This window comes from Podarcis cretensis (assembly GCF_951804945.1).
Source record: "Podarcis cretensis genome assembly, chromosome: 17".
Lineage (NCBI taxonomy): Eukaryota > Metazoa > Chordata > Lepidosauria > Squamata > Lacertidae > Podarcis > Podarcis cretensis.
This window is the reverse complement of record NC_137187.1, coordinates 39,103,529-39,154,517: the sequence shown is the minus strand read 5'-3', so window position 1 is coordinate 39,154,517 and position 50,989 is coordinate 39,103,529. Positions and strand designations below refer to the sequence as shown.

At 46.7% G+C, this 50,989-nt stretch overlaps 3 protein-coding genes and 1 long non-coding RNA gene across 4 annotated transcripts; 3 read left to right on the top strand and 1 right to left on the bottom strand.

Moving 5' to 3' along the window:
- Window positions 1-1,042: 1,042 nt before the first annotated feature.
- Window positions 1,043-13,493, top strand: ATP6AP1 (ATPase H+ transporting accessory protein 1). Its single transcript, XM_079958750.1, has 10 exons — window positions 1,043-1,207; window positions 4,631-4,757; window positions 6,173-6,247; window positions 8,414-8,607; window positions 9,691-9,731; window positions 10,185-10,270; window positions 10,835-11,073; window positions 11,627-11,674; window positions 12,025-12,265; window positions 12,598-13,493. Exons 1-10 carry the CDS (start codon window positions 1,101-1,103, stop codon window positions 12,805-12,807), a joined length of 1,368 nt encoding a protein of 455 aa, XP_079814876.1. The 5' UTR covers window positions 1,043-1,100; the 3' UTR covers window positions 12,808-13,493.
- Window positions 13,494-15,295: 1,802 nt separating this feature from the next.
- GDI1 (GDP dissociation inhibitor 1) lies at window positions 15,296-33,310 on the top strand. The gene is made up of 11 exons (XM_079958807.1): window positions 15,296-15,488; window positions 22,581-22,688; window positions 24,271-24,370; window positions 24,931-25,065; window positions 26,527-26,725; window positions 27,098-27,229; window positions 27,887-27,986; window positions 28,858-29,029; window positions 30,067-30,211; window positions 31,151-31,205; window positions 31,747-33,310. The coding sequence occupies exons 1-11, from the start codon at window positions 15,444-15,446 to the stop codon at window positions 31,897-31,899; spliced, it is 1,344 nt and encodes a 447-aa protein (XP_079814933.1). The 5' UTR covers window positions 15,296-15,443; the 3' UTR covers window positions 31,900-33,310.
- Window positions 33,311-34,248: 938 nt separating this feature from the next.
- On the bottom strand, window positions 34,249-36,199 carry LOC307206053. Its single transcript, XR_013834239.1, has 2 exons — window positions 36,059-36,199; window positions 34,249-34,415 (listed from the first exon to the last, which is right to left on the bottom strand). It is a non-coding gene; the product is annotated as an uncharacterized lncRNA (long non-coding RNA).
- Window positions 36,200-36,327: 128 nt separating this feature from the next.
- Window positions 36,328-50,718, top strand: FAM50A (family with sequence similarity 50 member A). The gene is made up of 14 exons (XM_079958804.1): window positions 36,328-36,463; window positions 37,598-37,722; window positions 40,941-41,025; window positions 41,183-41,282; window positions 42,386-42,525; window positions 42,682-42,758; window positions 43,102-43,168; window positions 43,356-43,417; window positions 44,340-44,416; window positions 44,836-44,890; window positions 45,537-45,585; window positions 46,008-46,078; window positions 47,341-47,451; window positions 50,544-50,718. The coding sequence occupies exons 2-14, from the start codon at window positions 37,612-37,614 to the stop codon at window positions 50,550-50,552; spliced, it is 1,014 nt and encodes a 337-aa protein (XP_079814930.1). The 5' UTR covers window positions 36,328-36,463; window positions 37,598-37,611; the 3' UTR covers window positions 50,553-50,718.
- The last annotated feature ends 271 nt before the right edge of the window (window positions 50,719-50,989 follow it).

The following is a 50,989-nucleotide window of genomic DNA, read 5'->3' as shown; positions in this document are numbered from 1 at the left end:
GACACGCAGGAAAGAGGGACCCCGAACAAAGGTGTGCCTGCCCTTATATAGACATTTTAAATTCCCTGCCCTGGAGCTCAAGACCACCCCTCCATACATCATATAGTGGTACCTCAGGTTACATACCCTTCAGGTTACATACGCTTCAGGTTATAGACTCCGCTAACCCAGAAATAGTACCTCTGGTTAAGAACTTTGCTTCAGGATGAGAACAGAAATTGTGCTCCGGCCGCGTGGCGGCAGCGGGAGGCCCCATTAGCTAAAGTGGTGTTTCAGGTTAAGAACAGTTTCAGGATAAGAACGGACCTCCGGAACGAATTAAGTACTTAACCCGAGGTACCACTGTATATCCATCACAGAAGGGGTGTAACCCAAGACCACCCCCCAAACATCATACATACATCACAGAAAAGGTGGTCCACAAGATAAATTTGAATGTTGTTGTTTTTCCTGTCTGCCAGGTTATCTGATAATGCCTTATCTGATTGCCTTTCCTGGTAGTCTGCCCATTCCTTTGAGATGGTGATTACCCAATTCCTGAGACGATGGAAAGGTTCCCTCCTTGCAGAGAAAACATTTGGTCAGTTTGGGAGTCAAAATGGTTTCATGTGCTGCTCCAGACATGTGGTCCACATATCTATGCATGTGCTTGGTTGGTACATTTATGAACATTTATAGCAAGGGAGCCGTGTTCTCCCCAGATAACCAGCCCGGCCAGCGCCCTCGCCAAGGGCAGCCCCACATCGAGTCAACCTGGGACGGGGCCGAGACCTGCGTCACTGCGGCCAAAGCTGGCGAAGCGCCACGACGCTCGGCTTCCCCGCGGCTGCGCCGGCCTGAGGGGGCACCGAGCCAAACGCGCGGCGACAGGGGGCGGGACTGAATCCGCGGAGCTGCGGGTTTCGCCGAACAGGGGCAGGGAGGCCGGGTAGCGGAGGAGGAAAGAGCGCGGAGCTGGCGGCTCCCATTGGCTGCCGCTGGTCCCGCCTCGCGCCCTGACTGGCTGCCTCCCCGGCCTCGCTTCCCCCGGCGTCCTGATTGGCTGGGGCGCGCAGGGGAAGCGTTGCTGCTGGAAGGAGCAAGGAAGCAGGGAAGGCAAGATGGCGGGGCGGGAGGCGGCCGGGCTTCTTCTTCTTCTTCTGGCGCTGCTGGGTCTGGTGTCCGCGCAGACAGGGCAGGTGCCCTTGGTGGCTTGGTCCAGCCGCAGGTAGGTGGGCGGCCCTGGGCTGGGGGGGGGCGCGCGGTGAGGCTCGCTTCGGCTGGGGGCAGATCCGCAGGCGGCTTGATGCGCACGGGCAACTCGCCTGAATCTCTCTGAATGTAGTGCTTCTCCAAGGGGGGAAGATTCAAGGGCAAACACTATATTTTGGGAATCATGGAATTGCAGAGTTGGAAGGGACTGCGCGAGTCATCTAGTCCGGCCTCCTGCAGTGCAGGAATCTGTTGCCCACAAACCCTGAGTTGAAGCGTCTCATGCTCTGCTTAATGTAATGATTCGTGTTCTTATGTAGCTGCATTGTTTTCTACTCTCTAGATGTCCCATGGTCATAGTATAAAGCAGTTATGTTCTGTGTTATAAATCAAGCACTGCCAGGAGTTGTTTGCTTTTGTTTTCCAATGTATTCGGTGTGCCGCAAGCAAATTTTTATTCTGAAAGTAAATGTATGGCCCAGACAAGAAAAGCTTGAGAAGCACTGACCAGTTGCTCTGGGTTGCCCTTGTTCACACTAGTGGCTTCAGGTATTGAAAGTGTGCTGCACTGCGCTTGGAAACACAACACAAATGCATGTTTGCAAAGGTGTTGTTGTCTGGCAGGTTTGTTCATGAGCTGCGTTGAGTGCAGAGTTTGGTGGCTTTTCTGATTGATTGGTTCACTTATATTCCGCTTTCCCATAATGAGCTGCACCTAAATCTAGGTTTAGGTACATAAATGCATTGCAAAACCAGAGTTAGCCAACAGTAAAATTTCTGGTACTGGGCAGCATGAAACATTCTTCTGTTCTCATCACAGAGAGGGGTGGTTGATGTGTGAGTTTGTAACTCAAGAATGACAGGTTGGGGCTTTCTTCTGTGTATGTGGTGGGTTATGGAACTAGCCTTGCAATATAGTGAGGTCAATGGGTTGCTGGGTACTGTGATGTCTACTGGAGAGTAAGAATAGAAATGCACACTCCTAGGGTAGGGTGAAAGGCTGGTTCTAGGGCTCTTGGCATGGCAGTGAGGAACTAGGGTGGCCCATTGGGTTGCCGTTGCCTTGTTCATTGAAGTGTGTTCTTACCAGCCCAGCCATAGGGACAAGCAAGGATTAGATGCTAAAAGGGGAAAGAGCCAATTCTAATTTGCTTCCTAGTTCGTCCTTTGGCCATCTGGAGAAGGCTGTCAGTCTCACAACGGCTTTATAGTGGCAAAAAATGTTTGCTAGTTCTAAATACGTGTGGCCAGGGATTGTAGTGAATCCCAGCTTTTAAAGTCTCTAGACACATTTGTAATTAAGAATCATCATTGTATTTGAGCATATTGCTATTCCCTCACACACTCCAAAAGCATAATGTAGCAAATGCTTTATAAAATAGGGCAACTGAGCAACTCATAGTTAGAAAAACAGCAGCAGATTGGTCTTCATTTAGCACTGCAGGCTCGCAATAATAATGACGATGATTATGATTATGATTATTACTGTTATTTTAAAGATTTCTTATCTGCCTTTCACTGCAAGATCCCAAGACCCCTAATGACAATACAATATACAATTATGAAAACAGATAAAACAGTTACAATGATAAAACAAGTAAAACCATTCCAAATGTAACAGAATTTATTGTATAAATTCAAAAAAGGGTGTGTACCACAAAACAAAATACTTGAATTGTCAAAGTATGGAAGGGACAGGAAAGAGCAACATACAGATAATGGCAGGATCCCACCTTTGGGGTAAGTTGTTCATAAATCATGTCTTGCGTCAAAGGTGGCAAAGAGGCTACCTGAGCTGTGGCATCTTTGACACTGGATTGGCAGGGTATTGGTTCGCGTGTGATGTGTTTGCTTTCCCAAAGTAGTACTGTACAGGTGATCTTTATATACGGTACATGAAAGCAAGTCTCATTGAACTGAGTGTGGCTTAGTTGCAGCTAAGTGGGTATAGGACTACAGCTTTGGTATAATACTCCTATTTAGCACCTAAAGGTAAATTTGTTTTCCTTGGTGTCCCTCCTCATTTCACACGATGCTGATTTAATCTTTCCCTGTTTCACTTCATTTTGACCTCCTGACACCTATATCTTTGATATTTTCTGACTCTATTTTTCTCTTTTCCCTGGCAAGGGGGAAGCTACAGTTCTAAAGTGAGAAATTGTATTGGAGGTGGAATTGAGAATTTAAAAAGGCTTCTTTGGACTGCCCTGAGCTCAGTGTGGTTCTCTCCAGATATTATGGACTACAACTCCTATCAGCCCCAGCCAGCATGGGTATTGTACTCCAAATCATTTGGAGGGCACTAGACTGTGGAAGGCTGCCTCAGGCAATAGACTTGGATGGGGATGAAGAACCCATGGTCAGTTGACCAGAGTCTGATTAAGACTGTGCAAGTGCAGAAGTGTTTGTGTCCTTGAAACATTTAGCAACCAACCTGGTGTGGGTGTGAGAAGGATTGGCATTTGGTTTTCCTACCACCACCACCCTTTTTAAGTAGAATCCAGGTTTTAAAGAAGATATTTGATACTGCACTGTCTTGTTCCTCCTCAGAATTGTGTGGTTTGTTCTCATTTTTTAGTTGTAGAAGCTAACAATGGTGATTTCCCCACTGAGAATATGGTTGACCCCAGCCTGCACATGGCACATAACTTTGAACACTAAGGCCCCATCTGCACCATACATTTAAAGCAGTATCAAAACCATTGGAGCTTCTCACAGAGCATCCTGGGAGCTGCAGTTTGTAAAGCATGTTGAGGGTTGTTTGGATACACACACAAACCCCCATTTCTTTTACAGAGCTCCAATTCTCAAAGTGGTTTAGCAGTCAATCCCTCTTTTCAGAGAACTCTGTAAACATTTACTAGGATGCTTTGGGGGGGAAGCCATGACTGTTTAAAGCAGTATGATATTGCTTTAAATGTACAGCAGAGTGTAGATGGGACCTGAGTTGCCTCATCAGCAGCCATATAGTGAACACAAACCTTCATTGGGTTTCCTCTGCCCTTTGTTTTCTAATGGGTGAAGTAGCCCTTCAGTCCTCATAAAACAGACAAATATACAGTTGTACCTTGGATCCCGAACGCCCTGGAACTCGGATGTTTTGGCTCCCGAACGCTGCAAACCCAGAAGTGATTGTTCCAAAAGAAGTGAACATTCTTTTGGAATCCAAACGTCTGATAGGGCTTCCATGGCTTCTGATTGGCTGCATTGAGTTGCATTGATTGAGCTTCCTGCAGCCAGTCAGAAGCTGTGGTTTGGTTTTCAAACGTTTTGGAAGTCCAAGGTACGACTGTATTCCTATCTGCTACTCTAAGAGTAGGGAGATGGCACCTGTGAAATAAAAGACAATCTACACAATCACAACTGCTCTTTTTATGACCCCGTTTCTGTGTCTATCCCTTTCTCACTGTGTGTGTCTCTCTTCCTTTTGTGAATACAGCTCCTTATGGTCTCCCTTGGCAGTACCACATGAGGGCCATGTGGTGACAGAAACTCAGCTTGCAGCTTTACTGGACTCTGCCCTAGACGGTGGACCTCACAACGTGCTGCTGTTCCTTCAGGAGAAAGTGAGTCTGGCCCCTGGCAGAACTCTTTGCTGAGGTCACAAATGCACCACAGATGCAGACCTTCAGTGAAAAGTTTTCCTTCCTAAGGAACCCTGGGGTTTGTTGTGACAGTGCTGAGAGTTTGTAGAATTATGGAGGTCATTTAGCTCAAACCTGTGCTCAGTGTAGGCTGTGCAGTGCAGGAGGCAATGGCAGCATTCCTGGCAGATGGCCATCCAGCTTCTGCTCAAATAGCTCTCACCAATAGGAAGTTTCTTCCGCTATTTAGTCAAAATCTGCTTCCCTGCAATCTCCGCCCATATCTTCTAGTCCTGTTCTCTTGACAGCAGAGAACAAGTTTGCTTCATCTTCTGCATGACACCCCTTCAGATATTTGGAGACCACTGTTATGTTTCCCCTTAATCTCCTCTTCTTCAAGTTAAACACGCTTGGCTCTTTTATGGTTGGGAGCCATTAACTGGCTTGGCAGTTTTCAATTACAGTGGTGCCTCGCAAGACGAAATTAATCCGTTCCGTGAGGCTCTTCGTATAGCGGTTTTTTCGTCTTGCGAAGCAAGCCCATTGACAGCTTAGCGGATTAGCGCTATTAGCGGTTTAGCGGCTTTTAGCAGATCAGCTGATAAGCGGCTTAGGGGCTTAGGAAAAGCGGGGAAAGGGGGAAAAACCCGCAGCAACTCGCAAGACATTTCGTCTTGCGAAGCAAGCCCATAGGGAAATTTGTTTTGCGAAGCGCCTCCAAAACGGAAAACCCTTTCGTCTAGCGGGTTTTCCGTCTTGCGAGGCATTCGTCTTGCGGGGCACCACTGTAATTCACTTTTTACTGCAGGCATACCCTTCAGCCACTTCTCCCCCACTTAATCTAGTTCACATTTCAGAGGTCGGAATTATATTCTGGAAATGGCCTTTTTTTCAACAGCATAATTCAATAATTGTCCAAAGGGCTGTTTCCACCCATTTCATCCATTTGGAGCTTGAGCAAAAAGAGGTGCTTGTAGTCTTTTCAGAGCTTGTACAGCATAAAGGAGAAGAAACTTTTTTCTGCTGGTCATGTGAATTGGGTGTCTCATGACTCTCTATCACTTCCTCATTCCATTTATCACCCCCCCCCCTTCTCTTTGCTAGTTCCTCTGGTGATGAATTGTGCCTAGGCTGTTTTTTGCATCTAATGTTTGTTAACGTGATTGGGGGGAAATATAAGATGGAGGCTGAAGAAGCTAGGCGGCTTCTAATCTGGAGCGTTTGGGAGCCTGCAGAGTGCTTGCTGTCAAAAGCTGCTCCTAGTTTTTTCTTTATTCTGTGTGTTTGAACAGCAATCGGAATGAAAAAATATTTTTAAACACAATACAAAAGCATCACTGTGAAACATTAAAAATTGTACTTTTAAAAAGGTTTTAAAAATCAATCTTCTCTCCCAGCTCAGTGTTGAGGATTTCACAGCCTATGGAGGGGTTTTTGGAAACAAGCCAGACAGTGCCTTCCCCAATCTGGAGGTAAGTGAGAAATGGGGAGCTATATTTTAGGCAAGTTGCCGGTGTCTCTCCCTGCTTTTATATATACGTCTATACTTTTGATGGGCCACTGCGCTGCACTGCAGTGCTGTGTCAAGAACATATATAAAAAAGAGGAACTTTAAGAGCAATTGTAAATTCAAGTTCTGGTACAGCTAACTAGGGTTGTGCTTTTCCCATTCCTCCTCTTTCCATGGTCTGCAGTGTAAGATGGAGCATCTCGCTCTGCTCTTTGATCCTCTGTTGGTATACGGGCCTTTCAGATGTTGTTAGGCTCCAGCTGCCATCCGCTCCAGCTAGCATGGCCAGTAGAGAGAGATAATGGGCTTTGTAGCCCATCAACATGTTAAGGGACACATGTTCCACTTCCTTAGGTTGCAGCAATCTTTATCAACTTTGGGTCCCCAAATGTTGGACTGCGACTCTCATCATCCCTAGCCAGCAGGACCAGTGGTCAGGGAAGATGGGGGTTGTAGTACAGCAACATCTTGGGACCCAAGGTTGAGAATGGCTGGATTAGAGGATAAAGTGAAGAAAAATAACTTGAGCTGGGGGGTGGGGAAGAAACTTGCATCCTTGGACAAAGTGAGGAATAAAACTTTGATTATACTTTATTCTAGCTACAACGTTAACAAGCTCTAACCAAGTTTTGTATTGGCTAGAATTGGAAGATGCCAACAGTTGGGTGTAGGTCTGAGGAAAAATTAAATACATGTACATTTCCTCTCTGTACCTCTCTTCTGAATTAAATAAAAGATAACGCAACAATAACTTGTTTCTAAGCTGTCAGAGGCTTTGCTGGATATTGGCTCTTCCAAAGAACCCAAGATGTGTGAGAAACCTAAATAAATTATATTTTTGGAAAGGAAATTACAAATTGAAACATAAAAGAAACATACAATACCCTGTTGAAGTTGCTAAATATTTTTCATCAGGGTAGGATTCTGAAATGCTTCAAAAGTGTGTTGCACAAAACCTAACTCCTGGCTTTAGAGAAGTTCTTTCTAGAGATGGAAATGATTCACAGTCGTATGGAATGATGTCCTTGGAAACAGTGAAACAGCCAGTGCATGAACTGAGCATCACATGCATTGGTCAGGGAAACACTACCTTCTTCTTAGAAACAGTTTTAAAAATTACTTTATGCTAGGAATCAGAAGATTGTCATGCTGGCCTTTAGTAGTTCACCTGGCTCAAGCCTCCACGGTCATCTAGCAGTAGCCATTCTATCAGACAATAGCAGAGGGAGAGATGGGAATGCGGGCCTCTCCATTGACTCGGCTGAAAGACTTAGCAGTTTCTGGCTCCTTCTCTGCTTGAGCTCGTTCCAGTCTAGCTACCGGTAGTTGTTTCAGAAATTCTGTAACTAAGAACTAGTGCCTAAATTTGCTTCCCCCACTCGCCAATCCCTTTTTCCTTTTGTGTTATGACTTCTAAATTGTAAGCCTGAAGGCAGGGACTGTAAGCCCCCCTAGGATTCCTTTCCTTTACGATGGAGAGCAGGATAAGAATACTGCAAATCTGCAGTGTAATGCCAAATTCTCATCCTGCAAGTACTACGTCTATGAAATAACACCTCTGTCTCCCTTACCAACCTGCCCGCTGTTTTATTGTTTTTAAACTGCTGTTGCTGGGGGAAGAAGCCGCCTGGAAGCATTCTTAGAAGGGTGCATAAACTTGATCAAAGGAGAAGCAGTGTGTATGTTTTCCACTATATGTTCAGAACATGGACTAAGTTCATTCTGGAAATTCCAACCCTTTTCATCAAGCAAGATGGACATGTCTGGATTTAAACAGCTGCTGGATTTCTTATGCAATGCAAACGTATATCTGTGTCTTTACTGCAAACTGTCTGTGGTTCATTAGTGTACCTCTTGTGGCCACACAGAATTTTAGATGCCTTGCAAGTGGGGGGCATTGACAATAAGCCTTCTCAACACACAGCTTTCTTGTTCAACACATTGTACATTTTCAGAAAGTTGCATGTCTCAGAATGAGCTCTGAATTCCATCCACAGTCGTGTGGCAATTGATGATGAGTGTTGTTGTCCAACATTATCTGGAAAGCACCAGGCTGGGGCAGGCATGCTGTTTGCCTTAGGAAATCCTATGGCTCTGGCTCTAACTCTTAACCGTGTCTTTTTGACAGAATGCGCTTGGTGCCGCTCCGTCGTCGTTGGTGCTTCCATCTGTGGATTGGTTTGCAGCCAGTGCTGTCCCCGCCTTCTTGAAGGCCAAGCTGGGCATATCTCCTCTTCACGTCGATCAGAACACCCTGCAGGAGCTGCGGCTCAACGCCAGCCTGCCAGCCCTGCTGTTGATACGACTGCCGTATGCCACGGGGTTTGTAACCAGCTCCATAGTACATTTCCTTATGTTGCCAAGGGGCCACATGGCACTGGATGCAAAGTGGAATCTTCTGCCTGCCCCACGACAATGCCCCCCCCCGGCAGGTCTGGGCCCCCTCCATGCCCCCACTATCATGCCTGCGCTACTGCCAGCCCCATCACCACAACTGTACCTGTGGCTGCATTGCTGCCACAATGCAACAGCAGCGGTAAGGGTGCAATGGTGAAGGCACTGGGGCCATGTTAGCAGTGCAGATGAAGCCCTGGTGGGGCTGGCAGCAGCACAGCGATGTGGGCAGATCTTACGACTGAAGCAAATTGCTTTACCTCCCCTAATGCATGAGCTGCCCTGGTGTATTCCTGTGTCTGTGAGGTTAACTTCCAAGGAACAGAGCATGCTGTTTAGCATGAAATTTAACATTCTGAGAAACTTGACTTATTTTAACTTTGAAAAAGCAAGTTTCCAGCTCTCACGGTTGACACCCCTTGGTACCCCAAGATCTTAATGTCTTCAACCTGTTCCACCACACCTGGTCTTTCCAGCCTGCCGTTGTATCTTGGCACTTGTACTTTCCTGTTCTTATAGGGTATGTGGACACATCCCTCATTTTCTGCTTCAGAACTCCCTGTTCGCAAGTGTATATTATACTTCCCTTAGCACAGCCTTCTCCATCCTGCTGCCCTCCAGAGGTTGTTGTACTACAACTCCCACCATGCCTGATGGTTAGCCATGTTGGCTGGGGCTGATGGGGATTGTAGCCTAAAACACCTGGAGGGCATCAAGTCAAGAATGGTTGCCCTGGTGTTCCAAACAAACCCATCAGTCCGCTGCATGGTGTTAAAATGTACGTTCAGTTGCCAAGGTTGTGGACTCTCTTCTATCTCAGATAATTAATTGTACATGGAGAGGCAATATGGTCACAGATGCCATTGAACTAATGACGAAAACCTGTCCCACCGGCTAGGATGGCATTGATGACATTTCCTATATAAAGAAGATAACAGAACTTTTCTCTCTCTCTCTCTCTCTCTCTCTCTCTCTCTCTCTCTCTCTCTCTCCTCATCCCCCACCTTCTAGCTCTAGTCTCATGGCCCCAAAGGAAGTTCTAACCAGCAATGGTGAGCATTGTGGAGCAGGGTTGTTTGGAAACTTTTAGGAAGGGTCTGAGATTGGGTTGAGAGGTCGCTGCTTGGAACGTCTGGCCTTGCACTTAGCTTTCTGGGTGGGTATTTGTTGCTTCGCAGTTTGAGGTCTTAGGCTCCCTCAGGAAGAAGGGCAGGATATAAGTTCAGTAAATAGGGAGTGGGGGAGCAACTACAATCTGCGTATTTCTCTGTGAATTAATGCATACAAATGAGCCATAGCTGTAAAGTGACTGTTGTTCTCTGAGAAGGGACACCAGTCTTATAGGAAAGCCAGGAAGTTTGGTGCATTTATAAATGAGGCTGGATTCTTAGGATACAAGTAGTGCTGCTTAGGACTGAAGTATTTTCATGGGCTTGTGCTTTTGTAAGTGGGAGTCTCTAGCCTTTGGAGAGTTTCTCTTTCTAAAACAAGATTTCTCCTTGCAGATGAAATCCTTGGACAAGTTTTGAGTGCTCTTCAGTCGGAGGACATCCCCTACACGGCCATCCTGACTGCTTTGCGGCCCTCACGGGTACATGGCTCTTTAGATTCCTAGCCTACCTTGGTTAGATACCTGCTCTGAGTGTTCCTCCATTCCCGGGAATGTCCTTTCATCTCATTAACTTCCATTTATGCCCTGCCTTTAGGCCCCCAAATATTGTTCCCAAGACAGGCACATTAATGGGATGCAAGCATTTAAGAACAATTAAAATACAGTAAACTAAAAATACATTAAGATAGTTCTAAAACCAGCAGGATTATCCAAACACTCTTTAAAAACATAGTGTGTTTTGTTTTGTTTTGTGTTTTTTGCTAAGAAAGCCAACACTATAGGAACTTGGTAAGCTTTTCGGGCACGTTTTCCAGGGAACCGGTTCCATTATTGAGTGTGCCCTGCTGTGTTTGGCTACCACAATGACTACGGATAGCCATGGCTCTTAAAGCAACGCATCCTGATCTTTTCTAAGCAAGGCAAGAGGTGGTGGGGAAGGGAGGCTCATTTGGGGGAGGCACTTACAATTTGAAGCATAGGCAGTTCTCTGAAGCCTCTCAATCCCATTTTACTCCCCTTCTGCCCTATTTTCTCTCTCTCCAGGTTGTTCGAGATATCTCTGATATGGTTCCTGAGAGGCTGGGTCGGCAGCTGCTCCAGAAGGAAACTGTGGCTGCACCGCTTCGGTTCCCTGTCACTGGGACCCCACAGATACTCTTCTGGGCCAGCAACTTCTCTGTGGCTTTTAATGGCACAACATGGCATGATCTTACTAACCTCACATTTGGAGAGCAACGCTCTGTCAATGTGGACGAGTCAAAGTGGACGCCTAATGCTTCTGAGTGAGTTGAGGGCTGGCAAAGGATCTGAGATCAGGTGCATGATGGATGGTAGGAATGAAGAAGAGAGGGCTTGAGGCAAAAGCAGAGGCTGGGACAGTTGGGGAAAGCGGGTGGATGCAGTAAGGATGTTAGCTGCTAGTGGTGCTGAAGAGGACCAAATGTGTGTGCGCTTTGTGGTGGCTTGTCTAAATCTAGCCACTTGCAAACAAATCTCCATATAATTACTGACTGGTGCAGTTTTGCTTCTCCAGCCATGATGGGGGCTGGTGGTGTGGAAGTCCTGTCTCCAAACCATGAGGAGTCCTGCTCACCACTGTCTCTGGGTTCCGGGACGAGATCTCAGAATGCCTGCATTTCCCTGCAACTTGACTCTGTGGTCTTACGAACTAGAAACTGGGCTTAAAATACTCCCTCTTCTCACAAAATTGGTTAAGGGCTGAGGCAAGGCTATAGAAATGATGGGTGGGAGGGAAAATGTTTTCCCAGGGGTATGCAGACTTGAGGGGATGTATATTGCAGGTTTTAACGCTTCTGTTTTCTTTCCACATTGTAGGTTGGTACTGAAATACTCAAATGTGGGTGGGTTTCCATTGAAAATCACGTAAGTATGATGGACACAGCTCCTCAGAGTTTTGTTTTTGTGACATATAATCACTTAGCAATTTATGCCTCCCTTTTTGAGTCTTAAGGTTATAAGCAGCCAGGTGGGCAATATTTAGTCAAAACTTTAAGAGGGGCTTAGAAGTCCCCAGTAAAAGGAGATGGGAACTATTTCAGGCAGTAAGATGACAGAGCCCTGCCATTCCAAAGAGATTCTGCAATTGAAGTTTGAGAAATACTTCATGATTTGGGGTGGGGTGATGGGGGAGTCTAACTGGATTTTAGAGATCTGCTCCAGGTGACCTTACCAGCTGTTGGTCTTCACTTTCTTTGCACCCGTTCTCCTCTCAGGTTTCGCATGACGAACTTGCTGTACCCAGTTTCTGCACGGTACTGGTTTACCCTCCACAATGTGGAGCTGGTCAGGCCTCAGAACCCCCCAGCTCTCTTCAATGCCACCCAGATTGTGGCACCCAGCGATTATTCTTTTGCCTGCACCTATGTGGCCAGTCATCCAACAGCCTCGGAAGCCATGTTAATACCTAACAACAGTTTTGCTAGCCAGTGGAAGGTGCTCATGGTGAATTTTCAGGTATGTTGCAGTGGGAGCGTATACTGTAGTAGACTTTGTCATTAGTTTTTTTCCACTGCCCTGTTTTAGATCCTTTAGAAAGACAGTTCGTTGACAGTCTCCCTGTGATATAATGTTATGTGACCCCAACCTTGGATCAAGGCATTACAAGCTCTTCTAGCAATGGGAGATGTATGGGTATCTCTTTCTTTCTCTGAGAAAACCCTAAGGGACTCTTATACCCCCTCCCACAGCCTCTAAAGTAGAACTAGGTTTCATCCTATGCTGTGTTGTGAGGTGGGGGACCACAAATCAGCCTCCATCACTAACGCATGAACTCTTTTCCCTTTTAGATCCAGAGCTATAATGTGACAGGTGAAAGATTTTCTTATGCCAGTGACTGTGCCGGCTTCTTCTCTCATGGAATCTGGATGGGGTTGCTGACCTCCCTGCTTCTTGTTGCCATTTTCACCTATGGCCTCCACATGGTCATGAGTCTCAAGACTATGGACCGTTTTGATGACCCCAAGGGACCTACCATATCTGTGCCCCAGACAGAGTAGGGGCCAATTGATGTACTCCCTGCCCTGGGATCATTCTTACAGGGCTGGGTTTGTTCTGTTCATTCCATCTGTTGTCACATCTCCTTCCCCCCCCCCCACCTGCCCAGCACAATGCATTAAACCCTATTGGTCCCAGTCCCTTAGCCTTTCTTCCTTCTACTTCCTTTTGCCCAGCAGCTGCTTCTCCACTGACATTCCTTGGTCACTTCTTTTCTTTCTTTCTAGCTTCTCCAGCCTAAAGCATCCCAAGGGACATGATGTAAACAAGAGGGGAGGTGTAGTTTTACTATTGTATGGAAGTGCAAATCCTATGTCTATTGCAGCATCAAGGCTGTCTGCACTGAACTTTGCTTGAAGGTAAATATCTTCAAGGATGCACTGCCATTCCCCTTCAGTTCTGTCCAGCGGGACAGAATTAGGCTTGCTTTCTGATGTACATCCTCTAAGTTTGTTGTGGTGTTTAAAAGTTTCCTTACCTTGCCCCCTTCCCAAATCCTTGTTTGCAGCTGTATTATAAGTGCTCCCCTCCTTATTTATTTATGTGGTATCTGTGATTAATTCTGTTTACAGTGACTCAGTATTTGGGACACCATGCTGTTCTTGATCAGGGTGGGTGGGGGCTTCCTTCCTGTGACCCCTTGCTGTTAAGTCAACTTGAACGATGTGAATAAAAGAGAGTTCTGGTGTGTGTGTGTGTGTCTGTCTGTGTCTAGCTCCTCTAGGAAACCCTGCAAGTGAAGAGATCCCGAAGCAGCTTTCTTTTGGGGTTGACCACTAGAAATGTCTTGCTACTCAGTGTGTAATCTTCCTATCTTTTCTCCCCCTTCCTGCAACCAGTGTCGTAGTCCAGTGATAAACGATCAACATTACTGAGCAAGCACACTGGCATAGTGTGTGCATACACACAAACAAACAAAAACACAGTAAGAATGTGTTTGTCTTCTATATGTTTCAGATCTTCAAAAGTATAAATATATTGTTCAGCAACTAGCATAAGCTTGGTGCCTCTAAACTTTTGCATCGTCGTGATACCCAACTGGTATCAGTAAATGAAAAGAACTAGACTAACAAGGCATGCTCCTTCAGTTTAGGTACGACTGTGGGCTTTTACAGAAGGTAGGAAAAGGTTAGCTTCCTTACCAGTATAGAAAGGATAAAGTTTACTCATGATATAAAGTGGAGTGCTGTGTATTATTTAAATGCAACCCTATATCAGTTTTACAAGCAATGCCAACATTGACAAAAGAAGAGTGGATCATTGTAACCCTAAATATATTTTGGGTATGTAAGTGGTCTGTGTACCTTACCATTTTCCAAATGAAAGATTCCACAGTATAATAAACGGCATGGTGAGCTACAAGGAAGGTCCACTTATCTAATACCTGTGATAGCCTCTATTGGCAGGGAGTAGAGTGCTGGAGCCCCCAGGATGCTTATTTGAAGGTGGACCTGGCTAGGAAAATGATTGAATGCCAAGAAGAATTCGGCTGTTGTCCTTTCTGTTTGTGTTGATTCGGAAGGAAGAATTATGACAATATAACTTTCCTCACTTTTGCAAAGCTGTGAGACGATCCTAACTACCCTGCCCTAAATTCCTTTGTTAACAATACCGTGGAAAAGTAACAAGATCTCTATTCTCCATTGCACACCTCATGGGGGGGGGCAGTTTAGCGGGCTGTCAAAGCCAGGAAAGTAGAGCAGCTGGGCCCGTTTTAAGGACAGGATTTCCCCGTTGCAGACCCAGATCCATAAAGGATAGCAGCGAGAAGACACGCAACACTTTGACGCATAGGAGTCAACTCCTAGGGTCGTGGGGGCGCCGACCCCGGCCCCCCAATAAAATATTTGAGGGGGTCTTTTATCCCTCCCCAAGTTGATGAGCATTGCCATTCAAATAGTGTGCGTGCCTTGCGTCATGTGATCATGCCCCCCCATATTTTAATTCAAGTTGGCAGCCCCTCAAGTTGGCACCTTCCTCCCCCTCAGCAATGGGCGCCCACCCTGACCAAGAGGTTTCATGAGGCACAAAACTATTTGCCTTAGCGGGAGTAGCCCCTCCAAGCCCCGAGAATAAGTTTCGAAGGCATTTCCTTCCTCTGGGGACGTTTCAGGGCGGGGGGGGGGGGCCCGAAGAGGATGACTTTTCCCGCCGCGACAGATAAAACTCCACTGACTGAGGGAGTTTTCCTCTCAAGCAATACGGCTTTTGTTTATCTGAGGCGGACGCAAGAACCGACGGTGCTGTCACGGTTGCCATGGGGACGAGAGATGGGGGGGGTCGCTGGGTTTGCGAGCTTCTTCCTCCCCCCCCCCCGCCCCCCGCAATGGCAGAAAAAGAAAAAGCAGCAGCAGAGCCGGAACTCGTTTTGTTGCGTGCCTCCTCTCTCGCGCGGAGGCACCATCTGGACTGAGGAAGGAGCGATGCTCGCGCATCTCTCGCCCCCCGCCCCGTTCCCGACATAGCGCTTCTGGAGAAGGACCTCGGCGGGGCGGTTCCCGGTAGCGGAGGGATCCCTCTGCCGGGACTCGTTTGCGGCGGAGGGATCCTCCTCCGGGCTGCCAGTGCTGCGGCCCCATCTTGGCTCCGCGCGGGGCGGGGGGGCGGCGGCGGCGGCGGCGGCTCCGCACCCGGCACCATGGACGAGGCCTACGACGTGATCGTGCTGGGCACCGGCCTGACCGTGAGTGTCTACCCCGCCCGCCCGCCCTGCCCCCCGGCTTTGCACCCCTGCCCGCCCCGCCTTGCTGCTCGTGCATCCCGTGCTCTCCCGCTGCATCCTCCTGCATCCCTGCCATGTCCGGGCGGGGTTTGCAATTCCCCGCAGCCCACGAGGCCTTTCTCGTTGCAGCAACGCAGCTCCAGAAGCAGCACATAATTTCGCCTTTCCCCTCTGCTTCCGTGCTGCTGCTGCTGCTGCCTCGTCCTCCTCGTCCCCTCCCTATTCCAGACCAATATTGCACCTGTCCCCCCAATTAGCAGCTGCTGCTGCTGCTGCTCCCGGAGGTTCGCCCGCCTCGTTTGCCCCGCTCCGTTTCCCCTCCGCCTTGGACGGCAGGCGCCTTTGGGCCCCCGCTTGCAACTCTTCGGATGCACCGCGCCGCCATCAGCCGCCTTCTGAAAGCGATGGGCGCCCATTTGCCCGCGCCCTTTCCCGGCCCTTTCTCCCACCCAGCGCCCCTCCTTCGTTCGGGGGTTGCCAAGCCATCAGCTGGCTGCGGCTGCTGTGCATCTAGCAGCGCCTTGTGACAATGCAGGAAAACCGTATTTGTGGCGCCTTGTGGAGATAGAGCTACAGGGTCTTCGAGGGGCAGGCCAGTTGTGTGTGTTTTCTGGTCGGTTAGCAACCCTGCCCTCTTTTACATCTCAATAGGGGGAGGAAGGGGCGCTGCTGCAGTTCCCATGCTCCTTATGCCCCCCCAACCCTTCAGCAGCATCCCTTCAAGCTCTTCCAGTGCAGTCCTTTAACTGTACGTACTTCCAAATCCTGCAGTCCCAGTGTAAACTGGCTGCCCCTTCAGCACCCAAGGCTGAAGGGTCTGAAGCGCAGAGTGTTCTCCGCCTGGTCCTGAGCGCCCCTGTACCTACTGCAGATGTGGTTGAAGTGCAGAGGTAAACCTTGCATGTACTGTATGCAGTTTCCTGGTTTTTCTCATTAATGCAGCCCCCTGCCAGTGTTTTCCCCATTCTGAACTTTTAAGCTTATTTATAAAAAAAGAAATCTGCTCCACTAAAGTAAATGCTTCTCCTTCTTAGGTGGTTAGTCTGCATCTCCCCTTGCAATTCCTTGCAGTCTAGGAAGCACATACTGCTTGACCCTTGCAGTCTCCATGATGTTAAGGTTTCTTTCCTGGTCTTCTTCCTTTCAAGGCTCCTTAGCAGCCCTGTGCCTTCTTACTGTATCAGCTTGGCTTTGGGCCATCTATGGTTTTCAGTAGAACTGAATGAATTTCTCTCTCTCTCTCCAGAGTTTTAAAAAAACTCCCCCCCCCCCTGCTCCTGCTCCTATCAGGGAATGTTAACCATCACCACCCCAATACTGATTTGTCCCTCTTTACACATTACTGCAAGATGGGATTTCCTGTTCTAGAAACCAATTTAGGCACCTCTTCCTTGCCCTCAACAAGTGGCTAGACACCTCTTTTTGTGTAATTCATATGTTTTTCTACAGATTAATTGCGCTTTGCAGAACTTAACTTCTGTTCTATCTCTCCTCTCCCCAGGAACATCAAAGGGATGCTGCTCTCAGTTTGGCATCTTTCCAAGCTCCCTCCCTTCTTTTTCTTGTGGTTTCCTGGCCTTAGTGTGGAGAGCACTGTCTACTCTGCCCTGTTCATGCTCCATTCCCCCCCCCTTGAAATTATAATTTAGAAGGATGATGTTTTCTGATTCATCACACACACAGCTTTTTCTCAATCTTCTGCATGCAGCCCTGTATGGTAGGGGGCTAAACTGAATTTCCCATGTTTCTGGAACATAGAAAACAGCCCTATAATGGGTCTGGCGATTGGATTGTCTAGCTTACTAATTGTCTAGTTCTAGTTTCTAGCTCTTAAGTGGAGATGCCAGGGATTGAATCCGGAACCTCTTGTATGCAAAAGACATGTTCTTCCATTAAACTCTGACCCTTCACTATGGAACCAGCCTATCTCGTGTTATGGAGCAGCAATTAAGACAGAATCTGTTAAGGAGGAAAATGTTTTCCGCTCCTCCTCCCACCTTAGCCTCACAAACCAGGCTTGTCCTTAGATGAATCCGAACTCATATCCCATGAGAAGCCCTTCATCCTCTTGTAGCAAGCAAGCAAGCTGCTCTCTCTTTCACCACTTGTAATTCATTAACAGCAAATTCACACAAACTTATTTTTACTGCCATGGAGCTGTAGCTTAAGTGAGAGTGTTTCCTAAAGTATTCTTTGTTAGTGTTTGGCCCTCCTGATAGAGCCATGGTTTTCTGAAGGGTAGGAAATAACAGTTCAGCCAGTTTTAAGTCTGTAGTATAGATGCACCGTTTCAAATGACCAGTTCAGGATACAGCAAACATGCAGTTAGTATTCATCCATGGAGTGGTATCCAGCTATCCTGCTTATGGAAGCATTTCTGTTTTAGGGATCATCCACTATTTCCCTTGCACTCAAAGACCAATTTCATTCTTATAATGAAATGTAATTTCTTCTACAGCTTGTAGGGATGATTGTGGAATGGAGTTGCATGAATGTCCCAGGAGCCTATTGAATAGTGCCTGTGACATCACTAATAATACATTATGCAATTGCTTTGGGAACTTTCACGGAGCTGAAATGATAAGGCTTGTGCTTGCATTACAGTGTTTCTCTCTCTGCCACCCCACCCCCTCTCTTTTTCTCCCCTCCCCCTTCCAGTAGGCTGCTGGGGGAGGGACCAGTTACTGCATGAAATTAGGCCACAGATTGTCTACCACCTGCATTGCAGGAGCAGCGTGATTGCCACCTTCATGTGGCCAAATATCCCGCCACTCTGAAAACTGAAAACAAATCACTTTAATTGGTTGAAATTATGTGTGTGGGATGGATTATATAGGAATTTGCATGTTGCTATGTGCTTCACAAAGGAGTTGGTGATTTCAGGTATCCACATGTTAACCACGGTGGTGTGGAATCCAGCCAGGGAGAGTAGATAATCTTCCTTTTGAGCTTCCTTTTCTCACTCACCCATCCATAAATCTACCCGCCCAACAGCAGCTAGACTTTAGACTTTGCCTTGAGTATTTATTATAGCTGTAAGCTACTGAGGTGAAACCAACAAGAGCATTCTACAGACCTTAGCTTTGGCTCCTAGGTCCTTGTAAGTTGCACCGTAGCTGTCTACCCCTAAAATCCCAGTACAAGTCTTGCTGTGGATTCTGTGCAGAAACCCTTGTCATTTCCCCAAACTTCCTTGAGACCAGTTTCTGCCTGGTGCCAGCTCCACTGTTCGTAACTGAGCACCCCTGTATACTGGTTTGGAGCACACAGTGGCATGGCATGGGAAAATAACAACCTCAGGCTTATTCCCCTTCTTCACATACACATGTGTACTTCTTATCCTCCTTTTTGTGTTGATTTTGATATGCCAGGACTCTATGTAAAATGGATGGAGAAATCTGTGATCCTCCTGGTGTTCTGGGACAACATCTCCCAGCATCTCTGAGCATTAATAATAATAATAAAAATAATAAATTGTATTTATACCCCGCCCTCCCCAGCCAAAGCCGGGCTCACGGTGGCTAACACCAATAAAATCACAGTAAAAACATAATGGGGGGGGGGGGGCGGGCAGTCTCATTTTAAAAGTAGCCAATAGATCAAGACCGTAAGGGGAGGGCAACATAAGGGTCAGACTAAGTCCAAACCAAAGGCCAGGCGGAACAGCTCTGTCTTGCAGGCCCTGTGGAAAGATGTCAAGTCCCGCAGGGCCCTAGTCTCTTGTGACAGAGCGTTCCACCAAGTCGGGGCCAGTACTGAAAAGGCCCTGGCCCTAGTTGAGACCAATCTAACCACCTTGTGACCTGAGACCTCCAAAATGTTGTCATTTGTAGACCTTAAGGTTTTCTGCGGGGCATACCAGGAGAGGCGGTCCCATTGGTATGTGGGTCCTAGGCCGCATAGGGCAGCGGTGGCAGTGATGGGTAGGAGTGGGGGGATGTGCAGGCAGACGAGACAGAATGGGAGGAGGAGGCTCCAGGGGAAGGGACTAGTGGGTTGTGGGGTTCTGTAGCACCTGTGCGGCAGCTGCCAGCAGAAGAGAAAGAAGGGGGTCAGGAGAGGGAGACTGGGCAGCCAGAGCAAGGGGGAAAGGAGCAGGAGACAAGAGAACAGCCAAAGGAGGTCCTGGAACCTAGAGAGCCTGCAAAGCTCCCAGAAGGGGTCATGGCTTCGAAATCCCCTGGAATCCCTCCTCCTCAAGAAAGAGCTATTTATCTGACTTCCGGGTTGGCGCCTCCGGCAATGGCGGAATTCCTCTGATCGGGAGGAATTCGCTCCGTGGAAATTAGGGTCTGGCCGCCACGGCAAAGGCGGAGACCCACTAAAATCACAGGCGGGAGTAGCCTGTGAACGTGGGATTCGGCTGGCACCTTTTGCGCCTCCCCTACTCACGGGGAGACCTGGTTTCGGGGATCCAGAGTGACGTGGGGTGAGCGGCGCAGTGCTTCGAATTGATTGCTTTTTTCACGGAGTGAAGCCGCATTGCTGTTGCCGGAGAGCGCTGACTTTCCTGTGAACAATTTGATTCTAAACAACTACCCGTGAGTAGAACGGAAAATTGGATTCTTAAACGTCTTAATTTGGCACTGAAACGGGGAGGCTCTAAACAGGAAGTCCGCCTTCCCCTTTTGTAAATAGATTGAAGCAAAGAGCTTGTAAGCTAAAGTCTTGGAAAGTCCTCTGTAAAGGATTAAACTTCCATCGGCTAAAATCATTAAACCCCCCTTGGAAGCAGGAGAAGAGGGGGGAAATTTTGGATCGTGTAAGCCTGCAGGAGAGAGGGAAGAAAGTTAAATTACCACTGCTCTGAACCTGAAAACGGGCTGCTAGCAAGACCGACATTTTGGGAAAGTTCATTGTTGTTGACAGCTAGTTAAATAAGAGAAATACATAGTTTCCATTGTCTCCTTCTGCGTTTAAAAAGGAGTAAAAGTAACTGAAAATTGAAACTAATTTTATTACTTGAACTGTGCCTAAAAGGATTGATACAAATAGAAATTGTTTCCCTCTAGAGGGAGCCTTTGAAGCTGTTACAGGAGTTGAGCTGGGGGGATTTCCAGCTGCAAGATAAAAAATCGTGAGAACCAGGGATTGACCTTGGATTGGTTAAGAATGTCGACAGAAGAAGCCTTAGTGACTGCATTTTGTAAGATAAGTGATTCATTGGAACAGCTCCACAAGAAGATGGACGTGATGACTATTAAAATTGATAATTTGGGTCAAAAAGTAACTAATTTTGGACAAAAAGTGAATATCTATACAGAAACTATTCAGGAATCGACACAGGAATCTATTTTGATATGGCAAACTGTGGAGAACGCGAGGGAGAAAGTTGTTGTTGTTGAACCTAAAGTAATACAAGTGGAGAGGGAGAGAGCCCCAGTTTTACAGAGGCAATTTGATGACTATAAGTTGTTGCCTTCTATGAGTGAATTCAGAGAAAGTCAGATTTTGAGGATTGGAGCCCTGCTTGGACTGGAGAAGGAAAGTTGGATAGATCCCCTCATGCAGGGATTTACTGACCTTTGGGACCTGGACCTGGGTCAGGAGGAGATTGGAGTTGTGGGGACCTTCAGATTTGGAGGAATTTTCAAACACGTCCTGAAATATCTTTTGGATTTTAGTTTTAACTACGGAGATTTGGCTGACCTGTCGAGAAGGAATAAAAACATTGCTAGGTCGGAGCTTCCCCGAGATCTGCTCTTCAGCATCAAAGGAAGGAAATTAAGAACAAGATCAGCAGAAGACAAAGTAAAGTGCATGTATAAATATGAAGAAGACACGCAGAAGGGACTTGGAAAAGAGTTAAGAGCCTTGGACAGAAGATCACCAGGTTGATGGACTATATGGAATTGACGGAAATGACTGACAGAATCCGAGACCAGGGAGAAGGGACGGTGGAAGAAGATTGGAAAAAGTTTAAAGTTTATTTATAGAAATATTGTAAAATTAATGAGTGTTAGAAAAATGTTGGAATGAAATTATATGGCTTTAGTAGAAATAAGTATTATAGTATTAATGGAAAATAAGGTTAAAATAAGTCAAGATAATTATAAGACAGAAAATAGAGAAAGATGGAAAGGAATTGCTGAAACAATTAATAGAATTCGAATACAAAAAGGGAGGTGTGAGGAAGTCGAGGAAACAAGGGAATGAAGGATAAGACATTGAAATGGTATGATGTATGTTTTTAAACTGTTTTTGTTCTGTTTTGTTTAGTTTAATGTGTTAATGTTGTGTTGTGTATATTGTAATGTATTGTTTTTTCTTTCTTTTGCTTTTTCTTTTTTTTCTTTTCTCTATCTTCTTTTTTGTAAGGTTTAAAAGTAATAAATATTATTTAAAGAAAAAGAAAAAGAAAGAGCTATCTATCTGAGACAGAGCATAGGACTGCAGTCGTAGGTTGCCTAAACATCTAGTTAGCGGGGAGTGTTCCTGGATATCTCTTGCTGATGTAACCTACTGCTTCACCAATAAAGAATTAAAATCTGGTTGCTTGTCCTCGTTGGTCCTGGTGTGGTGGGGACAATTGGCTGTGCTGGCTACGGCTGTTGAGGTTGGAGTGCAACATCATTGGGAGAGCCACAGGTTCCCCAACCCTGCACTGTGAAAGCTACCATGCTGTGGGGACATAGGTAAAGGGAGCCCTGACCATTAGGTCCAGTCGCGGATGACTCTGGGGTTGCGGCGCTCATCTTGCTTCATTGGCCGAGGGAGCCGGCATACAGCTTCTGGGTCATGTGGCCAGCATGACTAAGCCGCTTCTGGCGAACCAGAGCAGCGCACGGAAACGCTGTTTACCTTCCCACCGGAGCGGTACCTATTTATCTACTTGCACTTTGATGTGCTTTCGAACTGCTAGGTTGGCAGGAGCAGGGACCGAGCAATGGGAGCTCAACCCGTCATCGTGGGGATTCGAACCACCGACTTTCTGATTGGCAAGCCCTAGGCTCTGTGGTTTAACCCACAGTGCCACCTGCGTCTGCTGTGGGGAGATACTTTGAACTAATCATGCCATAGGGCATCCATAACCCTGCTCACCTTCTATCCTAGGAATGTATCCTTTCTGGCATCATGTCTGTGAACGGCAAGAAGGTCCTGCACATGGACCGGAATCCGTACTACGGGGGCGAGAGCTCATCAATCACCCCCCTGGAAGAGGTAAGGAACCAGGAACATAGGGCGTGTTTATACCTCTGTTGGATTAGATCTAAGAGAAAGTGTGCTCTGATGGCTAAGGTGGGAAATCTCCCATTTAAAATCTCTCCTCAGCCCTGAACTCAATAGTTGGCTGGAGCCAAGGCATTCTCTGTTGATCAGTGGCGTAGCGTGGGCCGGCCGCACCGGCCGCAATTTCTGGGGTTAGGGCAAATCCACGGGTTAGGGGGCGCACATCCACGGGTTAGGGGGCGCAAATCCACGGGTTAGGGGGCGCAAATTACTTGCCTTGCCCCGGGTGTTGACAACCCACGCTATGCCACTGCTGTTGATCCCACTCCCTTACCTGTGATAAGGGTGTAATTCACCCATTCTTGTAAGGTTTTCTGTGATAATGTATGCAAAGTGCTTTGAACAATGCCAGGGTGGATAAAAATCAATGATTTATTTATGTTTAATATAAAAAAATCATTTTTTTTAATTTAAATTGGATTTTTTTATTTAAATTGGATTTTTAAAATAAAATGCTTTTGGAGGAAAAATCTTTCTAAAGATAGTTTTCTGTTTAAGTTACATTATAGTCCAAAGGCTATTCATCAGCAAATAAGGATTTGTTTTAAGCTTTTCATGTGTGCTAAAACTCAGTGTAAGTTTTTTTTTAAAAAAAATTGTTTAACCACATCAGTTAACAAACATGGATACATATGCTATAATGTTACTGTTTTAGTTAAATAAAATGTTTAAATTGCTATTATGGAAATGATTACTTTTCTCCTTCCAATAAAGTACAGCAGAAAAGTTGTCCAAATATAAACAGTTAACTTTTTAAACCTCACCATAATTTCATAATTATCTGTCAATGTATTTCTAATAGTATAACCAAATTGGTCATTTTTGATACAACTGTAAAAACTACTCTGAAAATTTATTATTCCAAAAATGAAACATTCATCTGGTTGTAAATATTAAGATTGTACCAGCAAGAATGAGTCTTTCTGTAAAAAATAATGATTAAATCAAGTCTTACTGACTAGTGGCTTAAATTGTGATTTAAATCGATTTGATTTAAAGCAGGTAAAGGCAAACTTGGCCCACCTGGTGTTTTGGGACTACAACTCCCATCATCCCTAGCTAACAGGACCAGTGGTCAGGGATGATGGGAGTTGTAGTCCCAAAACATCTGGCGGGCCAAGTTTGCCTACGCCTGGTTTAAATCAAATCCACCCTGAACAATGCTCAGGAAAAGCATATAAATCCTATTCGGCATCTTTTCACTTCCCAGAATCTTTCCAGCTTGCGTGAAATGGCAAAGTAAATGTTTGCATGCTGGTTCTAGTGTTTCATAGATAACTTGCACCAGGGAGCCTGGAAGATAGGAGAAGTGGTTTGGGGTGATGGACTGCTTCCTGCAGTATCCTGGTCTCCTTTTTGAATTGACACTTCTCTGACTGATACAGCTGAGATAGATTCTCCTCCTGCATTTTGGTTTCACTGATACATTTGTCTTAGGCTAATATGTATATTCTAATTGAGGTGCCCTGTCTGAATGAGTGTGTGTGATGTACTGTTTTTCCTCAACTACCAGCTCTACAAGCGCTTTGAGATTGGTGATGGCCCCCCTGAATCTATGGGGCGTGGCCGGGACTGGAATGTTGACCTTATCCCCAAATTCCTCATGGCCAATGGTAAGTCCATGCCCTTGTTGTCTCTTGGTCTGTTTGCCAGAGATTTCATTCGTTTTACTCAAAAAGGGGTGAGATGAGCTTGAAGAATCACTTTAGAAGGGCAGTCTGTAGTGGCATAGGACAGGCCCACATAATAGTATTGTGAGACATCTTGGCTCATTGAAGTGGGCCAGGACTTTGCATATCATTGGCGGGCGCTGAAGAACAAGCAGCCAAAAATGGCGCTCTGCAGTTGATGGAGCTCTGTCCCTCACACCTCACAGCTCTGCCTGTATGCTCTACACACATTTATCTGGCAAGCATTTCCCCTCTTATTCACCTATCATTTGCTGTGAACCTTTGTACTGTGTGCATTTTATTTACTTCACTTTTCTATCCTGGATTTCTTTCATTATGGAACCTAAGGAACAAATGGTTCTCGCAGTTTGCCTGTCCAAACACTGGTCAGACCCAAGCCTCTTTACCGTCAAGAAAGTGGCAGGTCTCATGTACCTTCATCTTGGCTCTCTCTATAATGCAGGTAGAAGGGCTCTAAATGAGGCTTTCCTTCCCCCACGCAGGCCAGCTGGTGAAAATGCTGCTGTATACGGAAGTGACACGCTATCTAGACTTCAAAGTGGTGGAAGGCAGTTTTGTCTACAAGGCAGGAAAGATCTACAAAGTGCCGTCGACCGAGACAGAGGCTCTGGCATCCAGTAAGCCTATTTCTTGCAAAACTGTACTGTGTTTGGCTCACAGGGACCTTTGTATTCCTTTTGTGGTAAATATATATTACTGATGTACAAAAAAGTAACGTGCAATGAAACATTCATTAACAAACAAACTCAGATTCTCAGTGTTTGCATTTACCTTCATATCTATACTTAATCTGCATTAATTTTATTTTAAAATAAATTTCCTGCTTTATAATTCAACTAGCAGTCTCATTGCCAATACTGCTTAGAAATTTAAGAAACTAAAGGATCAGTGTAGTTTTGCAAACTTCAGTCCACCATCTTGATTAAAAATGGCATCCAGTTGTATTCAAACACACACAAGAACCTGCTCCTTGATCTCAGGAACCATCATGCAAAATTCAGTTACAATACCATAAGAGATAGCTAAACACATAGCAAACAGACAAACAATATATATAGTAGATAATGGAATCTCAAGGAAGCAGACAGAGCATTTTGGGCAGGATTGAACTAATGAGTCCCCCAAGCAAAAGCTGTGTGGAAGGACTTGCACTTGCGCACCAGATCTTCCCCTGTTCTCCTTCCTCTGGGCTTCCGAGAACCCTTGGAACAGCGTATCTGGGGAGAAGAGGGGGGATCATTCCACCTAGCAAGTCGAAATACTTGTGCTGACAGAAAGATTACTTTAGTTGGTATCGAATGGTGCTAAATGACTATAAAATAATTTAAAGGAATCCATAATAATGACATTGGCAAGATAATTCTAGAGTTTTTAAAACTTCTAATAACTGAGCCCCCCCCCCAAAAAAAAACCCTAAAGTTGGAGGTATAGTTCAGTCTTTGCACCTGAAAAACTTTGCTCTCTGAGAAGGGCCTGCTCTCGGAGGAGCCTGTGCCCTGTGTGCCTGTGAGTCACTGCTATGGACGTGCATCCTTTGAGGGGCAGGTAATTCTGCTGCATCACCACACCAGGAGTGACTGACTGATCTAAATCACACAGCAGGACTACCCACCCCCAGAAGAGGCTGAGAGGAAGGAAGGGTGCAAAGTCAGAGCAGCAAAGTCAGGAGGATTTCTGTTGGGCAGCCTTCTCTGTGGGTGAGGACTTGGGCTCACAGGTGCCTTGTGATTTTTTGACCCACATTATTTATTGCCATGCAGTGTACAAGATGGGATTGCTTACCCTAAATAGGAACATTTTTGTCACAATTAAGTGTTACCTAAAATTTTGGAGTCCAGGGAGTGACTTGATGCTAACCTTTACACTACTCTTCTCCAAGTTTGGAAGGACCCTCTCCGTGTCTCCTCCCTTGAAGATGTGGCACCCTGGCACCTGAGATCCTTTTAGCTGGAGATGCCTGGGATTCAACTTGGTACCTTCCTAGTGCAAAACATGCTCTTCCATTGAGCCAAGGCCCTGGTAATTCAGTGTGACTCTCCAGTGTGCTGTCTCTAGTCCAACCCATCTTCCTCCTTTAGATCTCATGGGCATGTTTGAGAAGCGGCGCTTCCGTAAGTTCCTGGTGTTTGTGGCAAACTTTGATGAGAACGACTCGAAGACATTGGAAGGGGTGGATCCTCACGGCACCACAATGCGCGAGGTCTATCGACGTTTTGACCTGGGCCAGGATGTCATTGACTTCACAGGTCATGCGCTGGCACTCTACCGCACCGATGAGTGAGTAGTTGATCCTAAACCCTCCTTCTCACAGGGAGTGCAGCTTTTTCTATGTCCCCTGGCTATGTAGCTGTGCCACATCCTGTGGTTATTGTAGTAGCTCCTTGTCAGCTGAGAGTGACCGGGAGGACAGTGATGTCAAACATTGGCTTGTTAGAAACAGGGTGGGCAGGGGGAGATGCCCAAGGAAAACGCCTATGAAAAATTATGGACTCTCCCCCTTCTCTGCAAAAAGGGGAAACTGGTCATTGGCTCCCTCAGCCCACAAGACAGCCCTGACCTTTCCCTTAGGAAACTCCCAATTGTCTTGTCCTCTGCTTCCTGTTGTTCATTCTTGGTGGGACTGAAGCAGGCTGTTTTCTCTTTTCACAGCTACTTGGATCAGCCCTGCTTGGAGACCATCAATCGCATCAAACTGTACAGTGAATCCCTGGCCCGCTATGGGAAGAGTCCCTATCTCTACCCACTTTATGGTCTGGGTGAACTACCCCAGGGCTTTGCCAGGTATGCCATATCCTAGGGCTCCAAGTACATGGGGCAACTCTTGCCTTGGTCCTTAGACTAGTAGAAAGAAAGGGCATTGAGTCCAGTCACAGTTACTATTTCCACCATCACCACCACCCAGTTCTGTTCCAGGATATTGAGACTCTGAACTTTTACATGTGAGCTTTCAAATAGGTTATATGCAAAATCTGCAGAAATGTGTATGCTTTATTCTGAACTTGGTATCTAAGATTTTGCAGAGTTCTCTGGTTTTCTGGGGTGATGGACACATTTACATTCTGTACAAGGAAACATGAATGTTACTCCAAGAGAGAAACAAATGCATGTGAGCAGCACAGAAACTTGAACCCCTGGATCGCTTTTTCATAGATCCCATCTGCATGCTTTCACAAGCATAAGGGACTAGGTAATACCTTAAAAATGTTAAGATTTTAAAGAAACTCAATTATATTTGATCACAGTCACAGAAAACAAACAATTCTGATATTAGTGTTTGACTTGTTAATTAACAGAGGGATGAAAGTAATGGGAAAAGGATTGCTTACATCTTTTGGCAAAGTAGTTCTGCCCTTGTAGCTGAACTGCATGAGGTGTGTGTTAGGGTTGAGGTCTGTTTTGGTCAGTGCCCTTCACCACCCACCCATCTCATGTCCGCAGGCTCAGCGCCATCTATGGTGGCACCTACATGCTCAACAAGCCAGTGGATGAGATTGTCATGGAAGGTGGCAAGGTCATCGGGGTCAAATCTGAAGGCGAGGTGAGAATGGGAAGCTGACCTTTCACCCCTCTATGGTAGAAAGGCTGGGAAGGGGATGTCTCAAGTTACATCCTGGGAGCAATGGTGCTTGGAAGACTGTTCTGTAAGTGAAGTACCTGGCTTTTAAAGAGGTACTACCTGTTTCAAGAGGCTTGAGTTACCATTGTTCATCTGCATCCAGGGTCCACTTTCCCCCCACCTTCTCTGCCTGTAAGCTGATTCTGTTAGTCCATGTGGATTGGCAGCAATTGGAATGGGAAATCATCATCCTTTCTCCTGCCTGAGTATGTGGCTTGTGAGATGAACCTAGTCTAGCCCTATCTTTGGCTGGTTGCTTTTGATATGGGACAAATTCAAACAAGTGATTCCTCCCAATGCAGTCTAAGGCTAGCAAGCACTTATGCTGCATGGCACTTCTGTTGCATACTTTGCCAGCTGGAACCTGGACAAGCGATATGGGGAAGGGCAGAGATGGGAAAACATAAGGATTACTAGAATCCCAGAGGTCCACCAAACAAAGCTAGCAGTGCAAAATAGTGCCTCAGAAGTGAGCGTAGTGTTAGAATAGAACAAGATGCCTCTGAGCACCTTGGAATTTATTTTCAGCATCAGAACTGATCTTAAAGTCATTTCATACAAAAATCCAGTTCTGGCTTCTCAAGGTCCCCCACCCCCTTTCATTTCAGGAGCATAATTTGGGGAGGGAGCATTTTGTTCTATTTATTTGTTTGCAATTTATATACCATCTTTCTGCCAAGCTTCTTAGTTATACACTTGGGCCTTTCGAACCTTTAACTGCATGGAGTAACATCCTAGGAAGTCTTGGGCTCTGCCAGTGTCCCTCTGCATAATGTTTACTCCCCCACTCCAGGTGGCACGCTGCAAGCAGTTGATCTGCGACCCCAGCTATGTGCCAGATCGGGTGCGCCCTGCAGGAAAGGTGGTGCGTGTCATCTGCATTCTGAGCCACCCTATCCGTGGCACCAATGACTCTAACTCCTGTCAAATCATCATCCCCCAGAACCAAGTGGGGCGCAAATCTGGTGAGTACACGTGGATATGGGGCTCTGGGTAGAGTTGGGGGAAGGGGAGGCAGGATTTAATGTTTGAGGGCTTCTTCCACAGTATCATATACAGCTGGGACAGGGGACCAGTGGCTCTTCAGGACCAGTGGCCCATCATCCCTGACCATTGGCCATGATAGTTGGGACAGATGGGAGTGGGGAGTCCAGCAACACCCCAGGGGTCAGCAAACCTTTTTTGGAGGGGGCCAGTTCACCGTCCCCCAGACCTAGTGATGGGCTGGACTGTGTGCGGGGGAGCGCACAAGCGGTAGAGGGGGCTTCTCTCTCTCCCCCTCTCCCCCAGCCCCTCCCCTCCTCCTGCCCACCTCCTCCACCACTCTGCCTGTGGTTGGGAGCCAGTGGCAGTGGTGACACCTCTCCTTTTCGGGCCAGCTTTCCATAGGGAGAGGCCGGCAGGCGGGTAGCGAGGCTTCCTAGCAAAGCCCAGCCCCCTTCCTTCATAGGGCAGGGAGAAGCCAGGAAGAGGGAGGGAGGAGGGAGGAGACGCCGCTGCGCGGAGGGAGGGAGGGAGGGGGGAAAATCACAAAAGAATGGCACCTGGGGAAAAAATAGTGATTGCGCCGATCCAAGTGGCGATTGCAGAACTGTTTGCGGGCCAGATCCTGATGGCAATTGAGCCGGATACGGCCCACGGGCCTTAGTTTGCCAATCCCTGCCCTATCCCCAATATGAAGTGTACCAAGGGCATTATAATGCTCACATTTTTTTCTAGTTCTGTATCTTATAACAATTCCGTGGACTAGGAAGGCCCAAGTGAACTTCATGGTAGGCTCAGGATTTCAGCAATGACTAGTGCTAACTCTCCAGGGTTTCAGGGAGGGGACTTTGCAGCCACTGAGCTACCGTCCTTTCCTTTGTTACGAAAACACACACATTTACCCTCTGGCATCCTGTATAAGATAATGTTGGTACGGTGTATGTGTTGGGGTTAGGGCTGCTTCGCTTGGGCTATTTTCCACCAGGCTTGTGACCCTTTCCTTTGCCTCCCTACCTAGATATCTATGTCTGCCTGATCTCCTCCGCCCACAATGTGGCTGCGCAGGGCAAGTACATTGCGATTGCCAGCACTACTGTGGAGACGGACTCTCCTGAGAATGAAGTGCAGCCAGCCCTCGAACTTCTTGAGCCTGTCGACCAAAAGTGAGTGGGCCAGAGGAAAACATGAGGAACAGAACTAGTCTCTAGGATTATGATGTTGATATGATTGCTGTAGGACACAATTTCTGCTTTAGGACACAGAACTTCTTGCCTACAGTTCACAATCTGAAAGGAGAGGGAATGGGGACACACATAACAAGGGCCTTCAAATACTTGGACACAGCTGCATTTCATTCAAGATAAAAATGGTAATTTCTAGGGGATTTTCCACATAGGGTAAAGAAGGAAAATCCAAGGACAAGAGATGCAGCAATCACTAATATCTGGACTGCGCGTGAGTGACTGCTGTTCCAGATTTTTAAATGATGGCAGGAAGATTCTAGCCTAGTCACTCCCTAACATGCTAGTTTTCGATGTGTGGGTGTGTTCCCTCATGCAAGCCCTACTTGCAATCTGAAGTGGCACAATCAAGACACTAGGCCTCTGAATAGAATAAGAAAACAGTTTAACAAAAGAAAAATAAATGAGGCTATAATGAGATAGAAGGAAACAAGGGGCAGGGAGACGCAAGATTACATAGAAAGTTTAAAACAGGTTTATGCTGGATCTGATAAAAGCTCAGATAAATTAATAGAAGAGGGCCTGCTGAAGGATGCTGAGACAGTGGAAACAAAGACTTTGGGGCTAGAGACTTTGGGCTAGCTAGGCCCTCCAGTTCATGGCTCTTCAAGCTGCAGGGTTGAGTCAGAAATTCAGTAGCAAGGAACAGAGAAACGGCTTTGAGAGAGGGATCGCTGCTGGTGTGTGTGAATCTCATTTTTGCCTGTGGTAACAGAGTTTGCAGGTTACTCTCTTATTATTTCAAAAACTTTCAAGGCCTGTTTGACCCGAAATGGCAAAAGCAGTGTGTGGGGAGTGAAGCCTGTCTCAAACATATTTCAAACCCTTAAGACTTTCATAAGCATCTTTCCTTTTTAATAGGTTTGTGGCCATCAGTGACATATATGAGCCTACCGATGATGGAACTGAAAGTCAGGTGAGACTCCACAACGTATTTGGTGTTCCGAAGTGTTTAGAGAAGGGAGAGCGTTACTGCATGGCCCATAGCTGGCTTTAAAGAAGATCCTGGCTTCTTTATACCTGAAGGAGCGTCTCCACCCCCATCGTTCTGCCCGGATGCTGAGGTCCAGCGCCGAGGGCCTTCTGGCGGTTCCCTCATTGCGAGAAGCAAAGCTACAGGGAACCAGGCAGAGGGCCTTCTCGGTGGTGGCGCCCGCCCTGTGGAACGCCCTCCCACCAGATATCAAAGAGAAAACCAACTACCTGACATTCAGAAGACATCTTAAGGCAGCCCTGTTCAGGGAAGTTTTTAATCTGTGATATTTTAGTGTATTTTTGGTTTCTATGGAAGCTGCCCAGAGTGGCTGGGGAAACCCAGCCAGATGGGCGGGGTACAAATAATAAATTATTATTATTATTATTATTATTATTATTATTATTATTATTATTATTATTATTTATCTTCCATTGCCCATCTCATGCACCTGTGGTTTTTCTTGCCTCTGTTTCCCCTGCAGGTATTCTGCTCACGGTCATATGATGCCACCACCCACTTTGAGACAACATGCGACGACATCAAAGACATTTACCGGCGCATGGCAGGGGCTCCCTTTGACTTTGAGAGCATGAAACGGCGCCAGAATGATGTCTTCGGCGAGGATGAGCAGTGACTACTCCCCTTCTCTTTCTCTCCCCTCCCCTCCCCATCCTCCCTCCCCCTGGGTTTTCCCCATGCAAGGGACCATACTCCCACTAGGGACTGGCTTTACCCCACACCTCATCTGAGACTGGCCCTTCCAGATATTCATTCAGCTATGATTGATTTCTCTTAATTGTGACCATTCCCCTTAATCCGCAGGGAGAAAAGACATTCCTAGTTTATTTTTCCACTCCATCTCCTATCTTTCTGCTCACAAGCGAAAGACCCCTCCCCCCCAACAACTGAGGTTGCATCAGAGTTGGTGCAGCTGAAATTCTTTGGGGACCCATTCTCTTACAGAACAGGGATTTGTATTGTATTCAATTGCATGCATTTAACCTCTGCTGGCTACCAACTTCTAGGAAAAAGCAGGCTTGGGTGATTTGGCACACTCTTCTGCTGCAGCTCCTTCCCTCTGCATGTTTGTAAGGATAAACACACATCTGAAAGCGGGCAGAAGTAAGCACACTAGTCACTTTTCCACTTCAAGTTGCCCCATCACAAATCTGTTCCTAGAAGAAGCAGACATCAGGGGTTTAAAGACATGTAATTGCATGGAGCATGCAGTTTGGCCTTTGTTCCTGCTGCTAATCTCAAACTTTCCTCATCTCTTCCACTTTGCCCTCCTCTCTCCTCTCAGCTCCCATGTTATTTTCTGTGCCTCACAATCCCCCCCCTTTCCAGTTCTGATCCCAGTGAATTAGCTTGCTTGCTTCACTTGTGACAGACATTCCTCCCCCCACCTACATATAACGCAGCCCTCCTTCCTTCCCATATTTATCATGATCATGGTGTGAATCTTCATTTCTGTATGCTGAGAAGAGGCTGGAATGACTAGCACTACAGGATTTGGGGGGGCGTGAAGGGCCCCTCTGAACCGCCTCTTTCCACACATGCTGTCCCTCTGGCCAGTCCCTCCCCTCCCCCACCTTGCCACTTCAGGTTCTCACAGGCCTCTTTGTTTGTCTTGTGTCCATTTTGTCCCCTCAATTCCCTCTTAGTTACTTTAGCCTAAAGTGGGGGAAGATTTGTGTGTGCGTGTGCGTGTGTGTATGTGTCTCTCGTGTGCTGGACATAGGGACAGGGTGGTGGTTCTGTCCCCTTCCACTTGCTGCCACCTGCTGTAACTTATTGTAACTTATTAATGAAGCAGGTCAAACTTTTGTTGACACACCTGATAATTAACGAGGTTTGGATGGGGGCGGTTAGGCCCTGGCATGAGCAAAAAGGCCTGGGGTCTGTTCTGTGTCAGAGGCTTCCTTCCTGCCAAAGCTGGCTTTATGGTTAACAATCTGTCTGTAACTCTAGTGGGATATGAGGGGTCAGCTCCCTCCACCCCACAGCTGCTCAATTGTCTCAAAGTAATAAATTCACTTAGTCTAGCTCTGGCTCTTGTCTGGTACCACCACCATGGGAATGAGAGGGGAGGGGAGGTCACGTTTAGGCCGTCTCCTAAATAGAGAAGGGAGACTTTTGTAGAGAAAGACCATGTTAAACTCAGGAGATGGATGAAAACTCTCATGTGAGCCTGGCCTTTGTGGCTTAATCTTTTTGGAAAGGAATTCCAGTGTAGAGCCCAGCCCCATGTGAACCATGAAACTTGAATTTTGTTTTAACCTGCACAGCTTAACTCTTGTTACAGACTTCCATCTCATCTGCTTTTTTCTACTGCTCAGTGTCATTTTTTCAAGAATTTAGAGTTAAGCAAGGAAATGAAGAATTGCTGTTTTAGGGAGCCGACTGCTGGAATTGATCAGATTATTCAAACTTTCCCCAGTCTCCCTGTGTGTCACCAAGATCTGAAAGCAGATAAGTGCAGGGTTTAGCAAAATACGACCCTTAATATGTATCTAGAAGTGTGGCACATATTTGGGCATAAATACCTCTCATCTACCTTGAGCTAAGACATTTTGGCCCAGTTAGTTTATGACCCTTTCCTCTTGGAGCAGAAACCCTGTTTGCCAAGATAATATGGGGGCAGGAGCAGTACTTGCAGGGGAGAATTGGTGAAGAGTTCTTATGCCTTCTCTGCTATTCTGCCCTCAGGGAGCCTCTCTTTACAGTAAGAGTGCTGGTTTTTATTCTTCCTCTAGCAGAGTGCTTCTGCCATACTGGAGCAATGACCATTAAAAGGCTCTAGAAGAAATCTCTAATTGACTCTTGTGGAGCAGGGACACGAAGAAGGGCCTCAGATGAGGATTGCAGGGTCTGGGTCAGTTCATATATGGATAAACCTTTTGGGCAGATACTGTGAAATTTGCATATTGAAGAATTTAGAGGGCACCACTTATTTCCTGTTGAGCTGCAGAGCCAACTCAAGTAGAATGAAAACATTGTTTACAATATTTAGAAAGGTGGGAAATTCTAAACAGAAGAGGATTCAAACTAGGATTTTTTAAAAAGGATATCCACACAGGTCTCACTCCCAGCTGCCAATTGCAGAATTCTCCACATCTGGGCAAGTGTGGTAGAAGTACGCAGGAATCACTGTAAATGCAATCAGAACATTTAAATAAAACTGGTCACATCTACACCATACATTTAAAGCACATGGCTTCCCTGAAAGAATCCTGAGAAGTTTAAGGGTGCTGGAAATTGTCTCTGATGGGTATAGTTTCCAGGCACAGAGAAGGTTGAAGTTTTCATTGCAGTACTCTGAAAAGTACATTCTATTTTTTTGGGTTTTTTTATGAAGGTAAGATAACACATCCTGCAGGGTTCAAATCCCTTTTCTGCTGGGATGTCTGTACCTTTAAAAGACAAAAATTCAACAGACTTGAGATGCGCAGGGAAGGATTTAACTTGTTTAATTTCTACACCATGTAGTAAGTTTTGAGGGAACAGGATTTGCAAGTCTTCTTTCTTGTAGTACTCTGGAAGAACTGGAAGCATCATGTTGCCTTCCCCCACACCGCAAAAAGCTTGTCCCAAGTTGTGTTTTTATTGTTGGTTTTCACTGATTTTTATATTAGTTATATTTTATATTTTTATATTAGTTCTATTTTTTCTTTGTTTTTCCCCCTTCTTCTTGTTCTTGTTCTTTTTTTTCTCTCTTGTCTTTTTTTCCTTTTAAAAAAGTAATATTTTTTTTTAAAAAAAGATTCTTATATTAGTCACTTCCATCTTTGCAAGAAAAGCGATTAACAGATAAGTGTGACAACTTTGAAGGGCATAAAATAACTGCTGCTAGTGGGGACAAAGATGCAAGGAGAGGGGGAGGCTGTGTTTCCCCCTGCAAACTACAAAAGAAAACGGGGCTTTCTGCAGGCTGACTGCCTAAACCAGCCTTTCCCAACCTTGGGGAGGGAAGATGTTCCAGCTGTTGTTGGACTCCAACTTCTCTCATCCCTAGCCAGCAGGACCACTGATCAGGGATGATGGCGGGGGGGAGGACAATGGGGGTGTTACGGTAAAATCTGGGTGCGAGGCTGCTCTGCCACCCAGCTCGTCGGACTAAGTCCGCGGGTCCTTGCGGAGGAAAATGAGCTCAGCCGGAGACAGGAGCAAGCTGCAGAAGATCCAAGTTTATTGTGCAACAGGTTCAAGGCGAGATTGAACAGCGAGAAAGGGGTGACATGAACTTTTGAAACTTCCCTCCATGTCCCAGAATACAGTGCAAAATACATCCCAGTTACATCATGAATACATTAAGAAGAGGTTGGGTTATACAGATTACAACATGATTACATTAAGAAGAGGTTGGGTTACACAGGATTAACATATGGAGGAGGGAGGGGGAATATGCAGAGCTGGAGATATGCGCAGATAAGCACATCCTGAGTACCGGTGATGAGAAGACAATGGTCCATGTACTGGCATTGCCCGGAGGAAAGGTTGGCAGAGTGATTTGACAGGATTAGGGTCTTGACACCTTGCTTGAGGGATTATGGAGGACAAGGGAGGTGTCATGGAGTCCTAGAGAAATTGAGCAAATTGGCACGTTGAGTTTCTATGAATTTTATAGATTTTAGTCCCTTTTGACATTGACAATTGGAAATAAATGGATATACAGTATTGTAGCGAAGAAGGTGAAGAAGACATGCCCCCCCTTCCGTATCAGGGGAAAGACTATACAGGCTACGATCTTATACACCTGGGAGTAAGCCTCCACTGAGTTCAATGGGGCTTACTTCTGAGTAAATGTGTTCACAGGCTCGCACTGCACGCCTTTGTCTCAAGCGCGTTCCTCCGAGTCCTCCAGAGACACACGGGATTAGTAACCCGCACCGTTTCCGTCCGCTCGGCGGCGGCCCTCTAGGGGGCGCTGGCTCCGCGTCGTCGCCAATCGCGGAGCCGGAAATGGGTCCTGCGCACTGACTCCTCCCTGAGCGAGTTTCCGGAAGACGCTTCATCGCGACAGGGCTTCCACCATAGTGATGCCGCGGGCCAGAGCGGAACTTAGCCAATAGCGGGCGGCTCCGGTTTTCCCCCCTGCCGGAAGTTCCGCTCGCGAGCGACGTAGCTAAGGCAGCTGGTGGGATCCGCGGCTGGAGAAAGGAGCGGCGAAATCAGCGGGTGCTCCTTCTCCTGACCAGGCAAGGCCGCAGAGCTTCCTCACACCGGGCCCGTCCCTTGGCGCGCCCCTCTTTCCCCGGCCGGATCCGAGGCCCTCAGCCGCCCAGGTTCTTCCCCCTCGTCTGCTCCTGCTCTCCGGGCAGCAGCCTTTGCGGGGCCGAGCTGGGGGGTCTGTGGTAGAGCCCTCACAAGCCCCGACACAAGGCCGCTTGGAAGGATTCTGGCTAATGAGGCCGGAAATCTCTTTAGGGACGCTGCCAGCCCGCAGGCGCAACATCCCGGCCGGTTAGTGCGGGCAGCGCCCGCACTCTGGAACTCCCTGCCGATTGATCAAGCAGGCGCCTTCGCTGCGCTCTCTTCGGCGCCTGCTTAGAAACATTCCCAAACCCTGCCCAGATGGTTAGAAGATTGAAGCAGTATCATATTGTAGACAGTAGCATCTCGTCCAGCCTCCTGTGCAGCTGTCCCAGACGGGGATCGAACCTGCAACCTTGGCGCTATCAGCTCCAGGCTCTAAGCAACTGAGCTATCCATAGAATCTTAAGAGTTAGGAGGGACCATCATCTAGTCCAGGCACATTCAACAGGTAGATTGTGATCTACCGGTAGATCACTGAACGTCTGTGGTAGATCACTGGTTACCCCAAAGAAGCTCAACAACTTTGGCTCCCCTAAAAAAGCTCAACAACTTTGACTTGAACCCAAAAAAGGGGGTAGATCACTGCCAGTTTTTAACTCTGTGAGTAGATCGCTGTCTCTTGGGAGCTGGCCACCCCTGATTCTATTCCAACCCCCTGCAATGCAGGTATCTCAGCTAAAGCATCCAGGACAGAGGGCTAACCAACCTCTGTTTAAAAACCTTCAAGGAAGGAGAGCCAGGCTAAAGTAGTTTTAATCTCTTATGTAAGTTTTAAAGTAATGTTGTAATTGTTTCTTAATTTTATTGTTTTGTCTTCCTGTAAACCGCTTTGAGGTTGTTGTTGTTTTGTGTTTGTTTTATAAGCAAGCGGTGTATAAATCTTGTGAAATGAATAAATAATAAATAAATAGTCAAGAGCAGACAGAACTGAGCCAGACGGGCCAATGGTTGCTTGTTATAAAGCTGCTGCTTCATACATTCATGTCTATGTGGGGATTTTTATTTTTGCCTCACAGGTCCATCTACAGCCATGGCGCAATACAAAGGAGCTGCCAGTGAGGCTGGCCGGGCACTCCAGCTGATGAAGAAGAGGGAGAGGCAGCGGGAACATATGGAACAGATGAGGCAACGGATTGCTGAGGTGAAAGGAAGCAGAAGGTCCTAAGGGGCAAGATGAGGGGGGTGGTATTTGGTTGCTGAGAGAGGTATTACCAGGAGGGTGTGGTGCAGAAGCATTGGAGGACTCTGAATGCAGGGAATGGGAAAGAAGGCAGCAGCATGGAATTGTCTGTTCTTTGTTGCCAGGTTGTCAGGAAGAGCCAGTGCAAAATGCAGAAAGGTGTTTTCAAAATGATCATAGAATTTTGTAGAGTTGGAAGGGACCACGAGAGTCATCTAAAAAGTTGCAATGCTTTTCATATGTGATGCTTTTCAAATGCACCTTTAAGCCATTTTTCTGCAATCTGTAGTATTCATACAGTATAAGAAACCAAATTGAGGCATTTTAAAATCAAGCAGATGTTCTAATAAATATTTAACAGCGTATTCAAATGATGGTTGCAGGTAATACAACACCCTAGTCCATGGTGAAGCTGAGCATGCTGAGTAAAAATACTTTAAACCAACGTATCTATCTTTTGGCAATAGTTGTGGATAATAGTTTCCTCACGATTCCTTCCCCCCACTACATTTCAGTTGGCCCTTGGCATAGTTTTTTGTTTTTTCTTTAACTTCACTGCTCTCTTCCATTATAGAGTTGAAGGGGTACTATGGGTCAGTTCAATCCCTGCCCTAAGCAACCTTAAATATTTTTCCTTGCAAACCTCTCTAGGAAGATTTCACAACTTGTTGTTTTACCATAGGGATGGAGAACCTCTGTTCTTCCAAATGTTGACCTTCAGCTCCCATCAGCCTAGCTAGCATAGTCAATGATCAGGGATGACAGGAGTCATAGTCCAAAAGCAACTGGAGAGTCACAGGTTCCCCATCTCTCTATCACCAGATTTCTCTTAGAGGTTTTTATTCTTCTGGCTTGATGTATTCTGTATATTCTTGTCTCCTTTTCAATCACTTGTCCACCCCACCTCTCCTTTTCAATCACTTGTCCACCCCACCTCTTGTAAAATTCCTGGCTACCAGATAAAAAAATTCCTGTGTGGTTGTATCCCTTTTTGTGAATATTCGTTTTCTGCATGACTACGGTTTGCAGTTTTCTTCTGTTATTACTGTCAGAAATTGCCCATCTTCCTCAGCCTATCTGTCACATAACTTATCTTTCCAAAATACTTTTCTAACTGTCTGAGTATAGTGAAGTACATTCCCTCCACCCCACCTCTTTTAAAACCTGGACTTTGTTATCCTTTCTCTTTCATTTTATTTGATTAATCACATCTTTCATGTTAGGATCATCACCATCACATTGTCTGTTAGTATTGCTCTGTCGAAGTGAACTAAGATTTAAATGAATTGAGATTCTTACCATTCTATTAACCTGCTGAAAGAGAAAAAAATAATCTCAAATGCATGCAAAGTCCCTTGCATAGTTAAATAGGTTCTGTCTCCAACAAATATGGTAATTGCAGCAAATGTAGAAAAATTATAGGTGCTCAGAAATGTGCCTCAAAACATGAAATATTTCCAGTCCTGAGTTAGTTCCTTATTATATTGAACAGGTGTGGGAAGCACTGGGGCCTCCAGATGTCAGTGAACTGCAATTTCCATCAGTATGGCAAATGGCGAAGGATGTTGGTAGTTGTAGTTCAGCATTTGGAGGGCCAAACACCTGATCTTGAATATTGGTTCGCTGCTTTGCAACTTGAACACCAAGCACATGCCTTTGAAATCTCCCTATCCTCCAAGCAGTAGGGCATAACACAGCTGCTTCTACCTACTCCAGTCTTGGCATCTCGCTCCCTCTACCTGCTGTCACAAGCAAGAATCCTAAGTGTGTCGTACCTGAGGGGGGCAGTGGATGACAGGACCAGTGAGGGAGCAGACACAACTTCCTTTTCTTCTGCTTTATTAGGAGATTCAAAGTTTTATATGAAGTGCCTGGGCTTCAACACTGCTTTTTTCTGTAGTGTTAAGCTCACCAAACAGAAAGGTGTTTCACTAGAAACAGGAGAGCTTAGATTGTGCAGTGTGTATTTAGTGCCAGAGAACAATTTAATTCTTTATTAGAGAATTCCTCATTCAACAGCTCTGATGGATTTTGCGGGTCTCTAAGCAGACATTCACAGTGTTATCTTTTTTCCTTCATCCAGATACATTCACAGGTATTGCCATTCCTTTCATCTTGGACCTGGGTGACCGTATACTTTTTCTGCAATGCATTGAGTTTATAGACTACTTTCCCCCTTTCCCTGTGTTTTTATAACAACCTATACCCCCTGAATAATAATGACACTTCAGTCTTGAGAGCTTTCCCCAACAAGTCTTGCCAACAGTACCACTGCTTCTGACAATGTTTAGCTCACCTTGCTTGCTTCCCCTGGGTTCCCTCTTAGTATACAAAAATGCTGTGTGCTTGAAAGTCTCAAATGAGCTCTCTTCTTGCCTTGGACCTTCCTGTGCTTCTGCAGGGCACTTGTTCCTTCCAAAAATGATTACAGATCCTTGGACTTTGTTCTCTGGGCTCACATCTCCCAACCATTTAGATCAGCCTTCCCAGTGTGGTACTTTTCAGATGTTTTGAATTACAGTTGCCGTCACTCTTGACCATTGGCCGTGCTGGCTGGGACAGGTGGGAGCTGGAGTTCAAAACATCTGGGGGATACCAGAGGGTGGGTGTGCTGTAGATCACTTATTCGATTGACAAGGCAATGGCAATGTTGATAAAACAAATATGGTTTGGGGTGTTGGCCCTTTCTTGTGGAGCCTGACTTCTCAGCCTTGAAGACATGGAATTCCTCCTGGCAGCACTGCCTGTGAAGCAAAACATTTTGGTTGAGGACCTTTCCATGCCCAACTTGACTTCTTTCCTTGGTGAAAAGGATTTTCCTCTTTTTCTTTACTTCTTTCAATCAAAATCAGTAGAACATGTACATAATCTGTCCCAAGTCTTTGGATTAAGGTAGGCTATGAATCTAAAATAGTTGGGATACAGAGTGTGAGTGCTTATCTTAACCAAGGGCAGGATGAGATGAGAACACTAAGGGCATGTGAGGTTTTCCTATGGCTGCCCTGACCCCAAACAGCACATGGGTTGATGTCCCCTAATCTGTGTTCCTCCTCCTCTTGGGGTAGTTGTACATCTTTGTAGATTTAGTCTAAGAAGGTGGGCTGGAAGTAGTAACTGGAATATCGCTGAGTCTCTAGCTTCTTGCGGCAGCAAACTTGATCTCCTCTTTCCCATGGCAGGAGAACATCATGAAGTCAAACATTGACAAGAAATTCTCAGCTCACTATGATGCAGTGGAAGCTGAGCTGAAATCCAGCACTGTTGGTGAGTGTGGGAAGGGAGCCCAGTGCTGGGGAATGAGGCTGCGGGGTCCTAGTCTCCATTCTTTGACTTGAATGGATGAATAGACTCTACTTCCCTGCACAGAGCTGGGTAATCATCACATGGGAGGCCTGATTCCCAGCACATTTTCTTCTGATAGGTCTGGTGACCCTCAACGACATGAAGGCCAAGCAAGAGGCTCTCGTAAAGGAGCGGGAGAAGCAGCTGGCAAAGAAGGAGCAGTCCAAAGAGCTGCAGCTGTGAGTTGTGGGTGTTCTGGGTAGACTGGGATGGGCAATATTTTTTCTCTCCTTCATGAATGTTCCCCCTATACTATAGGGTGGTGTATAAGATCTGGAGTGCCATAATGGTTAAGACCGTAGAGTTGGATGGGCCATGGAGGTCATCTGGTCCAAGCCCTTGGCACAATGTACCTTCAGCATCCCTGGTGGGTGGCTATTCAGATGTAGGCTGTGCAGTGAGAACACCCCATTTTAAACTATAGAACACTAAGACATGCAGTCAGTCATGTTCAGGAGAGGCAGAACAAGGTGCTTCTTCATGCATTGCGTAATTTTGAAATCCACTAAGCCTTTGTGAATTAAAAAAAGGGATCAATCTGTTGTCTGTTAATTAGCCTGTCCACTAACCGAATGGAACTTCTGTGTCCAGAGGCATTATATCTGCACAAAACTAAGAAAAAAACTGGAGCTAAACCAAGGAAGAATATTGCCTTCATGCCTTTCTCGTGAGCTTGCCAAGGCAACCACTGGCTACGGTTGGAAGCAAGGGTGCTGGGCTGTGTGGGTGCTTGATCTGATCCAGCAGGGCCTTGAGCAAGCCACTATTTTCTCTCAGCCTTGGTGACTCCTCCTGCAGTACAGGCAACACAATACTGGCCAAACTTACAAGGTTGTTATGAAGATTACTGTGGTAATGGTTGTGAAACACTTTGAGCATTGTTAAGCACAGGTATTGCCTGAAGGCTTATGATGCAGCCACTCACTGGGCCTGGGTCTGATCTGGATGGGAGACTGCCTGACAACCCCATGAAAGTTGCTTTAAGTTCCAAGATAAAAGAAAGGCAGAATATAAATAATCCTAAATAAATAAGGACATGTTGTTATTCACTTACCTCTAGTGTAGCAGCTTTGTGACTCTTAAGTTCCCTTCCTGCCTATCTCCCTAATCTGAGAAGTATGACCAGTCTGGGGATACTCGTAACATCAACCCCTCTTTCCTCTTCAGGTCACTTGCTGTTTTTCAACTCTCTGCTTTCCTCCACCATCTTTGGAATGCTTTGTTTCCCCCTCCCCATGAGGGGACATGCCCTGTGAAGCTGATGTTGGCTTGTTCCTCATAGGAAGCTGGAGCGCATGCGGGAGCGGGAACGCAAGCAGGAGCAGAAGCGCAAGATCTCAAGCTTGTCCTTCACCCTGGATGAGGAGGAGGAAGATGATGGCATCGAGGAGGAAGAGGAAGAGGCAGAGCTGGAGCGGGAAGGTGAGGACTGGAAGGCTGGGTGCTCCCAGGTGGAGAGGGAAGCCCAGGTGGGCCTGGATAGTGGTGATGCTGGAAGCAAGGTGGGCCTGTGAAGGGATGGCTGTGAAGTTTCAAGGGTAGCTCCTCACTCTTGTCTGATTGCACCACCTCCCTCAGAGCTGGCCCCCAAGAAGAAGAAACTGGGGAAGAACCCAGATGTGGACACCAGCTTCCTGCCTGACCGTGACCGTGAGGTACACTGCTTATCTGCCTTCTGTGGCGCCCACCCACCTCCATCCTCAAGTGCCCTGGAGGGGTCCCCAATGCCCCTTGCCAGCTGCATCTTGCAAGGCACTTTGCTCCCATCTTTCCCTCTGTGGATTGTTCCTTTCTGCACTAAGGCAGGAGCGAGGATCCTGTGGCCTCTCCTGAAGTTACTGGACTGACTCCAGCTCCCATCTTCCCTGATCCAGTGGCCATGTTGGCTGGAGGCTGATGGGAGTTGGAGTCCAAAAACATCGGGAAGGTGCTGGGTTTCCCCAGCCCCACCAAGGCATCACCCTGACAGCTTTTGCCCTCTCCTCCTCCGGTTTCCAGGAGGAAGAAAATCGCCTGCGAGAAGAACTTCGCCAGGAGTGGGAAGCCAAACAGGAGAAAATAAAGAGTGAGTGATGGAATGTGGTGTCGGTGGCCTGGCCTTGACCACTGGTTATCAGAGCCTGTCATGTGGTCATAGCAGGGGAGGGGTATTGTTTACAGGAAGATGCTGGAGGTTTTCATATTTCTTCTGATGAGAGAGGTTTTTATTCTGCTCTTCTCTTGACTCCTCTGCGATTTTCCTCTCCCACCAGGTGAAGAAATAGAAATCACCTTCAGCTACTGGGATGGCTCTGGGCACCGCCGGACTGTCAAGGTGAGCTTTGCTCTGTTCTTAGCTTTGGAAAAGGAGTTGGTGGCTTAGCGTGTGGGGTGGTAGGAGCCCATGTGGTTGGCTTTTTCCATTCAGTGCACCAGTGGTGGGGAACCTTTTTGTCCTGCATCCCAAATCTGACTAGGGCTGGGGGCACCTGCCTGTCAGCTAACATCCCAAATGGGAACAGGACACACAACAAATACAGAATTAAACCCTGTCCTCCTGCCCATCAGCTGCTGTCAACAGTGATGTCAGCTGATGGGCGGGTGAGCACGGTTTGGGGAAATTGGCCTTGCGGGCCACATTGAACCCCCTGGCAGGCAAAGGCTGGCACACAGGCTGGAGGATCCTCACCCCTGCAGAGCACAAACCCCCCAGTGTATGACCACCTATGGACTGATAACGTTGCTCTTAGCTCTCTACCCCATGAATTAATAGCTACTTGCACCAAAATATCCACAGTTTTAGTTTACTAATCTACCAATTAAGGCCTGAAGCCATTAATCTTATATGTAAAATAATCCCCTCTCATTCATATTCACACACACACACAGTGGAGTGACTGAGTGTGAGAGAGGGTGTGCATCAGTGCGCTGTAGTGTTTAGAGCCTCAGTGTATGTATTTGGTTAAAATCCCCACTCAGCCATGAAGCTTACTTGCTGAGTGACTTTGAACCAGTCCCTCTCTCAACCTCGCTGTACAGGATTGTGGTGAGGACAAAAGCATAGAGAAACACATGTGCTGGTTTGAGCTCCTTGAAGGAATAACAAGATGTAAATGTAATAAATACCCCCCCCCCCACACACATACATACTAGCCGTGTGTGTATCCTTTGAGGATTCTGCAGGTTATATTTTTGGGCTGGGGCATGTAAATGAGGAAGATCCATTCCAGACTGACTTTCATTTCCCCGCAGTGCAGATGAAGAAGGGCAACACCATCCAGCAGTTCCTGCAAAAGGCCCTGGAGATCTTGCGTAAGGACTTCAGTGAACTCCGGTAAAGGACTTGGCAGAGTTGAGGTAGCTCACCCAGGGTGGCGGGAATGGTATGGCCAAAGCGTAAGAGAGAGATCATAGAGTCCAAGTCATCGTGGTCTAGTAGGGAGTGTAAGATCTGGCCGTGGTAGATTTGAGTTAAAAGTCCCTACCTCTTGGCCTTAGATCTTCATCTGTAAAATGAGGATGATTCATTAATATGCAAAGTCACAGTAGGAGCTGACAGCACAGACTTTGTAATGCAGCCATCATACTACATGTACACAAACACAAGGCAAGCAGAGTGCGGGAGAAAGGTGGATGTTTTTCTGGAGCATGTTTCAGTCAGAGTTACTGGCTGCTGAGGGTATGAGGCTTATTGGGCAGGGGAAGATGTTGCGTTTAGACTTTGAGTATGTCTCTCCTTTGCTCCCCTTGCAGGTCAGCTGGTGTGGAGCAACTTATGTACATCAAGGAGGATCTGATCATCCCACATGTGAGTGGACGGCCCTGGGCCAGCCTGTTCTGTTTTTCAGCACCCTGCCCCCTTTATGCACGGGGAGAAGGCATCCAAATTGTACCTAATCATCCTTGTCCTAGTGATCTAAGAGCCAGAAGATCTGAACTTCCTTACTTAGACTTTCCAGAGCATTAGAGGGGTGTGTGAAGCAGGATTCTCCCTCCCTCCTGTCCCCAACAAAAGTTCAAACAAAACTAGGAGGAAACACTTGACTTGTTGTGCACAGGGACTGCCAGTGCTTGCTTTTAGGGAAGTCCACTTCCTGCTTTGAGAAATATTTAAAGAGACCCCAACTTCCATCTCCCCCAGTAGTCCCATGTGATCTTCCTTTGACTCAATCAGCATGTGAAGTGGGATGGTTAAGCCAGATTCAATTAAGTCCCCCCTGGAAAGAAGTGGAATAGCTCTACGTCTGTCTGAGTGGGGTGGGACCCCATTCTTTTTCAAACACTGAAACAAACCCCAGTTAACACTTTCTTTTTGTGGGGGACACTGCCCTTTGTTTCCGTCCCAGTTCCCATCTGCCACAAATAAAGTAAGTCCATTGGCTGCGTTCCTCTTTGTGGGCTGGGAATATTTTTGAGACATCCCTTCCTGAACCCATTTCTTCCTGCCTGTCTAGCACCACAGCTTCTATGACTTCATCGTCACCAAGGCCCGGGGGAAAAGCGGTGAGTTTTTTCTGCCCTTCCTCCATTCTGAGTCTACCTGGGGAAGTAATGCGGGGGGCGGGTTCTGTTCTAGTTACTGTGGCACAGACACAGTGGTGGTCAGAGTCAGATTGGGCTGCAGTTGCATGTTGGCAGAGAGAAGGTTGCTTGGGCTAAGAGAAAAGGCAAAGGGGCATAAACATAGAATCAATGGGCAAATCCCAATGAGACTGTCCCCTGTGACATGGTGACAATCAAAGGGGTAGCGACGGAAGCATTGGTGGAAAGGGAGAGGCTGAAAAGGGGATGCAGACTTTTCTGTGGGTTATAAAAGTACTTGGCTGAGGTTGAAGGTTCAAGAGAGGGGTTTGGGCTGTGGGGGTAGGAGTGATAAGCTCCAGTATGAGCCGTTTCTCTCTCCCTTGGGGTGCTCCCCAATCCAGGGCCGCTCTTCAATTTTGATGTACACGATGATGTTCGGCTTCTGAGTGATGCAACGGTGGAAAAAGATGAGGTGAGGAGGAGGAGGGAACCTGGCCCAGTGCTGCCAAGTCCATAGTCTTTACAGGCCTTCCAACTGAGAAATCCTTCCACCTGACATAAGAGCCAGCATGGTTGTCTCTTACCGCAGGCACTCAGCTTCCTGCACAGCAGCCCACCCCACCCCTCCTTCCTTTCCCCAGCCCAGCCCCCTCCAGATGCTAATGGTCTTCTAGCTCCCCGCATCCTCCCCTGCCTGCTGGGGCTGATGGGAGCTATTTATTTCATAGCATTTATGCACTGCTTGGTTGCAAAAAAACAGTCAAAGCAGTTTACAAAAGATAAAACAGTAAAATTAGAAGAAATTCACTGCCATACTTTAAAACAAACAAAACGTAAAATACTAAGACAGATTTAATTTACCTCAGCTTCCTAAACATCACGGTTGGCTTGCCTAAACAGGGATGTTTTTAGCAAGCGCTGAAAAGAACACAGTGAAGGCGCCTGCTTAGTCTCAATAGGCAGGGAGTTCCAAAGTATAGCCACTGCCATGCTAAATGATCAAGTTCTGTATTAGGTGGCACCTATAGTAGTGCCAGGGATGTGGGTGGCGCTGTGGGTTAAACCACAAAGCCTAGCACTTGCCGATCAGAAGGTTGGCGGTTTGAATCCCCGCGACGGGGTGAGCTCCCGTTGCTCAGTCCCTACTCCTGCCAACCTAGCAGTTCGAAAGCACGTCAAAGTGCAAGTAGATAAATAGGTACCGCTCCGGTGGGAAGGTAAATGGCGTTTCCATGCGCTGCTCTGGTTCGCCAGAAGCGGCTTAGTCATACTGGCCACATGACCCGGAAGCTGTACGCCGGCTCCCCCGGCCAATAAAGCAAGATGAGTGCCGCAACCCCAGACTGGACCTAATGGTCAGGGGTCCCTTTCCCTCTATAGTAGTACCAATTCTGCTGATTGACGTAGTCTGGTGGGCTCATGCGAGGACAGGCTATCTTGTAGGTAAACTGGTCCAAAGCTAAGGGAAATCCTGCTGCTCCTTCTGGATCAAGTGCAAGGGAAGCACCGCATAGAGTACATTTCACTCCAGAAAACATGGACAACACTTGACTGGGGAATGGCTGATGCAAAGAACCCCTTCCCACCAACTCTGCTGTCTGCATTGGGGAAGGAGGGGACGTGCTCAAACAATCCTTGTCTTCAGATAAAGCTTTCACCCCCATTCTGAGCTGGTTGGGCTTTTCTGACCATAGTTTCCCCCACCCCAATTCCCCTCTTGTCCGCCATCTCCAGTCCCACGCCGGCAAAGTGGTGCTTCGCAGCTGGTATGAAAAGAACAAGCATATTTTCCCTGCAAGCCGGTGGGAGCCCTACGACCCCGAGAAGAAGTGGGACAAGTACACGGTAGGGAGTGGGGGGAGCTGGGGGAAGGGGTGTGATAAGGATGGGGGAGCTCTGAAGGAAGGAGCGTTCAGCAGGGGAGAGGCGTCTCAAATACTGGGAGTGTCAAATGACTTGCCTTGCGAATTTATGGCAGTATGAGTATATCCCTGTGAAATTATACAGTGGTGCCTCGCAAGACGAAAAGAATCCGTTCCACGAGTCTCTTCGTCTAGCGTTTTTTTTGTCTTGCGAAGCAAGCCCATTGACGGCTTAGCGGATTAGCAGTTTAGCGGCTTTTAGCAGATAAGCAGCTTAGCAGCTTAGAAAAAAGGGGGGGGAGGAAAAAAAACCCGCAGGAATTCGCAAGACATTTTCGTCTTGCGAAGCAAGCCCATAGGAAATTCGTTTTGCGAAGCACCTCCAAAATGGAAAACTCTTTCGTCTAGCGAGTTTTCCGTCTTGCGAGGCGTTCGTCTTGCGGGGCACCACTGTATTGGGCTTTTTTCAGAGTACTCTAAATGCTATGTCTGTGATGTCTTGCCCTGTAAGGTAGGCCAAGATTGATCAGTATCCCTATTACTAATGGATCATTGAGAGATAATGGCTTGCATAAACCTTTGCAGCAAGTTTATATAGCTGAGGTCAGATTTGAACTGGGACTGTTCCCTTAACAACCACAGTACTCAACAATCTGTCTTCACAAATTCTCCCTTGCTGGAACTCTCTTGCCAAGGAATTCTTGATGGTGCTCTCTATCTTCTGCTTCATCTTCTCTGTCTAACTGAACCTGTGAGGTTTTGCTTGATGATGATCGTGACAACCACAACAATAACAACTTTTATTATTTCTATTCTGCCTAATTGACTGGGTTGCCCCAGCCACTCTGGAAGGCTCTAAAAAGTCACCTGTTTGACATCTTTTGGGAGGGCGAGAAGGCTCTCTGCCTGGTTCTCTGTAACCCCACTTCTCACAGTGAGGGAACTACCAGAAAGCCCACAGAGGTGGACGTCAGTGTCCAGGCTGGACAATGGAGGTGGAGGCACTCTTTCAGATATATTGGGTTGAAGCTGTTTAGGGCTTTAAAGGTCAGCACCAACACCTTGAATTGTGCTTGGAAATGTACGGGAAGTCAGTGTAGATCCTTTAGGACCAGTCTTCTATGGTCACAGCAGCCACTCCCAGTCACCAGTTTAGCTGCCACATTCTCGATTAGTTGTAGTTTTCTGAGCAATTGCTTTGTGGTTGTAGACGTTTTAAACTCACCATTCCTTGAGGCATTTTGGCAGCAGTCTTTTATAGCTGTGAAGTGGTTTTTGTTGGGCCTGGGCTGTTTATTGTGTTTTAATAATCGTAAGTCACCTCAAGTTTTGAAGAAGCAGGAGGGGAGAATGTTTCAGTGCCTTTAGAGCAGAGATGGGAACCTGTGGACCTTAAGAAGTTGTTGTTGAAACTCCCATAAGCCCCAGTCAGTAAATGGTCAGGGATAATGGGAATTGGGAGTCCACCAACATCTGAAGGGCCCACAGGTTCACCAGCTGCAATGTTGTGTGTAATGCGTAGCTTGGCCTAGTGAATCATAGAATCATAGAGTTGGAAGAGACCACAAGGGCCATCGAGTCCAACCCCCTGCCAAGCAGGAAACACCATCAGAGCACTCCTGACATATGGTTGTCAAGCCTCTGCTTAAAGACCTCCAAAGAAGGAGACTCCACCACACTCCTTGGCAGCAAATTCCACTGTCGAAGAGCTCTTACTGTCAGGAAGTTCTTCCTAATGTTTAGGTGGAATCTTCTTTCTTGTAGTTTGGAACCATTGCTCCGTGTTCGCTTCTCTGGAGCAGCAGAAAACAACCTTTCTCCCTCCTCTATGTGACATCCTTTTATATATTTGAACATGGCTATCATATCACCCCTTAACCTCCTCTTCTCCAGGCTAAACATGCCCAGCTCCCTTAGCCGTTCCTCATAAGACATCGTTTCCAGGCCTTTGACCATTTTGGTTGCCCTCCTCTGGACACGTTCCAGTTTGTCAGTGTCCTTCTTGAACTGTGGTGCCCAGAACTGGACACAGTACTCCAGGTGAGGTCTGACCAGAGCAGAATACAGTGGCACTATTACTTCCCTTGATCTAGATGCTATACTCCTATTGATGCAGCCCAGAATTGCATTGGCTTCTTTAGCTGCCGCGTCACACTGTTGGCTCATGTCAAGTTTGTGGTCAACCAAGACTCCTAGATCCTTTTCACATGTACTGCTCTCAAGCCAGGTGTCACCCATCTTGTATTTGTGCCTCTCATTTTTTTTGCCCAAGTGCAATACTTTACATTTCTCCCTGTTAAAATTCATCTTGTTTGTTTTGGCCCAGTTCTCTAATCTGTCAAGGTTAGTGTCCTCCATTCGAATTGCTCACTCCTTCATTCCAGAATCTTGAGCACCCTGTGCTGCAGTTATTTAGCACATCTGCAAAGCGATCAGGTTTGATCACCCCATTGTGCAAACCGCCCTGAGATTGTCGGATGAAGGGCAGTATGTAAATTTAATTAACAAAGAAGCAAATAATTTTAAAGGAGAATATAGCATGGCAAGTACTAAGATAACATCAAGAAGGGATGATAAACAACATTAATTTGCCTGTACCCAAAGAATAGAGGAGACTGAGAGCTGATTGGTGCTCTTTAACATCCTCTTTTTTGTGTGTGGCTGTGATATCTGCGTCAAAGATTCTTAAAATTCAAGCTCCTCCTCTTGCAGATTCATCCAATTGATGACTCGTACACAATCTGTTTCCTGCCATTTTGCTTTCCCAGCAGCTAGCAGAAACGATGATTCTTAACCCACAAGGCCATGGCCTTGTCCTTTGCATCATCAAATTTCCTCACTCGTGGTTTATCACTGTGGTCTGTTAGGTCATTAGCATTATTCCGCTGTAAATGAACGAGGCACTGCTCTTCTGTAGTCACCCTAAGCGCAAAGAGATGCCACTGTGGTACCTGACCTAGCTATGGAGTGGTGCCCCAGTTCATGTGGTTTTTACAAGCGGTGCCCATTGCTTCCTGGCAAAACTTCTACAGCATGGTACTGGAACAACTCCCAACCTCTTCTTCCTTCCCACAGATCCGCTGAGGGACAGATGAAGCTGCTGAACCTCTGTTGGTGTGATACGTGGCTGCATTCCGGAAGCTGCTGCAGCATCTGCCCTTTATCCCACTCCAGCCCTCCAACCTCTGCAGCTGCACCTTCATTCCTAACTGTATCAGCCTTTGGTGAAATAAACTTTGCCTCACTGAAACATGAAGTGTTGTGTTGTACCACTTGTGGCCAAGGGCTGCCAAATCTGCCAGACTGAAACTTCATTTGAGCCATAGGATAGTACTGGAATCTGCTTTGAGACTCTGGGTCTAATGGAGGCCTGATCAGTTGATTTCTCATTTTCTCTAACAAGTGTTTCATGCTACTTACTGCTAAGATGCAAAATAAGTAACAAAAGATGCTAGCCTGAAAATATATTGCCTCACCCTCATCAGAGTTGTATTCATCTGTTTTTAATTCAACAAGGGGAA

What these genes read in the sequence shown, in the direction of transcription:
- ATP6AP1 (XM_079958750.1), top strand. Translation starts at nt 1,101, where the DNA reads ATGGCGGGGCGGGAGGCGGCCGGGCTTCTTCTTCTTCTTCTGGCGCTG. An exon ending in TGCTGTTCCTTCAGGAGAAA is followed by an intron (nt 4,758 to 6,172) that starts GTGAGTCTGGCC and finishes CTTCTCTCCCAG; the next exon opens with CTCAGTGTTGAGGATTTCAC. An exon ending in GGAAGTTCTAACCAGCAATG is followed by an intron (nt 9,732 to 10,184) that starts GTGAGCATTGTG and finishes TTCTCCTTGCAG; the next exon opens with ATGAAATCCTTGGACAAGTT.
- GDI1 (XM_079958807.1), top strand. Translation starts at nt 15,444, where the DNA reads ATGGACGAGGCCTACGACGTGATCGTGCTGGGCACCGGCCTGACC. An exon ending in TGCTGGGCACCGGCCTGACC is followed by an intron (nt 15,489 to 22,580) that starts GTGAGTGTCTAC and finishes CTTCTATCCTAG; the next exon opens with GAATGTATCCTTTCTGGCAT. An exon ending in CTTGAGCCTGTCGACCAAAA is followed by an intron (nt 30,212 to 31,150) that starts GTGAGTGGGCCA and finishes CCTTTTTAATAG; the next exon opens with GTTTGTGGCCATCAGTGACA.
- FAM50A (XM_079958804.1), top strand. Translation starts at nt 37,612, where the DNA reads ATGGCGCAATACAAAGGAGCTGCCAGTGAGGCTGGCCGGGCACTCCAG. An exon ending in AGGATCTGATCATCCCACAT is followed by an intron (nt 44,891 to 45,536) that starts GTGAGTGGACGG and finishes CTGCCTGTCTAG; the next exon opens with CACCACAGCTTCTATGACTT. An exon ending in CAAGGCCCGGGGGAAAAGCG is followed by an intron (nt 45,586 to 46,007) that starts GTGAGTTTTTTC and finishes TCCCCAATCCAG; the next exon opens with GGCCGCTCTTCAATTTTGAT.